This window comes from Pinus tabuliformis, chromosome 9 (genome assembly GCF_031772625.1).
Source record: "Pinus tabuliformis cultivar Carrire ecotype Pingquan chromosome 9, CPIR1, whole genome shotgun sequence".
In the NCBI taxonomy this organism is placed as follows: domain Eukaryota; kingdom Viridiplantae; phylum Streptophyta; class Pinopsida; order Pinales; family Pinaceae; genus Pinus; species Pinus tabuliformis.
This window is the reverse complement of record NC_142307.1, coordinates 1,332,712,039-1,332,784,127: the sequence shown is the minus strand read 5'-3', so window position 1 is coordinate 1,332,784,127 and position 72,089 is coordinate 1,332,712,039. Positions and strand designations below refer to the sequence as shown.

General features: G+C 38.2%; 1 protein-coding gene across 1 annotated transcript; it reads left to right on the top strand.

Annotated features, from left to right (window-relative positions):
* The first annotated feature begins 55,111 nt into the window (after positions 1-55,111).
* Positions 55,112-60,817, top strand: LOC149153435 (2-C-methyl-D-erythritol 2,4-cyclodiphosphate synthase, chloroplastic-like). The gene is made up of 4 exons (XM_089438701.1): positions 55,112-55,341; positions 55,507-55,742; positions 58,069-58,199; positions 60,291-60,817. The coding sequence occupies exons 1-4, from the start codon at positions 55,217-55,219 to the stop codon at positions 60,522-60,524; spliced, it is 726 nt and encodes a 241-aa protein (XP_089294827.1). The 5' UTR covers positions 55,112-55,216; the 3' UTR covers positions 60,525-60,817.
* Positions 60,818-72,089: the final 11,272 nt, after the last annotated feature.

Genomic DNA, 72,089 nt, shown 5'->3' with positions numbered 1-72,089 from the left:
CCCTCCCCCTTGGGAGAACACCATCCTTGGTGTTCAATGACACATATATAATGAAACACACTTGAAAAATAGATAGAGATTTATAGACTCATCTCCTTACAAAATTTACAATGTTCCATGAATTTTATTCCACCAACAAACAAAGATATGATAAACATCAAGTTAGAATTCAACCATCTCATAAAAGTATGATAGGCATTAATTCATAATTTAGCCATTTTTCATTGATCCTCTTTGTAGTCTTTGGATGCTTTAGGCATATCCAAACTAACTTGGATTGTTATTTTCCAGTGCTGCTATGTTGAGCCCTTCGCTCCCTTAGTGAATAGTTTCAACTCATTGTTTCTAGGCACACCCCAAATGTGCTTCTAACCCCCTAATTAGCTATGCTCATGACTAAGAAATCCAATTTATTTTAGGGACTTCCCTTCTTTGCTTCTCAGTTCCTCGGGCCATCAAGTTACTCCCTCTGTGTGCAATCACTCACCTTCCAAGTTCAGGATACTCTTCTCTTCTTCTTAGTCCCTTGGGAGATGCATCCCTTGGCAAGGCTTCCTCGCATTGGAAGGATTTCAAATTCATCGCATATCCGACCTCCAAAACTATAATACATGTCATAGCATGCTTCATGGTGATCAATGGGAACCATTGAGTATTGTTGTCCCATAATGGTGTTGTTCCTAAAATATTTGACTTTGGCATATTACTGCGATTCCACCTTGATGTCAACTTCGTTCATTCAAATGTGCAATCCCATATCCATTCCTACATCATGTGCACACAAATTTCATGAGATTCATCTTAAGGGAAATGTGATAATTTGATATCATATCTCATTACCAGTTTATTCATGAGGTGAACTTGGAATTCTACTTTAATTCCTATCAAAGCAAAGCCTTGTTAGCTCATGACCCAAACCATCATAGATCAGAATATTGAATCTAGAATCATAATTCAAAAGTTCGGATATCAATGAAACATTGATACTTATCTTAATTTGCTTTTTTCTATTTCATTTACACATACTAGATTTGCAACCCATCATGGCAAGCATCCAATAGCCTTTTCCTTTTCCCATACACACACTGGATTGGTTTCCATCCTGACAAGCACCTAGTTCCTTCTCTTCTCTTTGACCACGTAGACACATTAGATCGATTGCCAAGCCCAACAAGCAGCTACTTACTTTTCTTCTCTTTGACCACGTACACAATATAGATTAGTTGTCGAGACCAATAAGCACCTAGTGCCTTCTTGTCTCTTCTCTTCTCTTCTCTTCGATTTCAAATTTACTAAGTGGATCATCAACCCCAAGGTGAGAACTTAGTAACAAATGAATATACATAAGACCAATCACTACCTTGCAAATATGGGCACTACCAAACTAGGTAGTTACTACCAACCAAGTAGTCTTCTGTCGATAGGAATATCGATATATTCCACACCTTCGTAGGCCCAAGCAATACCATACTTGCCTATTCCATAAACATTTCAAAACATAAGGGCCCAGACAATCCCATACTTTCCTACCCCAAAACATTACACAACACATGCACGTACACACAGTGTACCACAACACATACACATACACATGATACAAACAACACATTCACATGTACAACACAACACATATACAACACACATAACAAAATATGATATGTACACAACAATGTTGACAATCCAAAGACCACATTGTCTCTGTCCACAGACACTAGGCAACACTGCCTCTAGTGTCTTTCCCCGCATGTTGCAAATCATACTGCTTTAATTTTGTTGTTATTTCCTCCAACATTCCTTGAATGTTATGTGTACTTTACGATTGCAGAGAAAAGTAACTTCCCTAGACCTAGTGTACTGGTATAGAACAACAGAAAGTGAAGAATATAGAGTTTTCCTTAGAGAAATTGAAGAATGGAAATAGAATTACTTGGTATTTGTCGCAAGCTTTACTTTTCTCCCGACTTGTAAGCTCCAGTCGTAGCTGAAATTGCTATTATTAGAACCTGCACATACAATCAAAACAAGACAAGGATCCACAACATCTACGTAGCATAATTAAATTACTCTATTCAATGAATTAGTAAGGTATTGAAATACATGAATGTAAATGTAACACAACACATATAGGAAAACGAGATATTCTTTGTATTGATAGAAATAGGAGAGAGTTTACAACCAAGAATAGTAGCTAACTTTTTAGAGATCTCCCCAAGTTGATTTATCCTTTCTTGTCACAAAGTACACCTCAATGTCATCCTAATGCATGAAGATGATGACTCTCTTAGATTCAAGGCAACAATATGAGGGCATGAATATCCAAAAGCCAACCCTAATGTTACAAATGACAATAAATTTATAGGAGAGGGATGGTAGTTTAGGATTTACCATAATGAGATTCAGATCCACTTATGATGGGAGTATGAGCTCAATGGATAAAGGGTGAAGTCTCAAATGTAGGATCAGATAGGACTCGAGCTTCTTATCCAAGGTAAATGGTTAAAACAACCCCTAGAAGCTTTTGGAAAAGGAAGCTTCAGAAATCGTTTTAATTTTCCCTAATTTCTAGAAGCAGTGCACCCCCAGTAAGGAGAAAGTTTCTCTTGACCAACACTGGTGCAAAAGGAAGCAACCAGCTCTAAATACGGGTCTTTAAAATGGCAGAGTCTGCTAGGGCTTAAAAGCTTGATTTTGAGTAGTTAATCCCATAAACTTGGACTTTTTAGAAATATCATGCTTAGGTATTTGTGTAGGGATGATGACAACATGTTCACAAATTTGGATTGATACATTTTGTAGGCATATTGACTAGATGCAACAAAATGGCCTATAACATATTTTCTCCTAAAGCAGAAATTCAAAAACGGTAGTTGATGACTAAAGTGCTTTACCTTATGACAAGTTTGGATCAAGAACAACTAGTTGAGATCATCATTTGTTACAATAAATTTTCATCATGATATATTTGCTGAGGGAGGCATACCCATGCTCAGCACATAACCTAACATTACATTTACAATGATCAAGAAGTCACGTCGGATGACAAAGCGTGGACCCATGCTTGGATGATTATTTGTATTGTCATAGCCATCATACTTTTGTAATCTTGTATTAATCCTAAAAGCGCAGCCTATATGGGTGGAACTAGATCTAGGGTCTTCTATCTCGTTCACTTGATCGTCCAACATATCAGTTTAGCCATGTGAATAAAGGAGCTCGAGTCGAACATGGTAGACACCATCTGATTACCGGCCAATGATGTAAGCCGTTAACAAACGTGAGAGAAACCACCGATGATGTTCATGGATCTCAAGGTACAACAATATAATATGTATGGTGTGTATGAATGAGTTGAAGTCGAACACCACACAAAATATTTCGGTCGAAGGCCAATGGTGAAAACCTGTCATCGAGAGCGAGGAAACTTTCCATTGATGTATGCAAGCTCCAAGGTACCGAAGGGAGTTTCTAAGTCAACTTCCTAGATAATGAATTGATGTTGATAAGAAGTGCCCCATCGCAAGGGGGCCTTTATGTATCTCCCATCAATAACATGAAACAGGTATCATGATTTGAGATAGAAGATGTTGATGTGGAACTGGTTCAGGAATGACAAACATGGAATGGAGGCTTAAGAGTATCATAGCAAATATCAACTAAATGACTTATCTTGAAAAAATAGACAAAACTGAATGGAGTGGGCAGCATTCACCCAAAACCAAAAGCGTAGACTTTGATATGGTGTGATGAACCAAAAAGACAAGCAGATTTCCCAACCCAACATCCACGAAGATGAAGTGGAAGAGTGTCATGCTCAAGAGTGACTCACTGCCATTAATAGGTAGAGTACCCTGTTTTCCCAATTTCTCCAACCATTTCTCGTGAGTACCTCTTTATTTTTTAACAAGCTTGAGGAGGATAAAATTTGCTTGATATGTAAGTTCATCCTTCGAATGAATCCCTCTGAGTATCTTTAACAAACCTTGAGAAGGAGTGGTTCGGTCCCATCATGTTCAACGATTCCATCACTGTTTGATGTTTTTATGATTCCAACGAAGGTGAAACTTGACTCCTTTTTCATGTTTAGAGAATTTTAAAAAGAGGCAAAGAAGAAAACTCCAAAGGTTCCTTTTCATAAATTTATCTCTTGAGTTCGAAAAGGCAGAAAACGATACTCAAGAGAACCTCTTAGCCATGTTCGACTAAGGTATTCCTTTTTCGTAAATAGTTTATCTCACTCTAGAAAAGGGTTAAAATTATACTGAGTATACGTATTTTCATGTAATTTAACGAGTTTGAAAAGATAAGTGCTCGAATTGTTTTTCCAATTTTGGGAAATTGAAAAGAGTTGAAAGAGGACTCCAAGGGATTCCTTTTTCGTAAGTTTATAGAGCTTGAAAAAGTGATAAAAGTATGCTCTTTGGTCAAAATGATCTGTTTCGATTCAGACGCCATCAAATCCGTCAACAACTATTAACCTGCTCAGAATATTACCAAAATATTAAAAATATCTTATTCATGACAAAATAAGGCCATATTTAGGTAAAAATAATAAAATAGTCATAAAAATGACCATAAATAGGTCAAAAGTAATTCATTTTTATCATTTTACATTTTACCTCTTAGTGAGTGAGCTCTGAGTGATTTTCCCCTGATCTTCTGTAGCTAATTGCAACCAATCTGATGGATCATTTCAAGTGTCATCACTTCGAGGTAGGAGATCTCACCTTGCTCTTTCTTTTTATGGTTCTGATTTTACATTTCATGCATATTTTTTTTCCAATTTTGGGTGACCTAGGGCTTTAATTTTTCGCCCTAGCTCCAACCACCCAACAATGTCGAAATGTGCATTGGGTAGGAAAAATTTACACTATCAAGGGTGTTGCAGCACACTGTCTCCCTTTGGTAGGGTGCACAAAAATTTGTTTTTCTTTTTTCACTCAAAATTCTCTCAATTTTTTGCATGAGATTCACTCTAATGATTCTTCTTGTCATGTTTTAGGTTTCCATCAGAAAAAAATGGCTCTGATATGGTGAGAAAGAGAACATGAGGAACAAGATATGAATGCAGCTAATGATCCAACCACTATCTATGCATTGAGAAACTGTGGGTTTCTAAAATTCTTTTGGCTTCCTAGGATGAGGCAACAGATGGAGTTATTAGAGTATCTTGTTCAAGCATGGGATGTTCAGGCATAGGATTTCAGGATTGGAGCACATATGCTTAGTATACTGGTGGAAGATATTTATTTTTTGACAAATTTATTGAGGAGAGGTGCCCCTATCTCATTATCTTATTCAAGAAGGGGTGGAGAGACGGTTAAAGATTATATCAATACACATTGCAGATCTCAATCCCAACCAACCAATATATGGGAAAATTGAGATAAAGGATTTTATTCATTTTCCTTTGAAGACAATCTTGTTTATTATTGCTAGATTGGACGACAACACTACCTTGCATTTGGCTAACAGGTCCCAAATATAGTATGCTTTAGAGTGCATGGAACTGATAGTGTTCAAATGGAGCGAGGGAGTAGTAGAAAACATGAAAGAATAACTCACCAAGGAAAAGGATAAAACATTGGGTATGGTTTAATTTTTATTTCATTTTCCTTGGAGAAAATTCCATTAATCCAACCACAACATATCTAAATCGAGCCTAAGATCTGAAAGTTCCACGGATGAGGAGATGGGTGGATCTCATGTCCAAACATGCAGGTTCGTCATCTATGAGCTTAACACCGATCTTCTTCCAATGGTTGCACATGAAACTCATTATGATTGAAGACTATCCATATGCATGGATGCATTTCCGGGAACACCCATAACTCATGCTTCTTGATGGCAAACGATAGGGTGCCATAGGTAAAACAAAAACATTTTGATCTTTTTTTTAAGTTTTAAGTTTTACAATTTTTTTTGTATTTTCTATGTATCCAAGACTAACTATCAATTTTACATGTGGGCGTTGGACCCGTTCAACTTGTGGGTTCATCCTATCTTTAGTGTGCAAGATATCCACAACAAGCACCAGTTGGAGTACAGGTTGTTGTAGGGGGACGAGAGGTATTGCAAGATCTCATTGTGGCTGAGACTCTTGAAGAGGTTGAGCGTCACATGGAGGGATTGACCCAGGACATAATCGAGACTAGGGTCGACCAGATCCCCATGAGACTGCAACATCATACTATTGGCGTGCCTGGCTGTATCAACCGACTATTGTGCAAGATGGCTCGCTCTAGTGCTTGCTATAATGAGCATCATCAAGAATAGTCTACTAGGAGGCTATATATAGCCATATTTTGGCTTCATGTATTGTATTTAGATTTCTAGAAATGTGTTGATATTGGATATAATCAAATTGTATTTCCAGAAGACAAACCCTTAAGAACATATGAAGCATAGTTGGACTTCTAATTGAATAAGCATTTGTCAATTGTATTACTACAAGTTGTGAGTCAAGTCTGATAATTATACAGTGGATACCATGAGAAATAACATTAGACAATAGCTTGATCGTTGTGTTATACTCAATGATATTATTTGTAGAGCGATCGATACAAATCCCTTGTAAACTCACTGAATCTCCACTTGGAGCATATATAGCCCATGTTGCGGAAGAAAGGTTTCGAGTACTACGACTAGCACCATCAGTATAATCAACATATGGTTGAAGGGATGTTGACATATGCAAACCAAATGTAAACAAGATTAACAGAAACCATAAGAAACTGCGAAAGGAACACATTGCAACCACACTCAATTCGCCTATATACAACAGGTACATAGTGAACTATGAAAATATAGCTTAAGAATAGTAATTTTTAATGTAAAACCCATTTCTAGGATGCACCAATGGAACTCCATTGAAATCAACAAGCTCGTAGGCCCCTTTAGCAAGAACACGTTTAACAATGTATGGGCCTAGCCATATTGGCTTGAACTTCCCCGATCCTAACTTTTCACACTCTTGATCATACAACAAGACAAGGTCACTTTTTGAGAAGACAGGAGGCTTGGCATTCTTGTCATACTACACCTTAAAGCGTTTCTTATGGGCTCTGTTATCCATTGTGGCATCACGTCGAGTTTCATCTAAGTGCATCAGATGTAAGAGATGCTCTTCTTCTGCATAAGTGGTAGGGAGAAGATCGACAATAAGTTTTAGAGATGGAATTTCACACTTAATAGGAAGGATTTCTTCCATACCATATACCAATTAGAATGGTGTGAAATCAGTAGCAGTCTGAACATAGGCTCAATATGCTAACAAGGCTACATAAAGAATAAGATGCCAATCCAATTTGTGTATCCCTATCATGCGCTGAAGCATTGTTTTCAAAACTTTGTTGATGGCATCAACTTGCCCATTCGCCTGAGGGTAGTAGGGAGTTGAAATCTCATGGGAGAGGCCTAACTTGGCAATCAGTTCAGACATCATGTGGTTATAGAAATTTTTCTAATGGTTTGTAACTATAGCCTGTGGTATACCAAACCTTGTAATGCCATGATTAAAAAGGAAGAGAGAAACTATTTCATCTGTGTTATTGTATGTAGGCATTGCCTCGACCCACTTGGTAAAATAGTCTATTGCCGCAATGATGTAGCCATGCCCCCTGAACGAGTGAGGGTTAGATGTCATAAAGTTAATGTCCCATTTCACGAAAGGTCTAATGGTGATAACAGGATGCAAAGGAGTGGGTGGATCACAGGTTTTACGATCATATATCTGACACGCATGACACTTTTGGACCACGAGGATGCAATTGTGAAACATATTAGGCCAAAAGTATCTGGCACACAAAATATTCTATGCAGTGACATAACCATAGATATGTCCACCACATGCCCCAACATGGCATTCATTTAGGTATTTCTCGACCTCCTCATGGGTAAGGCACCTTTGAAAAATTGTATTGATACCACGACGATAAAAGGTGTCGCTTATTGTACTATAATTTTTAGCTTGACATCAAATACGTTGTTGGTCAGAGTGAGAGGTATCAAACCAGAAAGTCTAGGTTTGGAGATATATGATGATGTCTCCATACCATGGGTTGGATGACATGATCAGGAACAATGACTCGTTTGGAATAGAATTGTTAGACATTGTTTCAGTGTTAGTAGTGGGAAGGTCGCAGATCATCTCAACAAAGACTAAGGATTTCTTCGACTTGGATTTGATAAACTCCAAATAGAACTCCTAGAGGATGGAAATACATTTGGTGTACTTTCCCCCCAACAATTTTCGTGACAAGATGTATGACATCGGGTTATATTCAGAAACAGCCATAGTCTTATGAAGCAGGATATAGTGATGAAACCTTTGGATAGCCTGGATAGCTGCCAAAGCTAACTTTTCAACGTGATTATATTTCATCTTGGTATCATTTAATTTCTAACTCAAATAATAAATAGGATTTTCGGTCCCTACATCGTCCTCTTGGACCAATACCATAGCGATGGTAGTAATTGCAACGACAAGGTACAAGAAGTAATCACATTGGTAATCCAAGGGATACAACAAGGATGCTTGAATAAGAACATATTTCAAGGAATCAAATGCATTTTGGGCTATGTCGTCCCAATGGAAGGGAACCCCTTTCTTTAACAAGTGAGTAAATTCTTTGGTCAATTCAACAATTGGGAACGAATCTCCATAGAAAGTTAGCCTTTCCTCGAAGTCGTTGAAGCTGAGGAAGAGAGGAAGGAGCAGTCTGATCTAGGATCGCCTGGACTTTTAATGGGTCAATATGAATTCCATGTTTTTATACAATGAAGCCAAGAAGTGGACCAAAACTTACACAAAAACACACTTGTGCGGATTGAGCCTAATGTTATAATGTCGATAACATAAAATATAGCCCTAAGATGCATCATATGATCACCATGATGTTTTGAGTGAGAAAGTAAGTTGTCCAAGTATGGTTGTACAACGTGTTTAATGTCATGGAAAGCATAATTCATTGCCCTCTAAAACATGGCCCCAACATTTTTTCAAGCCGAAATGGACAAATAAATGCACTTTTATGTTGGTCTAATGGGAGAATGTTGACTTGATTATAGTTGGAAAATCCATCCATAAATGAAAATATCTGACAACCAACAAAAACATCAACAATCTGGTCAATGATAGAGGTAGAATAATTTTCCTTAGGACAAGCACGATTAATGTCCTAGTAATTGACACACACACGAATTGTTCCATGTTTATTCATGGAAGGAACAATGTTGGATACCCAATCAGTTAGAGGTACTGGGTAGATGAAACCGACGTGTAGAATTTTTTCAACTTTGATGTTAATAGTGGAAACCTTCTTGGGATGAAACATATGGACGCATTGCCGAACTGACTTAACATCAGGATATGTCTTGATTTCATTTACAAAAATGTTTGGATCAATACCTGACATCTCTTCATAAGACCAGGCGAAAACAACTCTAAATTCCTGGAAAAGGGATTTATAAGTCTTGATCTCATCAAAAGAGAAAGATGCACCAATATGTACATTCTCAACAATTATGGGTTTGATCAAAATATCAAGCAGGATATTATCTTCAATATTTGACAAATTCTTCTCAGAATCGATATCATGGATGGATATGAAATTCATAGACATCTCAACAACATTGGGCCAATAAAGTTCATTAAGATTATCCTCAGAGGAATATGGCAAGGAGGAATGATCATGAAGGTCATCCCATGATGCATCATTCAACATCATGATCTCCATGATTCTCGCATCAGTAGAAAAATGTACAAGAAAAGGGATCATAGGACATGCCATAATCTAAAGAATGATCAACCCAATTGATCGAAGATGAGAGAGTAGAATGTGTTGCACATGTCGAATGTCTTCATAGTCGACCTCAGTGGGACTAAGAGATATGTGGTCACCAAAAGTGTTAATGTTAGATTCATCTGGCACTATCCAAGGATCATATGGGGTAGTACAAGAATATATCATGTTGACATAGGCAACCAGATTAGATTTGTCGAGAAGGGAATGAGGAAAAGGAGGAGGAAGAGAAAAGATTCCCATGAGGGAAGAATCCTTAAGCAATCCCACCCTGACATGCTGATATGGATGTGGGGTTTCTCCCACAAGAGGGATGCTTCCAGTAACTTGAGAATTGGTGGCAAAGAAAGTGAGTTGATTAATGGCTACTATACCTCCCTTATGAGGGAAAGTAATCATTCTAAAATATGTCGAAACAACAACAGCCATAGCATAAACCCATGTACGACCTAGTAGAAGGTTATAATCTAATGGTCCATCGATAAATTCGACTTCTACTGACACCTTCTTGCTACCTAATTCTACTTGTAAAAAATTCATAATTCCACAAGGCTTGGAACCTCTTTCATAAAAAACCTTTAGAGGAGTTGGTGACTGATTTAATTATGGAGAACTAATGGCTTTCCAACAAGAAAGTGACATGATATAGGTTAAATCTCCTTCATCCACAATGGAGCGATGGATGGTCTTACTTCAAACAACAACCTAAATCATGAAAGCTAATTGGGCCGGAAGTCGAGGCATATAATTCTCATGGTTAAAAACTACAAGGTTAGAATCTGAGGTATCAATACATCCAATTCTAGAAAGTAAAGCCTTCTTCTGGGTGGGACAATTTTGCAACACCTCGAGTGTTGACATAGTTGAAGGAGCCAAAGCGAGATCCTCAACTATGTTATAATTCTGAGCAACTCTCACATGAGGGTTGAATACAAATTTATGGATAACGCCTTTGGGAGGCTTATTTTTCAATTCGATAGGAAACACATTTGGAGTAGCATCTAATGGATAAATGGTAGAACTAGTCGGTTGATCAGTAGCCTGACCATATGATGGATTCACATTACCGTAGTCTTCATTTCTGGTGGCCACCATAAAATCATTTTTCATCTTGGTGGAGGAAGCATCATAATTGAGTTAGAGGAAGCGGGATCCAGAGCAACCATATTGGGCTCTTTATTTGGAAATGGATATGTCAACACAATGGGTGCAACAGATGACTTAAGGAATTGATTTACTTCTGCCCGATGTGGAATGTCATGAGTGAAATGTTCCTCATTATAAATTAAGCATGGATAACTAGGTTTGTGCTTTTATTTAGAAGACTGATTATTTTGTTTATCCTTCGGAGGATTATCTTTCTTCTTTTTACCTTTTCCTTTCTTCTTACTTCTTGGTTGCTAAGATTTGCCTTTGGAGGATTGAACGACATTGATAATAGAAGTAGAAGCCATAAGAGTATTGGAAGGAGGGTTTTGGGAAGCCACAACAAGAGTCGAACCATATGGTTTACTCACCCACTACTAGCTAGCAAAATCTATCACGCCATCGACAAAATGTGATTCTTTACTAGAAGGTTGAGGAACAGTATTGGAAGGTCGCAGAGCATTTGGTATTTTATCATAGAGTGTGCCAGATTGGGTATAAATAAGATCAAGATATTGGGCACGAGAAATTACTTTCTCTTTGGTCACAACTCTGCCTTTAGCGACGTCTTCTGTTATGGATGGTAACAGAGACTTAATAAACTATTTGGCTAAAAATTGCTCAGGATCAAAAGTTTTAACCAAACAATGATGACATTGCCACTCATGAGTGTGATCAGAAATGTAAGTGGAATCAGATTATTTGAAATTGGTTAAAAGTTCAGTTCATGTCTCATATCGAATGGGTAACTAAAAATGTGTTAAGAATGTGGTAATTCAATATACCATTTTTTTGTTGTACCAGTAAGTGTGCGTTGGAAGAGACGTAAAAAAATAGAGTCATCATTGAGAGATTTTGAAGAACACCACAAATTATAAGTCATAACGTGTGTAGATGGGTCTTCTCCAAGATTTCCGTTGAATTTATGGATATCACTAAGTAATTTTGTGGGAATAACTGACCACCAAGGAGAATGAGAAATGGGATCATTGGTAAGTGGGGTCAGATCTAGCAATTCAAGAGTTGCTACAAATGGTAACTACCTATCGAAGTCCAGTGGAGGATACCCTAGGTAAGATGGGATAGCTTGAGCAATAGGTATTTGTGCTTCGGGATAGGGAGGATTCTGATAACCGGGATGCACATAACCTTGCTGCCCAGCTCTAGGATAATCATGTAAAGGTTGAAATAACTGGGTATGGATTTGCTGACCTTGGTAAGGAATATACGGTTTCCCTATGGGATTTTGCATCATCCCAACATAAGGTTGGTTAGTTATATCTACGCCATACCATATACATTTTGACCCACTTGAATTTGAGGAATAGCCTGACAAAAATATGAAGGTTGTAAGATACCTTGAAGAGGCTAGGTAAATGGGGCTTGGGAGGTGCCAGATACTAGTAGAATAGGTTGAGTCAAAGATGAAACCTGTAAACTTTGGATTACATTAACTTCAACTTTAACAGGTTGGGGTATAAACTGATGAGTAGTAATCTGAGATGAATATGGAACAAGTCGAGAGATAAGAGATGGATCCAAAATCGAACCAGGATGCATGGGCAATGTAGGTTGCCAAAAATTGACAGCCATTCCTAAATGTGGAGGATTCAAATGAGGTTGAGAACTAAGTTGTGATATTTAATGGGGAGACAGAAATATTCTGACGATAGGTTTCACCCCTGCTGAAAGAGGAGGGGAATACGCTTCCCCCCCCCCCCCCAAGAGGAGGTTTCCCAATCGGAAGTTGATTGGGTTGTTGTAGGTGTCCATATCCACTAACATAAGGACTAGTATGTTGCTGAATTATAGGTGTAGATGGAAGATAAAGTGAAAACTATGTAGTGTTCATAAAAGAAGTGCGAGATAGGATGGCAGAAGAGGATGAGATGGGAGAAGTCCATGGATTGGATGTTGTGCCAGAAAAGGTACCAAACAATTATTGGTAACCAGGAGGGATGGAAGATCCACCATACAAATGTGTCTCTAGTGATGTTACAAACATGGATGACATTGCAACATGGTTTGTCTCGGTCATAGTAGTAGATACAGGCTGAGAAAGCATAACCGATTCAATCATGGTTAACTGTCCCAAAGAGGGTTGACAAGGGAAACTCAAGGGTGAGTTGAAAGAAAATAAACCAGGCAAAGGAGATTTTGATGGAGTATGAAGAGAAGGAAAAGTATGGGCCTGGTAAATATGAATCCCTCTCTAATGGATAATAGAGGAGGGTTGAGGTTCTTCCTGAGAAATCTCTTCAATTCTCACAAGACCAGGTGGAAGTGGTTCACCATCGGGTCCAATATATATAGGTTATGGTTGGGCCTGAGAAAAAGGAAGATAAAAGGAAGGTCTTGAAGTAATAGATGTAGGTAATTGAGGTTCCTCAGGTTGTGTTGTTCTTCCACATTGGTTTAATAAATTTTAAAAATTAACAAAACATAAATAAAAAAGGGTAATCTAGGCAGAAGGATTTACCAAGTAACTATGAAATACAATATACCACCTTGGAGAACCAAGGATTTATGTACGAGCATGAAATCTCCTCAAATGTTTTGTTCAATGTATCACAGTATACAAGGTGGTCGACTCGGTTACCTAAGGTGAGGATAACAACCTAGTGTCAACTTCCAAAACATACTCGATGGTACGTGGAAGTGCAGTCTGTGTTAGTGTTTTCTAATTGTAATCGTATGATGAGATAATTCCCATATAATTTTCATGCGTGGAGCGCCATCCAATATACTCGAGGGTATGTGGAAAACAATCTGATACACTTATGTATGTGGAACAAGATTTCACCCTTAGAATGCAACGCTGGAAAAAAAATGACAACTCCTGTTTATAGATGCCAAAACATGTCTCTAGCCTAGAACTCTATATGATTGCGTTAATGTTTCAAATGCTCCTTAAGATTCATTCAGTAAATTATAAAGTTTATCTTGAATTATGTTTCAATTTTCAAGGCTCACCGTGAATTTCACCTGAATATCTTAGAGATGCAATATAGCACGAAAAAATGAAATTTTATTTTCAATGAAAATCTATATACGGGAGGGAAGAGAACAAAGAGTAATGCAACATACAAAATGCAAAAAACACATTTATCAAATCAATTCCTCTAATGCAACAATTTCAATTTCCAATTTAGCACACAAAACCCAAAATGCAATGTAAAATGCAAAATGATGAGATTTTCTACTTAATTTTCAAATGAACTAAAAACTAAGATGCTTGCTATATCAATGATAAAAGAAACTATACAGAATGATGTCTATAATATCAATTCTTTCAAGCAATCAATGATAGAGAAACAATTTTCTAATGACTTAATTGACAAGAAAAAAGCAAAATACAAACAAATTCTTATTGAAGGCTTCTAAAACCAAAATAAAATAAAGTGAAGGGTTTTCAGAGATCAAGACACACTCAGGAACAAAAGGAAAACCACCTGGAGCAAAGCACATTAGAGAGCAAGACACAAGAGGTAATTTTTTTCATCTTACAGGGATTAGCGTAGGTGCAGAAAGGGCACCAGTGCCAAAGAAGGCTAGGATGCACTGAAGCACTCTGTCTCCAGACCAAGGGGAGTGCTAATGTAGATATGACCAAATTATGACACAAAAAATCAAATCAATATTAGAGAAGGGTTTTCCTAGGGTTAATCAAGATTTGAGTGAGGCAACAAAGGCCAATTCAAGAGGTGAAACAAGTGCTAAGGTCAAGGAAACCAATAAGGGAAAGAAACAGTCCTCAGTGGAGTCGCTAATTTGTTATGTGAAATTTACGATTGCAGACAAAAGTGTTTTCCCTAGACCTAGTGGTCTGGTCTAGAACAACAGAAAGCAAAGAATATAGAGTTTTCCTTAAAGAAATTGAAGAATGGAAAGAGGCTTACTTGGAATTCATCGCAAGATTTACTTTCCTCCTGGCTTGTAAGCTCCAATCGCTATGATTAGAACCTACACATACAACCAAAACAAGACAAGGATACACAACAACTACGTAGCATAATACTCTATTCAATGAATTAGCAAGGCATTGAAATACATGAATGTAAATGTAACACAACACATATAGGAAACCATGATATTCTTTTTATTTATAGAAATGGGAGAGAGTTTACAACCAAGAATAGTAGTTGATCTTGTGGATATCTCCCCAAGTTTACGTGGCCTTCCTTGTTACAAGCACACCTCAATGTCACCCTAATGCATGAAGATGATGACCCTCTTAGATTCAAGGCAACAACCTGAGGGAATGGTTAGTCTCCAAAATCCAACCCTGATGTTGTAGATGGCAATAAATTTATAGCAGAGGGATGGTAGTTTAGGATTTACCATAATGAGATTGAGATCCACTTATGATGGGAGGATGAGCTCAATGGATAAGAGGTGAAGTCTCCCAGGTAGGATCAGATAGGACTCACGCTTCTTATCCAAGGTAAATGGTTAAGAAAACCCCTGAAATCTTATAGAAGAGGAAGCTTTAGAAATATTTTTAATTTTCTTGAATTTCTAGAACCAATGCAGCCCCAACAAGAAGCAAGTTTCTACTGACCAATGTTGGTGCAGAAGGAAGCAACCAACGCTGAACATACGTCTCTAAAGGGGCAGAGTGCGTGGGGTCTTGAAAGCTTGATTTTGAGCAGTTAGTCCTAGAAACTCAGACTTTTTGGAAAGGTCATGCTTAAGGCTTTGTGTAGGGATGATGACAACATGTTCACACATATAGATTGATCTAGTTTGAAGGCCTATTGACCAGATGTGACAAAGTGGCCTATAACAGTTATCATAATATAACATGGGGATAATTTATAAATCATGTTCAAATGATGTTAAAATTATAGATCAGTTAGGTCTACTTTTCCCTCTTGATTCCTCATTAACCAAGAACCTTTTTATGCCATTCAAATATACATTAAATAAGTTTAAATATTCCCTCTTTCACAAGAAAATCCCTTGATAAAACCATGTTATACAAAATGGAATTTTCATATTTGCATAAAAAGATTGGCATGATCATAGTCATATATATATATATATATATATATATATATATATATATATATTGATATTGAGTTAACGTCAGATAATTTATAAATCATGTTCAAATGATGTTAAAATTATAGATCATTTAGGTCTACTTTTCCCTCTTGATTCCTCATTAACCAAGAACATTTTTATGCCATTCACATATACATTAAATAAGTTTAAATAGTCCCTCTTCCACAAGAAGATCCCTTGATAAAACCATGTTATACAAAATGGAATTTTCATATTTGCATAAAAAGATTGGCATGATCATGGTCATCTCACAGATTCATATATATTGAGTTAAGGTCAGGTAACTTCTCTTGTTCCATTCCCAGAGCTACCATGCAGTGGTCCATCATTCCACATGGACTAGCCAACCACTTTGCCCTCATGTCGTTGTCGTGTCCAGAAGTAATTCTCCAATATATTTCAACATTGGCCTTTTTCCATCCCATCTTCCCAACTTGAAGTTCCTCATTGCTTGGAACTCGCTCAATTGATCACTATCCATCTCCATTACATATGACCCTCTTCAACTGTCTTTCACATAAGCTTCGTGACGTCCCCACCACCTTCAATCGATTTGACTCAAGGTACTAAGCCTGTCATACCATCAATAGGAAATGTAAGAGGCAAAATAAGAGGTAACACCACGAAAGAATAAAATCCATGATTGCAATCATAGAGGAAACTGTTGAGAAATCTAGGCGAAACTAGACAATGATTTATCTTAACTTGATAACTGCTTGTGATATGTTTTTACTTTACTTGATTAACTTATTCCTTCACTTGATTATTATTAGTGTTCTTTATCATCAAATAACTACCAAATAATAAAATCAATGAGACAATAGGACACAAGATGTAAGCGATCAACCAAGGCCAAAACCTCTCCAACTGAGAGGAAAACCCACAAGAATTATTATCTTCTTATAGAACTTCAATTGACGAATTCTAAGACCTATGACCCTTGACCAAGACCCTCCAAGACCAAGTCAAACCATGCTTCCAACAACTTCTGCAATTTCGACTTACCCATCAGATTCTTCTATAACTTTGACCTACCCAACAAATTCTTTTGCAACTTCGACCTGCCCAACAAATTCTTCTACAACTTCGACCTGCCCAACAAATTCTTCTGCCACTTCGACCTGCCCAACAAATGTAGAAACCCTGACACAAGAGAGAGAAAGAGAGAGGCCCAAAAACTCCAATCTAGTTCTTCTTATTTTTCATCCTTTTCCAACTTCTATCTTGGGAAGATCGAACTTGCTTGAGTGAGGCTCCACATGAGGTCAAGTTCCTTCTTATTTATAGGCTCGTTTGGGGTACAAATTTCTATCTTTAGGCTGACTTGTCTCTTCATGTAGGGAAACTTGATATTTGCACCATTACAAGGTCTTGGAGGGTCTTTTGACTCTATTTTAACTCAAATAGATTTTCTTTACAATATGTAACATGCCCAAATGGCTCTTCAATACATGGAAATGCTTCAATTGACTTTATGAAAAACCTAGAAGCACTCAGTGGGTGCTTGACCTAAAAATAAATTTCCCTTGAGCATGAAACTGATGCCTCAAGAATAACGATAATAAATTTATTTTTCTCTTTTCATTAAATACATAAAATCATGATTACATGTGCCATTATGAAGACTGAACCTAGTTAAATGTTTCAACAAAAACCACACACAAAATGGTAAGGTGATGTACTAATCTAAAATCACAATGATGTTAGTCATGGAAACCATAGATTAAAAACCACCACTTGTAGGCATTAACATAAAACAATCAAAAGTTTAATTTTATCCCCATGGTTCCAACATTCAAGGCACTTCCAACCATCATATAATGTGCATATGTATACATGCACATATGGACAATCTGTTGGGTGTGGAGCCTGATTATCTTCTATATTCAAAGGTATCGCCACATAGGACCCCAGTTCGAAATGGGGGCGGCAACGCCGCCCGTAAAATGTTCGCTGCAGGGGGGGTCCAGGGGGGGCGGCTGCGACCTTTGGGAGCCCCCCCCTGGTGGGGGGTTTCGGGGGCAGCGCCCCCGAAGCTAAAAACAAATGTAAAATTGCCTTGTAAAAGTATAGTAATTTCTAGTCAATCTGGGCAGTTCATTAGGCGGATGATCTGACGGTAGAACTTATGTTTAGTTTAGGGTTTTTTGCCCTAGAAGGCAACCCCTCTATTTGTATGAGGGTATTGTATTTGAGGCTATGTGATGTGTGTGTATTCTGTGAGCAAGAAACAGAGAGGTGAGACTGTGAGAGAAAACAGAGGATATTACAGCAGATTTGCTGTAGGTTGTGTCTCTTCATTTTGCTGGATAATAGAAAGGAAGGACTGGCTGTTCGGGGTGGACGTAGCCCAAACTGGGTGAACCACGTATATCTGTGTCTCTCTTGTTTTGTGCGTTTTCTGTGTTTATACTTCTGCAATATTTTATGTGTTCCATTGCTCTGTAATATATAATTTTCTAACACAATCATATATCAAAATCAGTTCAAGACTTCTTCACAAGGATCACAACAACCTTGAAGTCTAAAATTCCCCAAAAATTTATAGGGTATCTTTCCAGCACATATATGTGTGTGTCAAGGAGCTTGAGGGTGTGCCCCCTCCTCCTTCTTGGTGTCCTTCATTGTTGATTCGTGTTACTGTGGATCATAGGGGCTAATTTCTTTCTTCTTCTTCTTGTGGGGGCAATCCTTTTTAAGATGTTCTTCACCACAACACCAATAGGAGAGTATCTTCTTCTCTTGTCTAGCCTCACAAGGCCTTTTCCTACTAGTGCCATTTTTCCTTTTTTAGGATTTAGCATGGTATGTCATCTCTCACAACTTGTTTTGCAACACAGCATTCCACTCAACCATTTATTGTTGTTTCCTAGTGAGTTTTCTAAGTTCTATAGATCTTGAACTCATATTCCAAGTCTTTTAGCTCTACCTCTAAATTCCTAAAGGTTATCTTCCTTTGGAGGGGTGTCCCTCTTTCTCATTCTTGATGGGCTTGGTCCACATCCTATGGCACCATGCCGCGATACATGGTTCCTTTTACTGCTACAATGTCTTGCTATGTGTTGCCACACACACTCAATTGTTAGTGCATTAATAGCTATAAACAAATATACCAGTTGCCTTACCCGATTTTGTAAAGCATGTTGCCCTGCAATTACACACATGTCTCAATTTACATTTTAGTCACATGTCTCAAGACCCAGGACATAAATGTTTCAACATAATTTATTTCAAGGGTCAAAATTTCTACATGCACATGCACATATCAATTCATTTATAATCACGCTTGCCAAAGATTCTAGTCTCTTTGTTAAGTCCAACTATAATTAGAAACCAAATACTATGCCAAAATCAACATCATTAGTTTCATTCAGTCTCTGTACTGAGACCAAAACAATAGTTTAAATTGAGCCTTTATACCAAGACTAGCAATTGGGATGTCTACAATCTTAAGGAATTAATCAGAACCCTTTAACAAGTCAACATTACTTCATGCTTAATCATGTATCTATTGGATTAAATTTCAATACCCAATATTATCGACATTGATTACTATTAGCCTCTTTACCGAGACCCTTATTATTACCACATTATTACCAACTCAAATCAATCATTTGGATGGGGAATGGGTGTCAACATTCATGTGCTTAATTCAATCTCTTTACTCAGATTATCACTACTAATCAAAAGGTAAACTTTCCCACAAGACACCTAAGTGGCATGCACATTCAACTTCTTCACGCAAGGCCAACAACAAGAAGACACCTCATGAGATTGATGGTCACATGTAGAAAAATCATCACCATCTTCAACCATGTCTTCATTATCTAAGTTGTGTAAATTAGTAAGGGAATCCTCATCATGTGAAATGTTCCCTGAAGTCTGATAGGTTAAGACAAACTCTGTTGTAACAGTCTCATCATTGGTGCCACATTCTGCTGCTGCTTTGTGCTATGGGTATACCCCATACGGGTAATTTGAATATTTATTGAAGAAGATGAGGAACACAAGAGACTTACTGGAAATTCAAGATAAAATCTAATATTGCAGAGTCAAGATTTAGTTATCAACCATCAACATATGGAATCTTGTCATCTTATACTTATTACTCTTCATGTTTATGAATGTGTCATACAAATGCAAACATTTTTCCTAGTTGCACATAATACTGTAGATGATCCGAATCACAATTTTTCCTAGTTATTGCATGTGTAAAATTTCTCAAGTACAGTGTAACCCAACACTTATTTGCAGAGGAAAGCAACCCCCCTACCTTTTTCACGTTGACACAATCAATACCAATGAACAACCACTAATCTCATCTCATTCCAATAGGGCTATGAGTCCTTTGATCTTAAGGTCTACATAAGGCCCTTAGTGTTATGAAACCAGCTCAAGAAAAGATAGAAAAGATAGATCAACGCCTTAGAATTTAGCCTCTTCGAGGGGGCAACCTCATTTACATTACATAAATGAAGAATTCTTTGATGATACAAATGACAAAACCTCCTTTCTATATATAGGAGTCTAAGGAGTCACAATATAATCCAGCCGACCTAACAATAATAATATAAAGCCACAAAAATAACAATAGAGGGATTCTATGGGGCACAGAAATAACAACATGGGGGTAATAGGGGCACAACAATATAAATCAAGGGTATAACTACAATAGTAATGGGGTAATCACTAGTATTATAGGGACCCAACATGCCCCTCTCCTTCAAAAAAGTGTTGTCCTCAACGCTTGAGTAGTTTTGGATACTTCTGCATAAAATTCTCATCCTCCCATGTGGAATCTTCTCCGGATAAGTTCTTCCACTTGATAAGATACTCTGAAATTGATCGATTTCGTAGCTGTCGAGTTCTTGTTTCTGTGACTGCTTCTGGTTCCAATATAATTTTTCCTTCCTCATCAAGTTCTGGCAATATTGTTTGAACTGGGAGCTTGTCGCCTATAACCTTCTTTAAACATGAAACATGGAAAACTGGGTGCAATCGAGAAGCTGCAAGAAGCTCCAATTTGTATGCCATAGTACCAATCTTTTGCAACACCTTGTACGGACCATAATACTTTGGTGATAATTTATTATCCTTCTTAGCTTGCTTTAGGGACATTTGCTTATATGGTTGTAGCCGTAGGAATACCCAATCACCTACATCAAAACTTCTTTCACTGCGATGTTGATCTGCCTGTTGTTTCATTCTATTTTGTGCCAACACGAGGTTATCCTTTAAGAGTTGGAGGACTTGTTGTTGATGTTCGATGTGATGTTCCACTGCCTGAACCTTAGAATTTTCTCTTAAATATGATGTGATGGATGGTGGTTGATACCCATAAAGTGCCATAAATGGGGTCATTTTTGTTGCTGTATGGAAGGAAGTGTTATACCACCATTCAGCCAGAGGCAACCATTTGACCCATTGTGTCTGTTTATCAGATACAAAGCAACGAAGATATCCTTCCAAACATTTGTTTACTATCTCAGTTTGCCCATCAGATTGAGGATGATAAGATGAGCTATGAGCTAACTGAGTACCAAGACAAGAAAATAATTATGTCCAAAAATTTCCAGTGAAAATGGGATCTCTGTCACTTACAATAATCTTTGGGTTTCCATGTAGCTTTTGAATTGTTTCCATAAATGCAGTAGAAACTGTACTGGCTTTAAATGGATGTGATAATGCACAAAAGTGTGCATACTTGGTAAGTCTGTCAACTACCACCATGATGACACTCTTTCCCTCAGACTTGGGTAAACCTGTGATAAAATCCATTGAAACCTCCTCCCAACGTTGGCTTGGAATGGATAAAGGTTGTAATAGACCCGGTGTCTTAATTGTTTCAACTTTATTTTGTTGGCAAACCAAACATTCCGCCACAAACTTTTGAATATCTGATTTAAGGCCATCCCAAAAAAATTCCTTCTTAACCCTGTGGTAAGTTTTTAAAAATCTGAGTGCCCTCCTAAGGGAGAAGTGTGCAATTCCATAAGAATCTTTTGTTTTAGCTGGGAATTCTTACAGAGGTATAAGCGATCTTTGTACCATAACGAATCATTTTGCCAGCTAAATGTATCAGACGTACTGGAATCTTGTTGTAGCTTTCGAATAAGTGCCCACACTTCTTCGTCATTCTTCCATTCCTCCCTTGCTTCGTTTATCCAATCTGGTTGGATAATAGAAATGGCGCACAACAATGCTTCCACATCCTCATCCTTTCTTGAGAGTGCATCTGCCACCACATTTTGCTTCCCTTTTTTGTAGATGATTTCAAAGTCATAACCCAACATCTTTGTGACCCACTTTTGTTGCTCTTCAGAGGATAATCTTTGTTCTAAAAAGTATTTAAGGCTATCATGATCCGTTTTTACCTTGAAGTGTCTTCCCATTAGGTAGGGTCGCCATTTCTTAAGTGCATGGAGTATTGCCAACATTTCCTTCTCATAAATAGCTTTGCTTAAAAACTTTCCCTTGATTGGACGACTTTCAAAAGCAATGGGTCTTTCATCTTGCATTAGAACAACACCAATTCCATTTCCTGAAGCATCACATTCCACAATAAAGGTTTTTGTGAAGTCCGGTGTAGCTAAGACCGGTGCTTGGCACATTGCCTCTTTAAGATGTTCAAAGGCCTTTGTTGCTTCCGGAGTCCATGAAAATGCATCTTTCTTCAATAATGTTGTTAGAGGTGCTGCTATTCTCCCATAATTCTTAACAAACTTGCGATAATACCCTGTCAACCCAAGAAATCCTCGCAGATGCTTTATGGATGTGGGGATTTTCCATTCCTTAATGGCTTTAATTTTGCTAGGGTCTACCTTAACTCCTTCATGAGATACAATATGACCCAAATATTCCACCTCCTGGACTCCAAAGAAACATTTGGATCTTTTTGCATATAATTGTTTCTCCTCCAATAGTTGTAGCACCCTGTCAACATGTTCAACATGATCCTTCCAAGACTTGTTGTAGATTAGTATATCATCAAAAAATACTAACACAAATTTTCTAAGGAATGGTTTGAAAATTGAATTCATCAAACCTTGAAATGTTGAAGGTGCATTGGTAAGGCCAAAAGGCATGACCAAAAATTCATAATGACCCTCATGAGTTCTAAATGCCGTTTTCGGAATGTCTTCAATCTTCATTCTGATTTGATGATATCCCGAACGAAGATCCAACTTGGTGAAGTAAATTGATCCATGCAATTCATCCAGTAATTCATCAATGACAGGAATGGGGAACTTATCTTTAATAGTGAGCTTGTTGAGCTCCCTATAATCCGGACACATGCGCCATGATCCATCCTTCTTGTGCACCAATACTACTGGAGCAGAGAAAGAACTTTGACTGGTTGAATTATACCAGCCTCTAGCATTTCTGCAACCATACGTTCAATTTCACTTTTTTGGACATAGGGATATCTGTACGGCCTGATGTTTGGAGGAACACTTCCTGGAATCAGATGAATAGCATGATCATGATCACGCATAGGTGGGAGACCTTTGGGAGTCTCAAATACCTTGGAATGATTGTCCAGGACTTTTTGGAGATCTGGAGAAATAGATGATTCCAATGTGGAAACATCTAGCGAACATAATTGTGCAATTACACCTCTTTGCTCCTTTTTTAGAAGCTTTGTCATACCATTAGAGCTGATTATCTTTCCTGGTTTCCCTGCAATACCCCTTAATTCAACTTCCTTTCCTTCCGTAGAAAATTTGATGAAAAGTTCTTGAAAATTAAAAGCTATTGTACCCAAGGATTGTAGCCATTGGACTCCTAGTACAACATCAGCACCTCCCATTGGAATGGAAAGCATTGGGCTAGTCAATACATATTCTCCCATGGATAGCTTGATATTATGGCACTTTCCAGAGCAATTTATTGTTCCTCCATTTGCAATCATCACTTGACACTCTGGTGCTGGATATAGGAAGCAATTCAATTCTTTTGCTACCCTACAATGAATAAAATTGTGGGTGCTTCCTGAATCAATCAACACTATTACCTTTTTCTTCTTGATTTGTCCTTCTATCTTGATGGTTTGAGGAGTGGTAATTCCCGCCAATGCATTACAAGATATGGTCGGATTTATTTGTTCTTCATCTAGGCTTTGTTCCTGGAGTATATCTTCTTCTTTTGACCTTTCTTGCTCCTTTTCTTCTTCCTCTTCACAATCTATGTAGAATAATTTCTTCTCAGCACACTTATGACCTTTAGTGTATTTGCTATCACAACTGTAACAAAGCCCTTTTGCTCTTTTTTCTTCCAATTGTTGTGGTGTCAACCTTATAGGTTGTGGAAGACTAGGGGCAACAACACTTCCGTCTTTATAGTTGTGAGTGGTATGCTTCCTGGTTGCCATAATTTTGCTTTCCATTTTTCTTGCTAACCTGAATGCCTTCTCTAATGAATCAGGTTCCCAAAGGCGAACATCATGTTGGATATTATCCTTTAAAGACCCTATGAACACATCAATCCTATGCTCCTCTGGAATATCTTTTACCCTTATGTTCAATTTTTGGAACTCCTCAATGTGCTCCATTATTGAACCCTTTTGTTTGAGACTTATCAATTGGCTAAAAAAAGTGTTGCTTTTTGTATCTTCATAATGTGCTATCAATTCTTCCGTAAAAATTGCCCAAGTGATAAATTTTTACGAGAGCAAAGCCATTGATACCATACAAACTGATTTGGTTCCAAATATACAGTTTCCATACGTACCTTTTGTGTGTTTTGCACATTATTGAGATCGAAGAAATGCTCCATCTGTAATATCCATGTGGCGGGATCCTTGCCATCAAACTTCCTCATATCGATTTTTGGAATATGGTGGGTCTTTGATCCAACATTAGCGTCTATGGAATCATGATTAACATTTCTTTTGTTCACATCATGAGTTTCCTTTACAACCTTTTCACCATTAGTAAGTATTTCTTGTAGAAACTTTGTCAAATCTATCTTCAAATCTGCCATGTCTGTCTTCAAATCTGTCCTCAAATCTGTCTTCAAATCATCCATCTTAGCTTCCATGCCATTTATCTTAGTTTCCACACCATTTGTCTTAGATTCCATGCCATTTATCTTAGATTCCACGCCACTTATCTTAGCTTCTGTTAGCTTTTGTGAGCGTGACATTTGTTGCACTTGTTCTTGTAATTTTGATATATCATGTAGCATTTCTTCCTCTTCTTCATGAGTCATGCTAGAGCTTTCAGGTTCCTTACTAGGTGTTTGCATTTTCTTTCCTCGGGGCATCAGTTACCGATAATAATGCTTTACTATGCCCTTTGAATTTTGTTAAACCAAGCTTACACAAAAATTTAAAAAAAAACTACACACCTTTTTTCACTTTATAGAAGCTTGATATTGAATCTGATGTATCTCTGTAATTTCAGATCATCCAGTTTTGAAGTTGCGACCTGTAGTAGACTTTTGCATCCTCTTTCCAATGCCACAAGTCTGACCCAAATTGGATTCTCCAAGGAAGAGTTATGTGAAATCTCCCACAGTGACTTGCTTTTAGACTAGTTCAGTAGAGCGAACTTGTACGACGTGCCACGAGTCACTGTTTCAACCTTTGAATCTTAACCACATATACAAGAAACTACAATCCGTCCTCTTTCTGTACCTTCTTACGAAATTTCAATCCGATCCCCAGAGAGAAAGTTATGACGATTTTCCCCAGGTCACCTGTTTTGAATGTAATTCAGGAGTCTGCAAAAAGACCAACTTCCTCAGATCATATCTCCGCAAATATCGCGCGAATAGCTCTGAAATTCGGACCCAAGGTTTAGCGCGATTTCTTCTCAAATGGTTTTTTTTGCGACTTTTGAAACGTCACAGAAAAAAAGTTATAGCGAAAATGCCACGATGACCTGTTTGGAGCAGCGAAACCCTAGAATCCAAAGCTCTGATACCAAATGTTATGAAACCAGCTCAAGAAAAGATAGAAAAGATAGATCAACGCCTTAGAATTCAGCCTCTTCGAGGGGGCAACCTCCTTTACATTACATAAATGAACAATTCTTTGATGATACAAATGACAAAACCTCCTTTCTATATATAGGAGTCTAAGGAGTCACAATATAATCCAGCCGACCTAACAATAATAATATAAAGCCACAAAAATAAAAATAGAGGGATTCTATGGGGCACAAAAATAACAACATGGGGGTAATAGGGGCACAACAATATAAATAAGGGGTATAACTACAATATTAATGGGGTAATCACTAGTATTATAGGGACCCAACATTTAGTCTCGAGCTAAGCTAGTTCAATTACTAAATATGGATGCCCCTTTTTGTAGCGAGATATGACCTTCATAGGCCTTGACCAATGTTTTTTTTTCACATGTCACATCCCATTAAGGAGGGCATTAACCCAAGGAAACACACATTCATAGGGTAGGACATAACATCAACATATAGGAAACAATCAACCTCTACTAAGGTTCTTAGCCTCCTACAACATACAAACCATGGGATTTCCACATCTCAACCAACATATAATACATATGCCCATCGTCCACTAGACTAGACAATATATATAAATTATACATTACACAAGGATTCTTCTCCAAATCCCTCAAACTGCCCAAAAATAATTGTTCCAAGCATAAAAGATCACATCTCCCAACCAACGATGACAATATGATACAAGTACTCATTGCTCTATAGGAAGTTATGCAAAATTAAAGAAAAGACAACTTCCAAGGCCACAACCACCAATTTTCCAGCCTTCAGGATGCTAAATAGTATGTGCATGCATTACAAAGGAATTTATCACAATAACACACCGAACATCATTGCAGTTTGTATGAAACATAGATAAAATGTTATACGTAAGATACCATCATGCTCATGTTCAGTCATTACACTCGTAATTGAGCTTCTCCCTAGATCCTAGGATTCATGCATATTCACTATGCATGTAATATATCAATTATAGAACTGGTTTTAACACCTAAACATGTATTTAGCTATTCTTATAAAAATCAATATGAACTCCTTTGTGGGAACCCCTGCCACCACGTTCCCATGATAGAGCCCATCCAATCTGAGTGTTGAACTTGAATGTTCTGATACCATTGTGTAACAACCCCCCCCCCCCCCCCCACTCAATCATTACCATATCACCTATTAAGAGGAAGTGGTTACTATGCTGACCTAAGATCTAAGGTATTGTCATGGAAACTGGGTCTAAAAATTTCGATCTTTCAACATACTCAAGACCTTAGTTTGACATCACTGTTGCATTTGTCTTGTCGATACAACTTGGGTGATATAAAAATATACCTCAATATGACCTTTTGATCATGAGATGTCACCATTGAAGTTCTGTCCAATCAGAGAGAGACACCTCGTTGGCTTGGTCACATGGCTATACCCACCTGACTGACCTCCCAACACCACTTAGTGTTTATGTATTGGCTTCCAACCCGTTGTGTGGATTAGGATCCTCTTTGACTACATATATATATCTATATATACACACACACACACACGATCAAAGGTCGTTAGATAATGGAAACTTTCTTTGCCTCCCAAGTCTGTTACCTCAACCCATTCCATTTACACACTCACGAATTAATCCGAGGAGATATTCTAAGATGATGTGCCTTGTGGGACCTCTTTTCTGCCAATAAATGAACTATCATGAACATGTGATTTCCTACATGGCCTGACTCGTGTCATTTTGCCATTTTTAGTTGAGCAACCCACCTTATGCTCCTGGGAAATGGCTTCCGGGCTTGTGTGTAGTGTGGCTCCACACTCCTTTGCATGGTTTTTTCTCGCAATGGTCCATTTCCCTTGCTCCTACCAAGACACCTCGTATTGAGTCATCCCGCACTAGTTTAAAACACCTGTCACTGAATTACTAGGGAATGAACTCTGAGCTTATGTGTACCAACAGGTCCATGCCTCCACACTATAGACTCCTCCCATTGGCTCATAGTCCCCACTCTGATCTATACACAAGTCCCGCACCTTGCTCCTCACATCCTCTTGCACTAAACCACAATAACACTCACTTGGGCCCGCACCTTAGCCTTCATCAATCTCGTAGGCCTTCTGCGGTGATAATGAGTTATTCTGTTGGATAGTGTATGGGTTCTAGCTCATTTGACCTTCTCCATGCTATCGGCCTTGCTACATTGGGCCGATCCTAGTTAGCCCTGGTTATCCCTCTACACATTCCTTCGTGAGCTTCCAGGATGTAACCTCCAGGACACATCATCTTGGGCTTCCTCTCGGCTAGTGAACACCCCAAATCCTACTCTTGCCTACAAACCACGATTATGCACATGGTCATGGGAATTGGAACAAGGCAGATTGTTGACAATAAAGAGCTTATTGTCGATAAGGATCTATTTAAAGAATACTCTCGCCTATTGATTTTCATGGTGATGGAATGAGTTTTCCTGCTAATAGGATAAGGGAGACCCTTCTGTGCACACATATGAGTATGCTTGGTAAAATTTGCAGTGGTTCTACCCAATGATTGGGTTATAAAAAACCACGTAAATCCATTTACAAAGAGTTCAACCATGGCCTGGCCACTGTGGTTATATAGTGGCTTGGACCTACGCCATGACTTGATAACTGCCAATAAGGGTTTCTGAGCATGCCCTAATGCTATCCCTTCTGAGCTCAAAAATATATTTCCTCCTTAGGGTTCATAATAGTCGAAATACAAGGCATTGGACAGGGAGTTTCCCATTCAAGACAAGGACCTACCCATCCAATCCAGCCTCTTAGGATTCTGCAATCCTTCAAAGCCTTAGTATCTTGCGAGGAATAGTTTAGTGTTATCCCAAAGGGACAGAGGCCTCTCTTGAAAAGCAAACACAAAAAAAACAAGCACAACAAGCATATAAGATTAACCAGAAGGTATATGGCACCAAAAGGGTCATAAGGAGATCAACACTCCTCAAGGAGACAATAAATCTACCTTCTAAGTCTGATTACAGGAGTAAACCATAAATATAGGTACATGACTGATAATATTTCAAGACTACAAGCATTTCCTTATTATGGAGGGGAATTCCTTGCATGGGCTATACAGGCAGTTGCCAGATGCCCCTTACTACAGGCTTGGTGACTCCATAAGAGCATCCAGTGCTCGTACCATGCACCAAAAATGCTAACTACACCCCCACGGTGGTTATATATATATATATAACCATATATATATATATATATATATATATATATATATATATATATATATATATATATATATATATATATATATATATATATATATATATATCATAGTATTCAAAATTGGTTGGTTCGAATTGAAAAGCAGTCAAACTGACCAGTTCATTAGAAAACTCCACTGAACCGATAGAAAAACTTGGTTAGACCACCCTCATCGTTGGTTTTTTTGTCAAACTAGGCATAAACCAACCTGTTTATGACAAAACCAACCAATTTTCCCATAAACCGACCTGTTTATGACAAAACTGACTAGTTTTCCCATAAACCGGTTGATTCCATCATAAACCAGTGATTCATTGTTAGGCTAGCCACATACCTACCAGAAAGTGGTTTTGAGAGTTTTGAAGTGGTTTTGAGGGAAACTTGGGCCTATTTCCCTCCAAAAATAACCCCTCCAAGAAAAGCATGTCTCCCATCTCATTTTCCTCACACATCTCAATCCTAGCAATGTTGACAATTCATGGTAATGTTAAATTCTTAAAGTAAAAGTGACATTTCCTTTATCTTTAATTTTTATCCTTTTACATAAATTTGTAACATTACAATGAAATGGCTCAACATGTTTGAGAGTGGTTTCGACCTCATTGGATGTCATATGGAGAAACTAGAATTTTAGATTTCACTCAAAATTCAGCAGACTTAATGGTTTTCAAGATTTCATGGTTTGGGGTTTTGCAATGTTTCCATTTGATTCTATCACGCATGAGGGTATTAGATCTGCATTTGATCAAAAGCATGGATCCCTTTAAGGACCTTGATGTTGGTGGCACTGTGGCATCGATTGTTGAAATTTTTTGATGTTGGTGGTGTTGATTATTGAACTCCTCTACCATGACCTTAACAAAATGTACTTTTCACTCAAAGGAAAATAACTAGTTAGGCATGCTAAGTTTTTTCTAACAAATTATAAGGTTGAGGAGACAAACCCTTCACCAAACCAAAATCATTGGCTAGTCATGTTAAACTCTTTCAATCTCTATCATATTATGAGGTTGAGCAATCCAAGTTTGAGGAATTTGGGCTAGATGATGTTTATGTATCTCTTGTTGATGATCCCATTTCTATTAGTGTTGAATCAATGATGAATTTCATGAGTGATCATGTTGATCAATGATTTGTAGTTTTGATGTCTATTTTTGTTGCTACTACTACCACTACTACTAAGTTGCAGAGGAGTTTTAGGTGTCCTCAAACTCTAGGCTAGATTATTTATGTAACTCATGTTGACGATCCGATGTCTACTAGAGGTGATGCATTTGGTCATGATGAGGAGTGATCATGTTGATCACTGATATGTAGACTTATAGCAAACCAATGGACCCATAGCTTGTAGCATTGTTTTTGGACTCTAAAGGCCATTTATAGACTCATTGATTATGTATTTTGTTGTTGATATGTATTGCACTGAGTGCCATTTTGATATATTCACCTTTACTTGGTATAAAGATGAGCAAAATTTGCATATTTTGTCTCTATTGGTTTGGAATCATGGTTTTAAATCTTAAATGTAGTTTTTTTCATTAAAAAGTAATTATTTAATGTATTTTTTTAAAGACTGGTTCATTGAGATTTGATCAGTGCTAGTTTGACTGGTTCCTGTATGGAGGACAATGTTACAGCCATTCATGAAGGGGTTCCAGGCAATTATCGACAAAACAATCTACATGTGAATACCCATTAGCAGAGTACCAAACAAGCTCAGCACCATGGCTCTAACCAACCATTTAAGTAGGGATTTACCACATATTTACAAAACAGAGATGACATACATAATTTAACATCCAACCTTGAGGGATTTAGTAGTAACACATATAGAGCAGAGATGCATCTTCGTGTGAAGTACATAAATATAAAATCAAATTATTTAAGCTCATAAACAATGCCATCTACAACACTGAATGCAAGGTTCACTCTAGCTTAAACTATAATTAGCATGGGTTTATAGACCCAGAACCAGGATATACAATATTGAAGACATGGAGGAGATCACCATGCAAAATTATAGGCTGATAAATATAAAATGGGACGAAATATTCAATATCACCACATTGCAACATAAGCAACACTAGTGCAAGTTGGAAATCCTTATGGTCATCATATTATAATAAGAAAAATGCTCATGTTAAACATTGTCGTAACAAAGTCAATATTATTTACACACTACATTGAAAAAATGCAATAAGAAATTCCCAATTTGATTTTGCCTCGGTTAAATTGAGAAAAATTCAAATTTCCACATCAGAAAACAATTTGGATGCAGTTAAATTGTGTCAAATGGCTTGTGTCATCCAGTTTACTCATTAAATTCGAGTTGGAGCAGTTAGATTTGAGTTAAGCATGTGTGATTGCTAATTTGTAGCAATCAAGGTCAGTTATCTCAAGTTATTTTCAGTTAAACTAGTTCCAACTGTTGGAGGAACTAGTGGAAGGTCATTTATGCAGTGGTACTTCAGTCTAACTCAATGATCATCCAACTAACTCATCAATCAACCAAATATAGCTAGTGTATGCAGAGAATTCGAGTTCCCCAGTTGCGGTGGAGATTCCAAGGCAATGTAACATCAATTATAGACTAGAATTGAGTGTACAAGTGTTGCATGCAGTCAGATGATCAAGCTTGGGAATTACGCAATCCATTTTGAAGAAATTCCTAAATAATAGGGGCCTAATTTCTCAAGGAATTATGCAAGGAAATAGGGGCTCAAGCAGAGGCAAAAATTCACTAAGTCTGGGTCAAAGCTTCTCATTGAGAAGAGCGATAGGTTATTCACTTGCAGGTTGTGCTCAGTTGAAAAAATCAATTGTAATACATCTTTATTCATCATATTATGAAAGCATGCATTGAGGTTTTTAGGATATTGCTTTCGCTAGAAAAAATATTGTGTGCTTGTGTGTTATTTCTTATTGCATGTCTGTAATTTTTGTTCTAAATTGTGAATTAACTTCTGCAGAGCAGTAGAGTAGGTTTGTGACTTGTGATTTTGATCAAAACTTCATGAGTAGTTGCAAATATAAATTATATAGTATCATAGCATGATTCACATTAGAGCGATAATTTCAAAGTTGTTTCTCAAGAGGTTCGAATTTATAGTTCAATGTAGTAGGATTTCTTCAGAGCTGAGAATATGACCTTCAACGAGTTGAGGCCAGGGTATGCCTTGGAAGGCAACTCTAATTTTGTCGCATGGAAGGATCACATGGAGGTTGTATTCGATGACAATGAATTTCTAGAATGCATCAAGAGAGATGTTGAAAAACCAACGAAATATTATGCCTAGAACCATGATCAGTGGAAGAAAGATGTAGCCAAGGTGAGGAGAATATTATTGGAGCGAGTACGGGACCACATTGTCACCAATATCCATGGGAAATAAAATCATTATGCAATGTGGCAGGCAATGACAAATCTGTTCTAGAATAGTAGTGACCACAGGAAGTTGACACTCGAGGATAAACTTCGAAATATCAAGATGTAAAAGAATGGCACTATCCCACAGTGTTTGAGCAGGTTCACACAAGTTCATGATGAGCTTGTAAGAGTTGGTGTTATTATTTCAGAGGATGAATGGGTAAGCCTAGCCCTTATAGGCCTTCCCAAGAACTGGCATAACTATCAAGATTCGGTGAACGAGAGGGAGAAACTACCGAATTGGGAATGCTTATGGTCTAATTTGGTATAGGAGAAAATAAGGAAAAATAACAAAGATGGAATTTCATCCAAGGGCGAGGATGAAGAAAAATTTGCGTTGGTTGGAAAGGGAAAGAAAGGAAAGTGGAAGAAATCTCAAACCAAACCAAAATCCAACCAAGGGGGAAAGAATAAAGATTTATCCAAAATTAAGTGCTTCCATTGTCATGAATTTGGGCACTATGCCACGAAGTCTCCACACAAAAAGGCAAGCAAGAAGACCTCAGGAGGAGCAATAGGTGAAGCCTTGGCATCACATTTTGAGCTGGACTTTACCCTTATTGCATGCATGGCCAACACATTGATGGGGAGCACGTGGTACTTGGAATTAGGTGCATCATTCCACATGACAAGGTGTAGAGACTTTTTTAGTGACCTGGAGGAGAAATATTTGCAGATACACATCGAGCTGGGGGATGACGAAAGGTACAAAATGAGTGGGATTGGTACAATCACCTTTCATAGGGAGTCAAGCTCCCCTCTCTCGCTTAAGGATGTCATGTTCGTTCCGGGCCTAAAGAAAAATTTCATCTCTTTTGTAGTTTTGGAAGACCGTGGTTATGATGTGATCTTTAGCAAAGGAAAAGAATTCTTGAGACACATAACCACAGAATAGGTGAAGTAGATCGGGGTTCATGTGAAGAACCTGTATAAGCTAGATGTGGAAGATTGTGTTGCATTAAGAATTAAGGTTGAGAAAGTGCAAGGTCGTGATGTTGGTGAAATTTGGCAAAAAAGACTTGGCCATTTGCATCATGGCGCCTTGAAGATTATGCAAGAAATAAACATTGACCTCCTTAAAGGAGCACTTGAGAAACAAGATGCATGCAAAGGAAATACTTTGGGGAAGTACACAAAATCCACATTCCATGATCGGGATAGAAAAGCACATGCAGTCTTGGAAAGGATCCACTCTGATGTTTGTGGACCTTTCTCGACAACCTCCACTGCCAGACATAAATACTTTGTCATTTTTATTGATGACTTCTCACAGAAGTGCTAGATCTTCTTCATGTGAAAGAAAGATGAGACATTCTCCAAGTTCGTATAATTCAAGGCATTGGTTGAGAAAGAAACTAACAAGAAGGTGAATGCTCTCAGAAGCGATAATGGAGGTGAGTATGTGTCGAATGAATTTAAAAATTAATGTGCAAAAGAAAGCATTCGATGAGAGCTAACAACACTCCACAACCCATAGTAGAATGGGGTGGCTAAAATAAAGAACCGTAGCATTGTGGGAGAAGCGAGGGCGATATTGCATGACCAAGGCCTACCTCTGCATTTGTGGGATGAGGCATGCAACACAATAGTCTATTTGCATAGCTAAAGTCTTCATCAGATTCTTGGAATGATTACACCGCAAGAGGCTTTCCCGGGGAGGAAGTCAATTGTGTCGCACTTCAGGATTTTTGAAGCCTATGTTTACTGCCATATCTCCAAAGAATCAAGGAAGAATCTTGAACTAATAGCAGAGTTGGGGGTATTTTTGGGTTACACATAAACTACTCACAACCACTGTGTGTACTTGTCATCCCTCAGAATGAAAATTGTGAGAAGGGATGTAAAGTTTAAGGAGGAGAAAGCCATGTGATGCTCTCTAGAGAGGGAGCTTCAAATCCCACTAGAAGAGGAACTTTTAGCTCCAAAGGAGGAGCCTCAGGAGGTTGTGGAGCAACCAAAAATTGAATAATAGAGAGTGGAGACATCCACTCAAGCAAAACCATCCAAAGAAGGTAGGAAAAGAACCATGGAAGCTGATAGACTTGTGCAAGATGCAAGCGAGAATGTGGGAGCTCCTTCAAATTTGTGCAGGTAGAGAAGGTCACCTGAACGGTACACTGGCTACATGGATCTAATGACTGAGCTTGTAGAGATTGAGCCATCCTATTTTGAGGAAGAATTTGAGCAACCTGTAAGGGTTTATGCAATGGTGGAGGAATACAAATCCGTTGTAAAGAACAATGTTTGGGAAGTGGTCCCAATACCAACAGATAAAGAAATTATGGGTTCGAGATGGATCTTCAAGGTGAAGTGATCCGAATTGGATCCTAAAACACTCTCTAAGTTTTTAAGAACTCTGTAAATTCATGCCAAAGTTTCAAAGTCTTATAAAGATCGAGCTTATCAGAAATATCCTCGAAATGGTTGCAATTTGCAATCAGCGCGGAGCAACGAGGACCCTCGGTCAAGCGCGCAGACCGTCGGCCCATGGTAACACGCACTGTCGCGAATTAGCAAAACGGGAGGCCTTTTCGAGAAACAGGGGTGGTTTATGATATGCGATTAGCAACAAGTCGCTAATCACATATCGTCGGGCAAACCCCTCAAAGAAGGAAAAGCCCCGAGCAACCGGACCAAAAAGTTATAAAATGTAATGGATATCGCGCCGATTCCATCAGAGGCGGGGTCCCACATAAACCAACAGAATATTGGAAGGACTTCGAGCAGTAAGCAGTTTCAACCGAGTCCTGCCCGATGCCACACAATGGGTGCCACGCGTCTGGCGGAAGAGAGAGAAAACCGCTCACATCAGACGGGTAAACGTCATGCTACTTATCCGCCCAATATGGACGATAACCGTAGGATCTGGAGGCTCCAGATCGACGGCAGAGACGCAATCCGATGGATGACCGGATTCGACGGGGTAAACAGGCAGAGTTGCATAAGATTTGAAGTTCGACATGGATGATGCGTTAGCAGAAGATCATGTTCGTGGGCATTCTTGGAGTTAACGGTAAAAACAGTCATTCGAAAACGTCCAAGAGAACTGACACTCAGTTTGTTATGAAACAGGTGGCCACCTCCCTGTGAGGCGTTATATAGTGATGATGACGCAGAACAGAGGAATTCAAATGGACAGAGGCAGGGGAACCAGAAAGCCGGGAAGCGGAAACGAATAGTCAGAAAGAAAATTGGCTTTAAAGCCACGAGCTGACAAAGAAAGAAGGAAGCAGTTAGCAAGTAAGTTAGAAGCGGAAAGCTGAGAGTAGAGAACAGAGAGAAGAAATCAAGCTAACCTGCAGAAGAAAAAGGCAGCATCGAGATAGAGACAGAGAGAGCAGAGAGTTTGTGTACTCCAGAGAAGGCTTGAGAGGTTCAAGCGAACTCCTCTGTAAATACCTATCATGTATTGAGTCTCAGATTGGACTCATACCATTGTGACCCATAGGAGGTCGAGAATTAGTAAAGAGAGTCTGTGTACTCCAGAGACTTGGGGAATCCAAGTACAATCTTGCTGATATCTATCTGTTGAGTGAGACTCAAATTGAGCTCACTGTTGTAAAAACTCTGCTTTGAAAACATAATAGAGAGGCCACCACTGAAGGCTGGACTGGGAGACGTAGCTCAGGAGTATTGGGTGAACTCCTTATTAAACTTTTTGTGTTTATATGTTTTGCCTATTGTGTTTTCTCTAACTGTTTCAATGTCTGTGTATTTCACAATCTTATCGATCCGTTGCATAAAATAACATAGGCACATCCATGCACATGAGTCTGTAATACCTTATTGTTTGTCTTCAATTAATTTCAGATCATGAAGCAAGCAAAATGTGGAAGCATAGAGAAGTATAAGGCCAAATTTGTGGCCAAGGGGAACTCTCAAGTTGAGGGAATTAATTATGAGGAGACCTTTTCTTTTGTGGCAAGGTACTCATCGATTAAATCAATTATTGCAATGGTTGTGAAGATGGGGTGGAAGATCCACCAAATGGATGTAAAAACAACATTTACCAATGGAGTTATTGAGGAGGAGGTGTACATCGAGCAACCATAAGGTTTTGATACATTTGATGGAGAGTCTCATGTGTGCAGACTTAGGTGAGTGTTGTATGGTCTCAAATAAGCACCCTGTGCTTGGCACACCAGGATCGACATTTATCTCACTGGTTTGGGCTTCACCAAAAGTGAAGCGAATAAAAACCTCTATCACATCTTGGTAGAATGTAAATTTCTTATTATTGTCTTATATGCTGATGATTTGATTTTAACTGGTTATGAGTAGCTGATCAGATCTTGCAAGGGAGTTTGAAATGAAGGACATGGGTCTCATGCACTACTTCCTTGGGTTGGAAGTATGACAAAATGATGGGGAACTATTTGTGTCTCAAGGAAAGTATGCAAATGCGATACTATAGAGATTCTGCATGGAAAGTTATAAACCCATGGAGACACCTCTAGTGACGAACTGGGGGAAGGAGGATGCCACTTCATGTGAGGAAGTGGATGCTACCATTTATCGATATCTAGTGGGTTCACTGATGTATCTTATGAACACACGACTAGATATGTGCTATGCAGTCAACCAACTGAGCCAAGCTATGGTTAGGCCAACCAAATTATTTTTGAAGGCAACAAAGCATGTTTTACAGTACCTCAGAGGCACTACCCAGTTTGGACTATGGTACATATGGAAAAAGGGAGTGAAGATGTGTGGCTTCACAGATGAAGATTGTGCAAGGAGTCCATTAGAACAAAAGAGTACATCAGGTGGAATTTTCAATGTTGGGTCCACGACTGTTTCCTGGTATAGTAGGAAGAAAATATTTGTGGCGCTCAACTCGGTAGAAGCAGAATAAATAGTTGCAAGTCAAGCAACATGTGAGGTGATCTAGATGATAAAGATACTCATTGGACTGTTTGGTCAGATGATGGATCCAACTGTGATAAATTGTGATAATAAGAGTTGCATTAAGCTATCTGAGAATCTTGTATTTCATGATCAATCCAAGCATATAGATATCTGATATCACCAATTATGGGACTGAGTGTAGAGGCGAGTAATGTTGGTACAATACATTTCGACAGAGAAATTATTAAGATTCTAACATTTTGACAAAGTTCTTGTCAAGAGGGAAGTTCGAGTTCCACATGTGCAAGATAGAGGCGGTTTATAATCCCTTTCTTGCTGAGAGGGAGTGTTGAAAAAATGCAGCAAGAAATTCTCAATTTTATTTTGCCTTGATTAAATTGAGAAAAATTCGAATTTCCACATCAATAGACAACTTGGATGCAGTTAACTTGTCCAATATGGCTTTTTTCACCTGTTTCACTTAGTAAATTTGAGTTGGAGGAGTTAGAGTTAAGTTAAGCATGTGTGATTTCTAATTTTTTGCAATCAAGGTCAGTTATCTCAAATTGTTTTCAGTTAAACTAGTTCTAACTGTTGGAGGAATTAGTGGAAGGTCAGTTATGCAATGGGACTTCAGTATAACTCAGTGATCCTCTAGTTAATTGGTCAATCAACCTAAAATAGCTAGTGCATGCAAATAATTCTAGTTCCCCAACTGTGGTGGAGGTTCCAAGGCAGTGTAACATTAGTTGTAGACTAGTCTCGAGTGTACATGTTAGGTCCCTATAATACTAGTGTATTTCCCTTATTGTTATTATTAGTGTAGCCCCCTATTGTTATTGTTGTGCCCATGTATCCCCCATGTTGTTATTGTTGGGCCCCATATAATCCCACTATTGTTATTTATGTGCCCCATAGAATCCCACTATTGTTATTGTTGTGCCCTTACATTATTATTGTTATGTAGGCTCTGATTATATTGTGACCCCTTAGAATCCTATATATACAAAGGAGGCCTTATCATTTGTATCATCCAAGAATTGCTCATTTATGTAATTTAAAGGAGGTTTCCCCCTCAAAGAGGATAATCTTTAATTCATTTATCTATCTTTTGTTTTGTTTTGTGGGTTGGTTGCATAACATTTGGTATCAGAGCTTTGGATTCTAGGGTTTCACTTCTTCAAATATGACATCTTGGAGTTTTCACTATATTTTTTTTGTGTGAGGCTTCAGAAGTTGAAATTGCAACCGTGTAGAGCTGAAATATTGGTGAATGTTGTGTACAAATTTCAGATCTTGGTTCGCTATATTTTCAGATATATGATTCGAGGAAGTTAGGGTTTTTGCAGGCTCCAGAATTCCATCGCAAACAGGTGGCCAAGGGAAAATAGTCATAACTTTATCTCCGAGAATCAAATTTTAATTTCATAAAAAGTGGCTGAAAGTGCACAGATTGTAGTTTTTTGTATATACTTTTCAGGGCCTAAGGTCGAAAAAGTAACATGTGGCACTCTGTACAAGTTCTCTCTACTAAACCAGACTATAATCAGGTCATCATGGAATATTGGGCATAAAGATTTCTTGAAGAATCCAATCTCGACCTTACTTGTGGGGTTGGAAAGAAGACTCATAGGTATACCATAAGACAAAATTTTGGACCTTAGAGATCCTAAAATACAGAGATACAACAACTTCAATATCCAGCTCCTAAAAAGCAAGAAAATGTGTATATTTTTTTAAATTTTGCAAAAATTTTGTTTGAAAAATAATTTTGAAGTAAATTAAAGGGCATATTGAAGCATAGGTATCAATATTTGGTTCTAAAATTCCTCCAGAAAAAAAAAATTCTACACCCATTAAGCTCTCGGAAATCTCTACTATGACTCATGAAGATGAAGAATTGCAACATGATATATCAAAATTACGAGACCAAGTGTAAAAAATTTCGCTCTCACAAAGAAAAACCAAAGATGAACTAAAAGTGGACATATATGGCTTAAAATGGGACATGAATGGTTTAAAAGCAGACATGGAAAGTTTAAAGGAAGTTTTGACAAAGTTACTACAAGAAATGCTTCCTAATGGCGAAAAGGTATTCCGTGAAACTCATGAGGAGAAAAAAAGGAATATGAATGATGGTTTTAGAGATTTCAATGTTGGGTTTAAGACCCACCACATTTCAAAGATCGATATGAGGAAGTTTTATGGCAAAGATTTGGTAACATGGATACTTAAGTATTGGGGGTATTTGCAGTGCATTATATTAGATATCATTTTTTGGGATTCAACTACGTTAAGTAAGTCATTCATCTATGACCATTTCCATGAGAGGTAGTTGTAACTGACTAATTTCTCATGATCTTTGAATAGTGAGCATCACCCGATGCAATGAGTGCTAAGTGGACTATTCAAAAATCATGAGAAATGAGTCAGTTACGACTACCTCTCATGGAAATGGTCATAGATGAATGACTTACTTAACGCAGTTGAATCCCAAAAAATGATATCTAACATGGATACTATAGATGGAGCAATATTTAGACTTCATGATGTGCAACACACACAAAAGGTACACATTGCATCTTTTTATCTAGAACCCAATCAATTTGTATCATATTGATGGCTTTGTTATCGTAAACCATAAACCACTTGTCACTTGGTCAATTTTTACAGAGGAAATAATATCACATTATGAGGATACAAAGAGAAACACCTACTTTAGCCAATTGATAAATCTTAAACAAAAGGGTTTAATGGCAGAGCACATTGAGGACTTCCAAAAATTGAAAATTAGGGTAACTGATATTCACGAGAAGCACAGGATTGATGTATTCATAGGGACTTTGAAGGATAACATCCAACATGAGGTTTTCTTTTGGGAACCTGATTCATTGGAGAAGGCATTCAAGGTGGCAAGAAAAGTTGAAAGAAAAATTATGGCAACAAGGAAGTCTACTACTCACAGTTATAAAGATGGAAGTGTCACTACTCCTAGCCTTCCACAACCTACAAGGTTGATGCCACAATAATTGGAGGAGAAAAGAGAAAAATGGATTTGTTACAGTTGTGATAGAAAATACACTAAAGGTCATAAGTGCGTTGAGAATAAATTATTCTACATAGATTGTGAAGAGGAGGAAGAAAAGGATCAAGAAACATCAAAAGAGGAGGATATACAACAGAAACCAACCCCGGAGAAAGAAGAAATGAATCAGAAAATATCTTGTAATGCATTGGCTGGAATTATCACCCTTCAAACTCTTAATATAGAAGGACATATCAAGAGGAAAAATGCAATAATGTTGATTGATTTGGGTAGTACCCATAAATTTATTCATTTTAAGATAGCCAAGGACTTGAATTGCTTCCTATATCCAACACCAGAGTGTCAAGTGATGATTGCAAATCAATGAACTATAAATTGCTCTAGAAAGTGCCATAATGTCGAGCTAACCATAGGGGTATATGTATAATAGTCCAATGTTTTTCTTTCCAATGAGTGGTGTTGATGTTGTATTAGGATTCCAATGGTTACAATCTTTGGGGATGATAACTTTTAATTTTCAAGAACTTTACTTGAATTTTTTTTGGGAAGGAAAGAAGTTGAATTGTGGGGTAACGTATGGAAATCAGGAAAAATAATCAACTCTAATGGCATGACAAATATTCCGAAGAAATAAAAACGGGGCGTAATTGCAATTATGCTCGCTAGAGGTTCAAACATCGAAATCATATATTTCTCCAGGTCTCTAAAAAGTATTGGACAATCATTCCAGGGTATTTGAGACTCCCAATGGCCTCCCACCCATTCGTGATCATGATCATGCTATTCATTTGATTCTAGGAAGTGTTCATCTAAACATCAGACCTTATAAATATCCCTATTCCTAAAAGAGTGAAATTGAACGTATAGTTGCAGAAATGCTAGAGGTTGGTATAATTCAACCTAGTCAAAGTTCTTTCTCTGCTTTACTAGTATTGGTGCACAAGAATGATGGATCATGGCATATGTTTCCAGATTATAGGGAGCTCAACAAGCTCACTATTAAAGATAAATTTCTCATTCCTGTCATTGATGAATTGTTGGATGAATTACACGGAGCAATTTACTTCACCAAGCCGAATCTTAGTTCGGGATATTTGAGACACCCAATGGCCTCCCACCCATTCGTGATCATGATCATGCTATTCATTTGATTCTAGGAAGTGTTCATCCAAACATCAGACCTTATAAATATCCCTATTCCTAAAAGAGTGAAATTGAACGTATAGTTGCAAAAATGCTAGAGGTTGGTATAATTCAACCTAGTCAAAGTTCTTTCTCTGCTTTACTAGTATTGGTGCACAAGAATGATGGATCATGGCATATGTTTCCAGATTATAGGGAGCTCAACAAGCTCACTATTAAAGATAAATTTCTCATTCCTGTCATTGATGAATTGTTGGATGAATTACACGGAGCAATTTACTTCACCAAGCTGAATCTTAGTTTGGGATATCATCAAACTAGAATGAAGACTGAAGACATTTTGAAAACAACATTCAAAACTCATGAGGGTCATTATGAATTTTGGTCATGCCTTTTGGCCTTACTAATGTACCTTCCACATTTCAAGGTTTGATGAATTCCATTTTCAAAGCCTTCCTTAGAAAATTTGTGTTAGTATTTTTTGATGATATACTAATCTACAACAATTTTTGGAAGAATCATGTTCAACATGTTGACAAGGTGCTCAAACTATTGGAGGAGAAACAATTATATACAAAAAATCTCCAAATGTTTCTTTGGAGTACACGAGGTGGTATATTTGGGTCATATTGTATCTCATGAGGGTGTTAAGGTAGACCCTAACAAAATTAAAGCCACTAAGGAATGAAAACTCCCCACAACCATAAAGCATCTTCGAAGATTTATCAGGTTGACAAGGTATTATTGCAAGTTTGTTAAGAATTATGGGATAATAGTAGCACCTCTAACAACATTACTGAAGAAATATGCATGTTTTTGGAATCCATAAGAAACTAAGGCCTTTGAACATCTTAGAGAGGCAATGTGCCAAGCACCGATCTGAGCTACGTTAGACTTCACAAAAATATTAATTATGGAATGTGATGCCTCAGGAAATGGAATTGGTGATGTTTTAATGCAAGAAGGAAGACCCATTGCTTTTGAAATTCATCCAATCAAAGGAAAGTATTTACACAAACCTATTTATGAGAAGGAAATGTTGGCAATACTACATGCACTAAAGAAATGGAGACCTTACTTAATAAGAAGACACTTTAAGGTGAAAAAAAAATCATGGTAGTCTTAAATACTTTTTGGAACAAATATTATCTTCAGAAGAGCAACAAAAATGGGTCACAAAGATGTTGGGTTATGACTTTGAAATCCTCTACAAAAAAGGGTAGCAAAATGTTATTGCAGATGCAGTCTCAAGAAAGAATGAGGATGTGGAAGCCTTGCTTTATGCCATTTCTAGTATCCAACTTGATTGGATAACAGAAGCAAGGGATGAATGGAAGAATGACAAAGAGGTGTGGACACTCATTCAAAAGTTTCAATAAGATCCCAGTGCATCTAATACATTTAGCTAGAAAAATGATTCATTATGGTACAAAGATCGCTTATATCTTTGTAATAATTGCCAACTCAAGCAAAATATTCTTTTGGAATTGCGCAACTCCTCCTTAGGAGGGAAATCGAGATTTGTAAAAACTTACCACAGGGTCAAGAAGGAATTTTTTTGGGATGGTCTTAAATCTAATATTCAGAAGTTTGTGGCAGAATGTTTGGTTTGCCAACAAAATAATGTTGAGACAATTAAGACCCTGGTCTGTTACAACCTTTAGCCATTCCAAGTCAGCGTTAGGAAGAGGTTTCAATGGATTTTATCACAGGTTTACCCAAATCTGAAGGAAAGAGTGTCATCATGGTGGTAGTTGATATACTTACCAAGTATGCACACTTTTGTGCATTATCTCATCCTTTATAGCCAATAAATTTGCTACTGCATTTATGGAAAAAAATCAAAAGCTACATGGAAAACCAAATATTATTGTAAGTGACAGAGATCACATTTTCACTAGAAATTTTTGGACAGAATTATTTTTTTTGTCTTGGTACTCAATTAGCTCATAGATCATCTTATCATCCTCAATATGACGGGCAAACTAAGATAGTGAACAAATGTTTGGAAGGATATCTTCGTTGCTTTGTATCTGATAAACAAACACAATGGGTTAAGTGATTACCTCTAGTTGAATGGTGGTATAACACTTCCTTCCATATTGCAACAAAAATGACCCCATTTCTGGCACTTTATGGATATCATCCACCATCCATCACATCATCTTTAAGAAAAATTTCTAAGGTTCAAGCAGTGGAAGATTACATCGAGCATCAACAACAAGTTCTCCAACTCTGAAAGGATAATCTCACTTTGGCACAAAATCAAATGAAACAATAAGCATATCAACATTGCTGTGAATTTTTTTTGATGTAGGCGACTCAGTACTTTTACAGCGACAACCATACAAACGTCCCTCAAGCAAGCTAAGAAGGATAATAAATTATCACCCAAGTACTATGGTTCTTACAAGGTGTTGCAAAAGATTGGTACTATGGCATACAAATTAGAGTTGCCTGCACCTTCCCGAGTACACCTAGTTTTCCACATTTCATGCTTTAAGAAGGTTATCGGTGATAAGCTCTTAGTTCAAGCAATGTTGCCAGAACTTAACGAAGAAAGATAAATCATATTGGAGCCTAAAGCAGTCATGGAAACAAGAACCTGACATCTACATAATCAATTAATTTCAGATTATCTCATTAAGTGGAAGAACTTACCTGCTGAAGATTCCACATGGGAGGATGAGAATTTCATACAGAAGCATCCAGAACTACTCAAGCATTAAGGACAACACTTTTTTGAAGGAGAGGGGCATGTTAGGTTCCTATAATACTAGTGTATGCCCCTTATTGTTATTGTTTTTTTTAGACATAAACGGTTAAATTTATTAAAAAGCGCCAACGCTAAGGCATAGAGCGAATACAGAGCTTTTCTGGTAACTAGCAGAGGGCCTGATTTTCCTGCTATTACAAAATACTGTTAACCGGAGATAGAAAATATCCCACTGCTGGAAACTAATGATCAGCAGAAGGCATCGGAAAACATCAGCGCTGTATCTACAGACCTGTAGCAGTACGCTGGGAGCTGAAAGGGGCCAGAGGCAATAGATCCCTCCAGAGCAGCTAACGGATTCATCATTAGATTTCCCAGAACACCACGATATGCGCTCTTCTTTTTAATCCTTTGGTTGCACTTACAGCAGAGAATAAACTCAGGGCGATAAGTCAGCAGCAAAAGGTCCAGGGAACACACTTCTTAGGGGATATTGCAGAAGAAATCGACCTGGTTAACTGACAGCGAACTTTTGCTTCGTAGAACGCCTTGGTTGGCTTCCATATCTGCTTGGGAGTTTAATTTCCTGGGGATGTGATAGAAAGAGATCTTGTGGAATTTGGGCAATATAAGTCTAATTTTCCTGAGGATGGTTGATAAGTGGAGCTGAGAAGGGTTCTTTTTGGATTGCAGTGCCTGGATAATAATCCTGGAGTCCCCGAAGACTGAAATGGAAAGGAAGTTGCCTTTGATCGCTTGAGAGAGCCCCTGCCACAAAGCCAGAGCCTCCGCTCTGTTGTTGGATTCCTTGCCTAAACCCCAAGCAAACCTTAACACCTCAGAGCCATCCGGACTCAATAGAACTCCGCCGCCTCCTGCGAAACCAGGGTTGCCTTTGGAGGCCCCATCAAAAAACAGGCAATGTTCATTCAGAGCCGACCTCCATTTAATGAACTCTTGCTCCTCCAGCCTGATTTCCCAATTGGAGAGGACGCTGGTAGCGATGGTAGCACAATCTTTATGGTTTGGGACCAAACCATTCAACCAGAGTTCCTCTTCTCTGTTCAGAGCTTTCCCAGTTTTTTTGGCAGAGTTGGCATCCAGAGTTTCTCCTAAAAGAGCTTTAACTTTGGTGATGACTTTGATCGGATTGCAGCTTTCGTTTCTGAATAGTCTGTTATTCCTTTCCAGCCACAGCTTCCAGCATACGAACTTGGGGATCCACAGCCAGCAATTTTTGAGGTGGATATTTTTGGAAAGACCAAACAGAGATAATTTTCTCCAGGATTGGAAAAGGTTTTGGATGTTCCTGGGGAGCTCGAAATTATCAGAATTTAGCATAAGGACCCCCTTCCAGACTTCTGATGCAAAAGGGCAGGTTAAGAACAAGTGATCAGCTGTTTCTTCCTCTGACTTGCAAAGATTGCACCAAGATGGTCCTTCCATTCCGCGCCTGCGGAGATTATCTCGAGTGAGAATACTATTGTGGGCTAATGTCCAGCAGAAGAAATCAATTTTGGGAAGAGAGGGGGAATCCCAAATAAATTGCCATTGAGCCGGATTTGGGGGAACATTCGGGATGGCCATAATACTTTTGTATCCTTCGGAAGCAGAATACGAACCTGTGACAGATCCCCACCCGCGTTTGTCTTTTACTGAAGCTTTTACTGGAGCTTTCCCTTGTAGATTATCCAAAAGAACAGAGGCTTCACCCTCCAGCCACTGAGGGACCTCCCCCAGATGCCAGCTTTCCCAGAGACCATCCTCCGACCAGGAGGAGATATCCCAGAGAGTGTTCAGATTGCGATCTTGGAGCCAGTCTCTGATATTGGTGATTTCTTCCACCTGATTCATCGGTTGGTCACCTAGAATAGGATCATCCCAAATTCTTATTTTTTGCCCATTACCTGGAATCCAATACAGCTTATGACTAAAATGTTCCAAAGCTTTGATGCAGAGTTTAAGAACAGGGGAACCTTTGGAGGAACGAGGAGGATGGTCCAGGCATCTGAGGCGCTTCCCATGGAAATATTTTCTCCACAGGACCTTCTTGCTCCAACTAAGTTTTCCAGAGACAATGTCCCAGAGCAGCTTGGTTCCCAAAGCCAGATTTTGAGCAGCCAGATCGCGGATTTGTAATCCTCCTTCCATAAATGGCTTTTTAATAGTATCCCATTTAACAAGGTGCAGCCTTCTTTCGTTGTTTTTTCCCCCTTCCCACAGGAAGCGCCTGAGAAGAACTTCCATTTTGTTGATGAAGGTTTTAGGGGCCAGGAGGATGGAGTGCTGATATAACGGAAGACTTGAGAGGACCGCTTTCATCAAAATGATCTTCCCCACATTATTCAGCCATGAAGCTCCCCAGGCATGAATTCTGTTTTTAATCTTGTCCAGCAAGGGCATCCAATGGGAAACTTTGGGAATGGTCCTGAAGATTGGGATCCCCAGGTATTTGAAGGAGTCCCAGGCCCAGGACCCTTCCATATGGAGAATCCTTGCAATATCTGATAATTCCTTGACCGAGCAGTTCCAGCTATAGACTGTGCTTTTTGTAAAGTTGATCTTGCTGCCCGAGACTTCTCTGTAGCTGTCCAGCTCCTTCTTGAAGGATTTAGCAGAGTTTATGCTTGCCCCACCCAACAATAGCGTATCATCAGCAAATTGGGCATGATTTATGTCTTTGACCTGGTGAACCATGCGGAGTCCAGGAAGGATTTGAGTCTGAAGGTTATGGTCCAGTTGAAAGCTAAGAACTGAGGCTTGAATCGCGTAAAGAAGCGGGGACAATGGGCAACCTTGTCTGAGGCCCCTAGAGGCTTGGAAGAAATCTGAAGGACGCCCATTTACTAAAGGCGCAATCCAAGGAGAGGCAATGCAGGCTTTTATCCAGTTAATGATGGCTGAAGAAAAGCCCATTTTCTTCATAACCATAAACAGGAATTCATGCTTTACCCTGTCAAACGCATTTGCCAAGTCAAGCTTAATCACCATACCTTTCTCCTTTCGATGATAGCTTGAATGAACAGCTTCTTGCACCAGCACTATATTGTCAAGAATCTTTCTCCCTTTGATGAATCCACCTTGATTTTCAGGAATAATGGCAGGTAAGATTTTCTTGAGGCGATTGGCTATAATTTTGGTTATTAGCTTGTAACTGGAGTTACACAACGAGATTGGCCTGAATCTGCTGAAATTAGCTGCTCCTTTCTCTTTTGGAATCAAGGCCAGAAACGCTGAATTGATGCCGCCTCCGATCTTTGCACAAGTTTGAGATTTCTTAACCATTCTCAGAAGGTCAGTTTTGATTATGGCCCAACAGGAAAGATAGAATCTAACAGGGAACCCATCCGGACCCGGAGCTTTGTCCGGTTCCATACTGTCCAATGCATTTCTAAGCTCATTCATGCTGATCGGAGCCGTCAGCATAGCGTTGATAGGATCTTGGACACATTGAGGGATCAAATTCATCGGGTAGACCTGGGGATCCAATGGTGGTTCATCAGGGGCGGAGTAAAGATCTTTGAAGTGAGTGTGAGCTGCCCGCTTGATTTCTTCGAAGTCCTTAACCACTACATTTTGGTGATGAATTTCTTTAACAGATTTGAATTGCTTGCGGGCTTCAGCTTGCTTGTGGAAGAAGCTGGTATTTTTGTCCCCAGCTTGTAACCAGAGAGCTCTGGATTTCTGCCTCCAGAGTTCTTCTTCTTCCCTGCTTGCTTTGTGAAATTCTTTTTGCAGGTCAATTTCTCTCTGAAGAAGGTCTTGGGTGACAACAGAATTTTCCAAAGATAATTGATGGGCAGCAAGATTGTCCAGGGCCGTCTTCCTTTTGGAGGAGGGAGATTTCAGCGTTCTTGCCCACTCCTTGAGTCTTCTTTTGAGCCCCCTCAGCTTTTCTTCCCACACATAGAAGGGGGAACCTTGAACCGGTCTGTTCCAGGCTTCTGAAACCATCTCTTGGAACCCCTCATGCTGAAGCCATAATGAACTGAACCTGAAGGGAATGGGGCCAAGATTTTCATCCGTGGAGAGCTCAAGAATAATGGGATTGTGATCCGAGGTGCTGTTTGGCAGAATTTTGGACGAAGCCATAAGACCACAAGTCAGGAAAGAGGATTGAACCAGAAATCGGTCTAACCGAGCTGCGATATGATTTGGGCCCACCCTTTTGTTGGACCAGGTGAACTTCCCAGATGAGGGCTTGATATCCTCCAGCTCCCATCCCAACATGAGATCTTCAACCCATTCTCTTGCTGGGTCCCTGACCGGGGATCCTCCCCTTTTCTCATTTGCAGCAAGAGTGACATTCATATCACCAGCTATAATAATGTTTTCAGGGTTGTTCAGCGAGAGATAGGACAAAATCGAGTCCCAGCAGAATTTTTTCTCAGAAGGAAGAACAGGAGCATAAATATTGAACAAACTTACTTGATGGCCGGAGTCTTTATGGAGGAGCTTCGTGAGAATCCAATGGGAGGAGCTATCTTTTTGAATCAGGTCATAGATAGAGCTGTCCCAGAAGGTAGCGATTCCACCGGAGGCGCCTCTTGCACTGACAGCACATCCAATACCTTTACGCCAGAAGGATTTGCTAGCATTGAGGAGGAGATTTTCCTCCAACTTTGTCTCCTGGATTAGGAGGATTTCAGGCGAGTACATTCTGACTATATCTTTGAGGGCATCTTCTTTTAGCTTGCTGCCTAATCCTCTGCAATTCCAGGAGACGTACTTCATTATTTATTGGCTTGGGGGAATGTGGCTCCTTTTGGAGCCGAGCCCTGCTTGCGCCCAGACCTTGTATTCATCATTCCCTTGAGAGTTTTTTGGGATCCTTGGAGAACATCCCGATAGGTTTTCTCCTCTCTCAGTTTCTTCTTGGATTTTCGACCCCTGGCTGACTTGATAGGGGTGACTTGTGAGCTGTCTGATTCATAGGTTCTTCCTTCTGAGTCTTCATCCGATTCGGAGGCCAGGCTTATGTGTTCTTCATTATCTTTATTTCCTTCATTGCCTCCTGAGGTTGGGGGGGTGATTATTTCAGTACCCGTTTCTTTTGCTTCCTTCATTGAGTTTTCAGGTGCTTCTTGAGTCTCGATGGTTTCTGCGTTCCCTCCGGAGGAGGTTCCAACTTTTGGATCTTCATTGGTCTTCAGATTGGACTGCGGCTTCTCCCCTGAACCAGAATTTTTCTTCTCTGATGGTCTTGGGATAGCCTTGCCTCTTTTGATTTCTTTCCATCCTTCCTCGTCCTCCTTAGTCCCGGCCTGGGATTTGGGGCAATTCCGTTGGAAGTGTCCGTGTTCATGACACGTTCTGCATTTGAACGGTAGTTGTTCGTAGTCTAGCTTTTGATAGTGATGCCATTCTCCCACTGTGATTTTAATCGCTTCGGGGAGACCAGCCTCTAAGTCAACTTCCACGCAGATTCTTGCACAAGTGTATTGGCCTTTATTGTCTGCTTTGTCAATGAATCTGCCCAGACCGTTCCCAATCCTTTGCAATGACTGATAGCTCCAGCAGTGGATCGGAAGGTTGGGGAGCCTAACCCAGACTGGAACTTCCTTCGGAACATCTACTGAGGGATCGAAGTCCAGGGTCCATTTATTGAGATACAGACCCTGATTTCCCATGAAATACGGTCCATTCCTGAAAACCAGATCTCGGTCTTCTTTGGTGGTGAACTCGAAAATGAAGAAACCTCTACCTACCGCATAACAGATCACACTGTTCTTCAGCTGAGGCCTCCAGTTGCGTTGAATCCAATCGTCCGTGGTTTTTGTAGAGGGCCAACGCCCCATAAATTGCCCGACCAGTCCTCTATCAGCAAGGGCAAGAGCAATTTTGATCGGCTGATCTTCTTGCAGGGCTATCTCAGGCACTTCCTCAAGTTTTTTAATGAATTTTGGGATATCTGGGGCAGGACGTTTCTTTCCTTTCTGCGTTAATAATCGCCGGAAGGCTTCTTCAGAGGAAAGCGGAGGGGTGGGAGAGGATTCCCCACCCCCAGGATCACCCATGACTGCAGCAAAGGAGCGCAACAAGGGAACTCAGCTCATTCCCCCAGCGCCCCTGCAAATCCGAGAATCCAAGCCTAGAGCCAGAACACAGCGCAGTTAATCGCCCAGCCGGAGGCGCAGCGCAGCAAAGCAAAACGGGACACGGGAAGGGAGCCCGCTCAGACGCCCAGAGGGCCGAGGCCGCCGACACAGTCTCAGAAACCCTAGCAGAGCGATCTAAACGATTCGTAAATTCTTCGTCATGTGTCGACTCCGATATTAATGTTATGGAATGGAATAGTGTCGCCCCTTATTGTTATTGTTAGTGTAGGCCCCTATTGTTATTATTGTGCCCACATACCCCCATGTTGTTATGTTGTGCCCCATAAAATCCCATTATTGTTATTGTTGTGCCCTTACATTATTATTGTTATGTAGGCTCTGATTATATTGTGACCCCTTAGACTCCTATATATAGAAAGGAGGTCTTATCATTTGTATCATCTAAGAATTGTTCATTTATGTAATTTAAAAGAGGCTTCCCCCTCGAAGAGGATAATTTTTAAGTTGTTGATCTATCTTTTCTTCTATTTTGTGAGTTGGTTGCATAACAATATAGGTGTTGCATGCTATCAAATGATCAACCTTGGGAATTGCACAATCCATTTTGGAGAAATTCATAAATAATAGGGGCCTAATTTCTCAAGGAATTACGCAAAGAGCTAGGGGCTCAAGCATAGGCAAAAATTGACTAAGTCTGGGTCAAAGCTTCTCAGTGAGAAGATAGATAGGTTATTCACTTGTAGGTTGTGCTCAGTTGAGCAAAGCAATTGTAATACATCTCTATTCATCATATTAATGAAAACAAGCATTGGGGATTTTACAAATTGCTTTCCCTAGGAAAAACATTGTGTGCATGTGTTTTATTTCTTATTGCATATCTGTAATTTTTGTTCTCAATTGTGAATTAACTTCTGCAAAGTAGTAGAGTAGGTTTGTGTCTTGTGATTTTGATCGAAACTTAATGAGCAATTGAAAATATACATCATAATTTCTACACGTTATTCCAGTGCCTTCAGGCATTAACACAAGACATTAGTCACTCCTGTAAATAATAATAATGTAGACATGCCTCCTTCAGTAATAACACCATCTCAACCAGGAATGCAAACATATTTTATTGTGAATAGAAAAAATAAGAGCACTTATCTTAGACAGTGCATAAATGTTCCAACTGAGAGTGGGACTTTAACTCTCCACCCAACATAGACAAGCTATAATCACTATTATTGGTAGCTGTCACCCCCGAGCTAGATTCCAAAGCTTGAGGTGGAGTGCTTTTGGAGGGATGCCTTCAACAAATGCACAAATAAACCAAAATACCACTAGGTCACCTTGCCTTCATCCTTAAGGCAAACCAATGATCTCTTTGTAGTGCTTATACCCATCAATTTTTTAGGAGGGTTCTTCAGTTGGATTTAACTCTCTCTAGTGCTCAACAGTGCTGCTCGAGATGCTCCTTCCTCGCCTCTTCTACCGCAGCTCTAAATGCCACTTTCTTTGCCACTTCTAAAACTTCTTCATTCCAGGAGATTCACCCCTATGAGTATGCCTATGTGTTTTTTTGATTCCCCTCCAAAATGCATGTATCCATGGTCAAATAATCTCTCCCTTTTTCTCATCCATTTGCCTTCTTTTCCATGATGTTGCAACAATCCCTCCTCATAGATAGCTCAACCCATGCCGCCTTAATGTTTTATGTTCTGTTCTTGCTTGCTATGGGGTCAAAGGAAACCCGCCTTTGTCCCTTTTCTACCAATTAATTTATGGCCTAGTCAGCCCACTCACCAACCATGACTAATATTTAAAACATCAATCTACTCAAGCAATCTCATGCCTCAAGCAATGGAATCCATGTCCCTCTCTTAGCCTTTTAAATAATTACAATTATTTTCAAGAGATAAAATATTAACCAAGGATGTTACAAGAATAAACAATTGGGTCGTTTCAACAAGGTATGTCAGCTAGATTATATGTGTGGTTATATGGTACACTTTGTAGGGCTCCAAATTATTTAATCAGATATCTACACTAAAAAAAATATGAAAGATGCTTTAAAGTTTAACTAGAATTCATAACATAAGAATTCATTAATTTGCTGTTGAGTACCTACCTGGTTTGTTGTAATTGAAGATGCTTCAGAATTGCTCCCGCTCTCGCTCTCACTACCAAAAAACCAAAACCTCCCAGCCAAACTGGGTACAACCTAGGTACAACCTAGGTACTCAGCCCCATTATGCTTCTCAATTGATGCAATCCAGTCCCCTGTGCCCAAAAACCTAAGAACAATTGAGGCTCTTCTCAGTCTGTGACTTTCTCCATAATTTTCTCCTCCCTGCACTCACTTCCCTCTCCCAAGGTTCCCCTCCTCCTTTTATTTCTCTCCCACCGCCTTCCTCCCATCTCTATGTCCTTATTTATGTTACGTGGAACTTTTTATGAAATCAAATCTCATTTGATTTTTAAAGATTTTATTGAGTACATAGGATTTAGTTTTATTTAAGATTTATATTATTTAATAAATTAATTTAATTTATAATTTTAATTAAATTATATTATTATTTTATTAATTTTAATATAATTTGTAAATCTAAAATTAACATACTCTTTTAATTAAATTTTTGTCATATATATGTATATAAAGTGGTATACGTATCAAATATCTAACTTGATATACCCATTATATCTTGGTGAGACAGGGATTTATTTCAATAATCAGTTCATTACCTTAATTTAGACATTTCCCTGTATTAACCAGTATATATATAGTGTGATACATGCAGGCCCATGCATACGTAGCTATCATATGGATGTCCCGTATGTATGCTAATATTTGTATTTTGTTTGTAATTGTAAGTGGGTCATTACACACTTGATCTTGGTTATTGAAAATGATGGAATGTTGACATGGGTGTTGCAACTCCCTTGTGGGTGGGGAGATTTGAGCTCATTTCTTAACTTAATTCTACCATTGATTGCACAAATCCTGGGGAGAACAACCAAGTTGGAATCCCTCTCTTCAAAGCATGATATGAAAATTAGCAAGTCACAATATTGAGTGGAAGGATATATAACATTTGGGTTTATGTTTTTAATTTAGAGGTGGATATCATGTTAACGCTCATCCTCCTCTTGTGTTTATTTATTTTCATGTATATGGATAGGTTGTTAGGGATGTTGAATAGTGAAATTGGAACCAAATTTCTTACTAATTCAAGTCCAGGCAAAGGAAAAGGGTTGGTAGGGAAATGCCATTTAGTTGGTTCATTTTGTTTGTGATTTTTATCAGGGAGGAGCATGGTTTTCACAAGCTTTGTAAGGAAGTGCATCGCATTGAAGGGGAAGGCCAACAATGTAGGGACAAGATTGGTTACTTTATTCTCTTTGCTGATTATTGAGTTGCTGATTGGAGGAGGCAACTGAGAATTATGAAACATATGGAAAAACAAGATTTGCAAGGAACCATGAAACTAATATGGACCAAAGGAGACTATTGCAAAGAGCAGAGGAAAAAATTGATTACCTAAGGCACGAGATTAAGGAGCTTTGGTATAAACTAGGAAAGAGTTAACAATGCTCTTTCCCCTTTAATAACTCAATTAATGATGTGTCTTGATTTGAACATATTTCTATCTCCAAATGACTCAATGGTGGCTGCATGGAGGAACACTCTTCTTAGTAATAATAGTGGATAATGGAGGTCAAGTTTTGTTTAATACGAGAGTGTTTTGATGAATAGATACATGGATATGCAATGTAATAAGTCATTATAAGCTGCATGCTTAGATTTTAGGACTAAGAAGAAAACGGTTCGGTTCGATTAACTTATAAGACATTATATATATATATATATATATATATACACACACACACACACACACGCCATAAGATTATCTACAATATAAACCTATTTTCTCTTTGCCAAACATTACAAGATAACCAAACAAAATGTATGGAACTAATAAAAAAATCACATATGTGTATACAAAATTATTCTTATTTTTAATTTGATTGATCTTGATACTATATATATAGCTATATATAGATATTTTTATGAGGAAATAAATTGCTTCAGGGCTCACCTTTAGGGTTAGAGTGATGTAGCTAGTAGTAGGCCCTTACTATTTTTTTTTTAATTGTTTATAATTTTATTGAGCGAAGAGGCTCATTTTACAACCCAGTGTAAGGTGATGTATAAGTATATCTGTCTATCTTAAAATAAAAATAAAATAAAATGGCCACCAAAAACTACTCCAAATAATATTATTGGCATAAATTTCCCATCCTTCCTTTTCCTTGTATTTAGATGGATGTTCATTATTACAAGTTAACATTAATTGATTAAAATAATATTATTGGCATAGATTTGCTATCCTTCCTTTTGTTTAGATGGATGTTCATTATTACAAGTTAGCATTAATTAATTTGTTAATTGGTTGGTGTTTTACAATTTTATTGTAACTTAATTACAATTATTTTATTTTTTCACGTATTTATTAATTACGAATATTATGTGGAGATCCTATTTTTGTTTTTTATTGAGATATCGTTTAGTGGTTGACATCGTTTACCCCCATGTGAACAATCTAATTCAAAGTTCAATAAACGAATATCTTTCTACTCCCAAACTTAAATGATCAATGAACAAAGAACAGTAGATTCCATTGTTGTTTGGCATTTTGCGGTCACTTTGGCTTAAAAAACCACACGATTGACAGAGGAGAAATGCAGGCATTGAATAAATGAAATAATGGCGGCCTTCACAACATTCACCCCCCTCACCCTCCCAAAATCAACATGCCATCAGCCCTGCCAGACTGCATTCTGTGCGCCCGTTTGGAAGCCAATCAACTTCAAAGCCCCGGGAGCTCACAAGTAGTTTGTTATAACATACAGTTTTCTTTCTGTCATGTTATATTTACTATTTTCGTGTATTTCATTGCCTTTCAGAGTTAATGGGAATTCCAAGCTGGAATTGGTGTTGTTTGATTGCAATTCTACAGTGGGTTTGATTTAAATTTTTTTTTTCTCTGTTAACAGCATATCAATCCGGGGTCCGATTTTAGCCTCTGTATTGAAACATGAAGTTATATCTGAGGTGTCTGCAAGCACTGTGATTGCGACTGAAACGCGTGGTGGGAGTGCTAAGCCAGCTGCTGTTTTGCCATTTAGAATTGGGCATGGTTTTGATTTGCACCGTCTGGAGCCCAACTTACCCCTTATTATTGGAGGAGTAAACATACCCCATGATCGAGGCTGTGACGCTCACTCTGATGGTAATCTCAATTACTTTGTTTTCCATTTATTTGTAAGACCATTTGGGATTAAGGTGGTCTATGGACCATTTTTAATAATAGGTTAGCTAATTGATCGTTGTTTAGGACCTCTGCTATTAGCTTCACTGGTTCTTTGAGTTGTCAGTTTGCTAGTAGGTATTGAAAAGAGTTGCTGCTGTCAATTTAGATTTCTGCTATTGGTGAAAGAGCCACCAGGGTCTTGTGAGGATTGTGATATTCTCCCCTCCAAGGTTAAAATATCCATAGACATGCTTCATTTCCAGTGGGGTTGTGTCGTTCTCGTAAGTGGGTTGTTTCAAGCATTTGGGACCAGGTGCAAGTTATGGGCAATTTTGTGAAAATAAATGGTCCATCCAAAAGGGTTCTTCTTCCAGATGTTACAATCTGGTTACATGTAATTTTAATTATCTTGAATTGGAGAGAAAGGCATATTATGAAGATTAAAGAAAACTTATTAAAAGGAAGTATCTGCATCCAAAGAAAACTGTAAATACTGGTGGCTTTTTTATTTTTTCTTTTAAACCTATTTTTAAGGACCAATAACTCAACTGATAGCGTTTTTCATCTTTTTTTCAAACCTATTCTTAAGGGCTAATACCTCAACTAAAATTAAGGGTAGAGGTAGGAAATATTAGAAGAGACTTATTAAAAGAAAGTATCTGCATCTCCCAACCAAAAACGACCTGTAGGTACTGGTAGTGTCTTTAGTCTTTCTTTCAAACCTATTCTTAAGGGTCAATAGCTTGGTAAATAAGAGTGCTTGGTTCGAATGCTAAGTGTCTTAAGTCCTTGCTAACCACTTTAAGTTTGGTCTTTCTGTCCTTTCAATAAAGCCTTTCTTGGCAATGTCCGGATGGGATTCTGTTGTGCGTAGTGCTGGGGTGCCTTATTAGGTCCCCCATTTTTTGGTTTTCTTGTATTTGAATTGGTTATAGTGTGTACGGTTGGTCTTTGGCCTCGTTTCTCTTAAAGATTTTGCATTCCATTATTCCAGGGCGATTTTTAGTGGTTTATTTTTCAACCCATCATTCATTTCAGGGCCTCTGTTCTGTGCACATGCGAAGTAACAACATAGGATTTGAATCTGCAATCCTTTGTTTATTTTTTATTGTTTTGTTTTGAGTTTATGGTGAAACTTCCCCTGTCATAAAGCAGACCCACATATCTGTAACTGCAAGTTAAATATCTCTATCTGTTGTGGGAGCACGACTTATGCTGAGATTGAATGATACCCAGCTGTTTGTATTGTAAAGGATGAAGTGACTGGAGGTTTTTTTTATAATTGCAGGGCAATTCATCCCCAAAGAAATGCAACCTTTTAACGCCCTCTGTATTTTTCATTAGAAATGATTTCCACCCATTAACCCTCATTGCTTGTCCCCTAAGTCGGAAAATTGTGTGAAAACCTTACCCTGCACAAAGTATTATTATTATTATTATTATCCAATTTTAAGGTCACGGCCAAGGCAAACACCAAATTGGTGTATGAGACCCCCTTGTTTGTGGGACAAGGGATCCACCTCCACGCAGCGATATGACTGCTAAGTCTACGAAGGTATACATAGTCTACCCCCTCTGGTTCTGAACCTGTGATCTCTTAGGAGAAAACACATGCTCTTAACCATTAGGCCCACTCAAGCTGTAGCCCTGGGGATAATGTTCCTTCACTTTATTGCAGCAACTGCACCACCTATCCATTCTACCATGCTGAAGTTCTTGTATATTCAAAATGCATAATATTTTTGGACATCCAGACTCCTCCAGAGTACATCATGCCAGACCCGAGTCTTACGAGCTGAAAAAAAAAACTGAAAGTCAGACTTTTGTTTTCGAGGTCCTATAGAACTAGGATATCTGTTACAAGTTTTCTCACTTTGTTAGGGTTTTCCATGGAGGCAGTTGTTAATTGTAAACTTGCATTAGGACCATATATAAGGTGTAGACTGTATTTATAAGCAAATTAATCTGGGTTTTTGAGAATACATCCCGTCCCTTGTGCCCCTTATCTCAGGTAGATGAATGGAGCACGAGTAACACTATCCACAAATCCTATTCCGTTTATTCTTTCCCATGATTGTGGTGTAGTTTGACTTAATCAGAGGGATGCAAGTTGCTTGATTCACTTTTTCACTGTGGTCATATAAAGTAGTTGCGATGCCAGTAACCTCCATACCAAAATCATTTGGCCGTCTAAATAGACAGAGATCTATCCCTAGCGAAGCAGTTCTGGCCCCTTGATATATAAGAAAGCAGTTACCATGGAGGAAATCAATTGACCTTGACAATTTTGCTATTTCATTTGCAGGTGATGTCCTGCTTCATTGCGTTGTTGATGCAATTCTTGGAGCATTGAGCCTTCCAGATATTGGACAGCTTTTCCCCGATAGTGATCCAAAGTGGAAAGGAGCAGCTTCTTCAGTGTTTGTGAAAGAAGCGGTATGAATCATTCTTTCAGCTTTAAATTTTTGTTCTAAAGTTGAGTTTAGAAAGAAGAATGGTAGATGGAGATACCCAGATATTTTGGTTTCCCATGTTCAGCATGAGCATTTCTTTCATTCTTTTGGATTTGGGTTTTATGTTGAGTATACATAAGATGTCACGTATACTGAGGTCTGAAACTTATGCCCACAATGTGGTAAATGCCACCTGTTAATTTTATCCCAAAATGAAACCCAATTTTGATAGGCTCTGGTGATTATGCAAACTTCATAGAATTTCTTTTGGTGAAGAACCCCTGAGTGAGCTGCCTTCAGCTTAGAATGCCATGATTAAGTAGTAAGGGGACTTCCACCTAGTCTGGACTGCATGGACATGAAGTATGTCTGCTAGAGATAGAACACAGGTCAGCTGCATGATAAATTCTTGAATGTATCACTGCACTACAGCCCCAATGGGACAACTTGTACAGAACCACTATTGGGAACATTTTCAATGACTTCTCTAATTACGCAACCTTTGAAATCTGTTTAGAAACACGCAAGGAAATGTTTGTAGGCAAGATGACTTTACTAAGTCAGTTGTCAATTTGGGTAATAGCTAAAACCTAGCCTTGCTAAGTATAGTAAAATTTCAATCTTCCATGTAAATGCATTGAACTTCATTAAATATTCCTTTTGAGTTGAAAATTTACCATTTCTGTTATCAACTAGGAATGGTTTTATTTTCGTTGTATTAAATAAACATGCTTCCTTGAACAGTGGATTTGTGTGTTTACAGCATAATTACATGATACATCTAGTCCCTGTTTAGAGTCATATTTGTTAAATGTGCTCATCAGCATGAGATTATCTCCTGAAATATACATTAAGATGAAGAACTATAAAAAATAAATAAACTATTGTTTTCACATTATGCATGTCTATTTTCTACTTCTAGTGTATTCTTGATTCACATAAATAGTAAAGGGAAAGCTAGATGACTCAGGTAGTTAGGCAGACCTTTGGTGCCTTGCCACTGGATAACTCTCTGTGTTTGTGGAGCCTGTTGCAAGTGATGAAATACCACAAGAATGAAATCCTTGATGAATGGCTGGAGTGCTTTTAGTTCTAGACTGCTGTTAGAAGAGCGGGTGCACAGAGAACATACTGTAATTTGGGATCATCTAAAGACGTTTCTTTGACAGTTGCCATGTTCTGTTTTTGTTTTTCTTTACTACGAAAGGATAATAAGTTATAACTATGTTTGTAGAGAGAGCATTTGAGAGCCCTCAACTTTTTAACAATGTATATGGATCCAGATTATTTTCTTTCACACATGTTTTATTTTCTTGTAACTTTTGGAGAGGTTCTAGGACTAGACTGCCATTTTTCATTCATGTATAGTTTTTCTAATCATGAGATGTAACTTATTTGATGCATAGAGTGTCGCAATAATTTCTTTAGTCAAACCTTTAGTTCTCCTAGACAATGTCTACAATCCGCAGACAGCTAAGATATCTTTTATATCTACTACTGACCAAGATAAAATTTGTAAAATCGATATAGGCCCCATACATATAACTCTGCATTTTAGAAAGGCTTTTTTGGACAAAAATGTCATTTTGTGGCAATATTTTTTTATTTGAGAATTAATCACCAGTGTGCTCAAAGCACCCTTCTCGATTAACAGAGCACCTGTACCTAATCAATGGATAATAGGAGACCCATACCTACTCAATGGATGATAGAGGACTGATATAAAGTTAAATCTGCATATGCATAATGTTTCTTGCACTGTTTCTATTTTACTGTCTTGCATTTCTGGTATTTGAGAATTAACAGTTGTTTGGTTAGACATAGACATGAAGAAGATGATGGCAACCTACCTGGTGTTTGTAGTAAGTGGATACTGCTTTGGCATTCCTTGTTCCATGGACTAATTGAAGTATTTTCATCTTCATCCCCTTTTGTAAATGAAGGGGATGTAACTATTTTAGTTGCTTTTATAAAACATTCTGCATCTCATTGTTAATTATACTTGAGGGCACTTGCCAAGCAGCTTCACAAATATATGTTGTCTGTCTGTAACTCGTTCTTATCCTCTGTACAGGTTAGACTTATGCATGAGGCAGGTTATGAGCTTGGCAACTTGGATGCGACATTGATTTTGCAAAGGCCGAAACTAAGTCCCCATAAGGAAGCTATAATAACAAACCTTTGTGCATTGCTCGGGGCTCATTCTTCTATATTAAATATCAAAGCTAAGACTCATGAGAAAGTTGACAGTCTTGGCGAGAATCGCAGTATTGCTGCCCACACAGTGGTTCTTCTAATGAAGAAGTAGTTGGATTTCCATCTACATAGTGAAATGTTGAACATTGAGTGTAACATTGTGTTTCTTCGGGAAGAAGCAACATAATGTTTCTGCATTGCAAGATGCATAAATGGCGATAGGGTTTATTTTTTAAATTTCTAAATTGCAAAATCTCTCACCGCTTTCCCTTTTCTTGTCTTTATTGGATTGTCACAATACCGGTCCTTGTTCCTCACTTCTTTGGGTAGGTGACATTCTCTGTTGTGATGCTGATTGAGGTTTAATTCTTAATAAAATGTATTTGTCAGAGAATAAGATGATTAGTTAGTTGAGGTATTTTAATACTGGTATAATACTATGGTTTGTGGAACAATGAAGGAATTGATCACTGTTCTAGCCCTATACTTTTACTAAATTTGAGAAGAGTAACGCTAAGGTATTCACTTAGTGGAAGAGCCTTTGCTCATGATATTTGTAGCAACCTAGTGTTGTTCTAGTGTGACATTGGGCAATGCAGTTAGTTTTTCCTAAGTATATTCATTATCCAAAGGTGTCCTAAATCTTTAAAAATGGTAGGTTCAACCAGCGTAGGATAAGGGGCACTCAAAACACTGCCCTTTCCGGCGAAAGTTTCAGCTTGGTTCTGGTGATCTTCATCTTCTTCTTCTTATTTTTTTTAAAATTATTATCGTAGTTCTGTGCATGGTGGAACAATGCTACTCAGGGTTTTGCCCATTTCTGAATCGACTTTAAAGCTCAAAAAATCAATCACAGCGCTGGATTATTCATAACTCAGGGTTCTTGTTTTGCCAGATTCTATGATAGATGACAAGAAATGAGGCATTTTGAGTCCCAGTTATCAAACACTTGTTCAACCTTGTCATGTTTCTTAACCATATACATTTTCTGACTTAAAATTAAGAGGATCCAAGTTATCATATTGCCTCATTGATAAAAAATACCGTTTAAGGCAGAACAAAAAAATTGAAGACAAGGATGGCCTAAAAAGCTATCCAGGTTAGCTTTTTTTAACTTTAAAACCAATGTTTTTATTTTAAGAGCAATGATTTGTATTGATCAAAAACTAGTTTTTTTCCTTGGAAAAAAATCGCAATTTCTTCATTAGCATGATGAATCCATTACATTCTGCTGATGCATAATATACATTCTGCTGATGCATAATATACATTCTGATATAATTTCTCTCAGCTGTTACATGAGTATCATGTTCCTTATGCAACGTTTTTTTTTTTTTTTGATATGTCACTTCTTGCATTTGGATTTGTCTGAACTGTCTAACATCCTTAAGCTGTGCACATAAATAGTCTTGTATAATACCAGTGGATCTGATTTTGTTCATATATATCTGTCCCATAAACATAACAAAAAAGACATTATATCAGTCCTGTTATTGTGATGCCGGGATCCCTTCAATGAAGGGCCTATGGTAATATTGATAAAAAACTAGTTGCGGCTTTACTTATACAGATTCGGTATAATCCCATTTCAACTATTATTAGTAGGAAGAGAATCATAACTGAGTTATTCCATACATTTGGAATTCCAAAAATAATAGTGTTTTCCTGCTCCAAAACTTGCAGATGTTAGAGAGAGACGAAGAAAACATACCCTGATTATAAAACTGAAAATAAAATAATTTGAAGCCGACCATTGAACCTCCCTGGTTGGCTGCTTTTGTCTCTCCCTGAGATTCTTCCATCGTCCCATGATTCACAGAGCCTTTCTGAAATATCTCCCGTGTGGGCAAATTGGCATCACTATGAATTTGAACAAACACGTCCCAAATAGTAGGGAGGTTCGTGTTCAATTAAGAGAATTTTCACCCCTAAAATATTTAGTGCACTTTTGGGGTTTTACTTCCAATCTCTTAAACCCGATATGTGCTTTGCTTCTCCACGTAGAAGCAATCCTTGGTCTTGTTGGTTTCCCTAAAACAAGCCTCAAGTTGGGACGTCCATGCTTTTACCTGCTCTAAGGCCACAACCACACTAGCTTTCACACCTACAATTTCCTTGGAGCAATTTCTAACAATGATGAACTCTGCTCACATCTCTAATGATGGCCCAGCAACAACCATAATGATCCACCACAAGGATGAGAACTCACACGATACCAAACCCTGGAACCCCCAAGCTGTGTAAAATTTTCCAGCCCCTAGGCGACTGCTGTCCATATGATCTCAATTAAACAGATAAATTGTTGAATTTATTTAATGTAGAAATTAATTTCCGACCTTAGCATTAATCACACAACAACTGAAAATAAACAGGGAAAGCATAAACAATTTCACACATACATAGGTAATTTCTCTTCCAAAATCAGCTTCTCATTCTTTATTCAAAGCTTACAAGGAAACCTCCATATCCTATCAAGCTAATAGTGGCTTGATAATAGTGGCATGGTACATCAAAATCACCTCAGAAATAGATCTACACAAAAATTGAAAAAAGTAGCCTGCAAAGAAGACTGTATGATCGACCGTATGGATTTGATGTACGGATGACTGCTATGTGGCCTCCTCCTTCCTTCTACTATGGCTCTTCTCTTGCTGGTCAGTTTTTGCTTAATTGGTTATTATCTCTATTTGACAAAAAATGTGTTTGAACTATCTTGACCTGTCTTTGTACTTTTAGTTGAAACCTTAATCTCTTGGCGAGATGTACAGTTGAGATTAATTCTAGTGATCGTTAATGCATGAAATACACTTTATTAGACTTTATTATCACAATAAGTGATTGTGGGATCCAACCTTTGATAAAAAAAAATCTTGCAAACAACTTGTAAAGCTAGGTGGCTTTACAACTAGTAGTATTGGATGCCATGTATTTTGTGCTTATTGAGCTAAGTGTCACAAAAGTTTACTTCCTGTTGAATTAGGATATCATTAGTGAACACAAGCTAAAACAACATTTTGAGGTGCTCTTTTTGTCTTCTGCACTATCTACTCAATTTAAGTTTGTATATCCTTATAACTTCACTTCACCATCTCCAAGATATTTTAGACCATACTCCACTATGCCCTTCAAGTATTTATGCACATGTTTTGCTACTACCCAATGCTTCTGCCTCGACCCCACTGTGAATTGACTTAAGGTGTTCAATGTAAAACATATATGTTTTCTAGTGTTGACCAAACACAACAAGAAACTTATCAGTGGCTTGTACAACATGGGATTCACCAACTCTATCTAAAGTTGTCTCCTTATTCAAATTATTGATCATGAGTGTGGCCATAGGTTTGTTGTCCTCCATTAGGAACCTCTTCATGATCTCAACTACATACTTACCTTACCCAAGGAAAATCTCCCTTGGCTTTTGTGAAACTTTCAAACCTAAGAATGCATCATGCCAATGTTTTCATCTCAAACTCAACAACTATACTTGCTTTTCACCCCGCAACGAGTTTCTATGCACATGTAAGAAACATGTCATGTACATACACCACAAAAATAAACAAATCAAACTAACAAATATATAACATAAGTTATGATCTACTTCATGTTTAGTGAAGTCCATACTTTGCAATTAACTATCTATGCTAGAAAACCATGCTCTCGATGCTTGCTTCAATGCATACAAGGATTTGTGAAGCCTACAATTATGAGACTCCCTCCCATTTACCTCAAAGCCCTAAGGCTACTCTATGTACTCTTCTTCCTCAGTGGTCCCATTAAGAACAATAATTTTGACATCCATATGATGTATCCTCCATCCCATAAATGAAACCAAGAACATAATTGTGCTATTGGACATGTACTTGGTGACTAGAGCAAATGTCTTCTCATAGTCAATTCCTTGTTTTTGTGAGAGCTCTCTTGCCATGAACCTTGCTTTGAACTTTTCAATGCTCCATCTGTTGAAGGCTTAATCTTGTAGAACCACTTGGAATTGATTATTGACTTCCCCTCTGTTCTTGGCTATATGTCTTAAACATCATTCTTCATGATGGAGATGTACTTCTTCACCATGGTATGCTATCGGGCATGTTGGTTTGTTGTCTTCTGAATGGTGGAAGACTTGTAATTGATGATGCAAATAATCAACAACATGTAGTTTGGGAATTGCTTTGGAGGTATGCTCTCTCTAAATGTGCTCCTAGGAGTCTCAACATACACTTGAGCATTCCCTAATGCCTGAGTGAAACATTAAGGTTTCTTAATAGCAATGGAAATAGTTGATGACTACTCTTCACCTAAAGGCTACTTTCTTGTGTTGGAAGTCACTGGTGACCTTGGTTCAACCTTTAGAGCTTCCTGCTCCTCATTCTCTGTCATTGGATTAGGTTAGTGGGACCTATTATATGCAAAGTCCAAAATTTACATCCCTAATCACTATTATCTTCCCCTACTTTAAAGTATATCCCCTATATGCCTTTGCAATCTCATTAGAACCTGCAAATAAACCCCTCTTGCTGGAGCAACTGACTTGGTCCTCTTCTCCACTAGTAGATGCATTTAAATTGGGTATCCAAAGATGCATAAATGAATCACCTCTGGCTTTACACCATTGAATGCCTCCTCTGGTGTCTTGTCCTCCAAGATTCTACGAGGACGCCTATTTTGGATGTAGACTATTATGTTGCATGTCTCTCCCCAAAGAAATGTTGGCAAGTCTTTGTCACAAATCGTGGTGTTGGTAGCCCCTATGATGAATTTATTATTTTGCTCTACAATCCCATTTTGATATGGTTTGTGTTGTGTCAAAAATTTATAGTAGGTCTTGTTGAAGGTAGCTCACAAGACAAGCACTAGAGCAAGGTACAACAATATGAGGTGTGGCCCGCTGTCACCACAACTGCCACCTCCTACTCTTTAGTGAAATTTCACCACAAGGGAGGTTTCCTTATGCTAGGTCACCTAAAGGGTTTATCAAGTACAAGGGATAACAATGACAAAAATAGGTAAAGGGCTCTTATTAATAAAATGGCTTAGCTAGCATAATGAGGCAATTCACAACCTCCAAAATCCTGATTAGGGCACATCGTGACCTAGGGTTTGAGAATAAGCATGTTAATAGGCTTATCTAGGATCACAAGGCGAAGAAAATGATTATAATATATATATATGATCAATTTATGGTGTAAGAAGTCTTCAATAAGCCTCAAGATGAAGCTTAGGGCAAACTAGGGCTTTTCTAGGGCACAATTTACCTAGGGCATAGGACGTTAGCCCTAAAATGGAGAAATTAGCCACGTGAAAAGGTTGATTTTGAGGCAAATACCTCACAACCAAGCGTTGAATCTCTCCACAAGGTAACACTCTTTATCCTAGTTGAAATTCATGCCCTAGCCCTAACTAGCGGCTTTCCATAAGAGGTCAAAATTAGGTTTATGAGGAGGAATGAGATATAACATGAGTTTTCAAGGTCATCAACAATGTGATCAAGGCTAGTTCCTTGACCTTGGGTGATGGAGTCTGTAGGATGATTAACTTAGGAGAAAATAACTAAACCTTAGAAAGGAGTAAGGGAATTATAAAACCCTATGTTTCAAACCTAACTATCACTTTTGTGAAGGAGCAAAGTCAACAAAGAGAGTTAGTTGAAAGATTCACCCATGGGATTGTCGTACAAATTTTATAAGTGGGTAATGCATGCAATACTATTACCAAGATTCCATAGAATAATTTTCAACAAAAAATTGCACAAAGAAACCCTAGATAATCAACCATTCCATACAATAGCCAAAAAATGCAAGGATTTATCAAATACAAGGTACACTTACAAGATAGAATGCATAAACAAATCTTTTAGTGCTCCAAAATAACATCTCCAAAGCGAAAGATTAGCTCCATAAGCAAAAATCCTCAATATATCACATCTCCACAAGATACAAGATCATGATTCATCTAGGCCTAATCATCTAAGAGGGCCCATTTAGATCACACGTGATGATTAGAATGAAATGAGACTATCGTCTATTCATATGAGGTTTAGGTTTGTTGAGAAATCTAGGGGCAGTAAGCGTAGGCGATTTCTCTTTCTTTGGTAACTGCTTGTGATGTGTTTTTACTTAATTTAATTAGCTTCTTCTTTATCTTGATTATATTTGGTGTTCTTTTCATCAAACAACTACCAAACCATAAAGAATAATAAAACAAGAGGACACAAGATGTAGGCGATCAACCAGGGCCAAAACCTCTCCACTTGAGAGGAAAACCCACAAGAATTCTTCTCTTCTTATAGAACTTCAATTGATGAATTCCAAGACCTATGACCCTTGACCAAGACCCTCCAAGACCAAGTCAAATCCTTCCTTCTTGACGAGCTTCCATTCCAACAATTCCTCAACAAATTTTGCAATTTCGACCTCCAACAAACTCTGCAGCAACTTCCCCCCCAGCTGAATCTTCTGCAACTTCGACCTGCCCAACAAATTCTTCTGCAAAAACCCCAGTTCACATGTGTGGCTAGAAGGTGGATGAATTTGTTTCCTCTTTCCTTTGCTTGACTTGATTTTTTTCTTCCTTGATCCTTTAACTTGCAAAGGAAACCCTTCTTGACCCAAAACTCGACCCTTGACGATCACTGCGATTTGGTACTTGCTGTTGCATAAAGATGCCCTAATCCACTCCGCACTTGTGAGAAAGATAGCCCAAAAACAATCCCAAAAACTTGACTTTTTTTTTCCCTTCGTGCCTTCCACTTCCTCACACTCTTTTCTCTTTCTTGATCGAACTTGAGTGCCCAAAGTAAGGCCGAAGTATTTCTTATATATAGGCCTTCTGCTAGGTCGAATTGCACTTTTTAGGTCAACTTGTCTACTTTAGTATGCCAACTTGATCTTTGCAACATGACAAGGTCTTGGAGGTTTTTTTGACTTGATTTTGACTCAAATAAATTCCTTTTACAATATGTAAAATGCCCAAGAGGGGTCTTTCATACATGACAATGTCTCTCTTGACTTGTAGACACAATGACAAGCCCTAGAAGCTCTCAATGGGAGTTTGAACTATGAAATAAATTTCCTTGAGCGTGAAAGTCCCCATGCCTCAAGAATAACATTAATAAATTTATTTTTCTCATTACATCAAATACATAAAATCATGATGACATCTGTCATTATGAAGACTAAGCCTAGTTACATATTTCCACACTCCCTCTTAACTAAGGAGGTATTCATAATTCATATAAGGTACTTGGACATTTTCAATCTGAAGAATTCTCATAAGAAAAGTCATATTGGTAAGCCATATGTTTAGCATCATACCAAACAACATTGTCAAATAGAAATGCCTTGACTAACAACTCTATCTCTCCACAAGATCAGAGCACAATGCTGATGAGACCAATGACTGACAAACACCATCATAATTGTATCTCAAGGAACATACCCCACTCGAGTGTTCACAGGGTATGTCCTTCTAGGACTATTCTTATTTTGGATTCCTAGTCCTCAAAGAATATCGGTCCTCTACGACTACTCTTATCTTAGATGCCCTACCTCATCTTCAAAGAGTATTAGATGCTAGATGCTTACCCAATACTCCATTCTTTCTTCACAATATGAAGACAAGAATGATGTGTCTATCTCTCCCTCTCAACTAGGGAAGATATGCCCATTCTTATAGAAGGAATGTATCCATTGCTATTTCCCAAACTCCCTCTTAACTTAGGGACTTGCTTCCAACAACTTTCTTCTCTTTGGTGGAGATCATGGGACTATTGGCTGATTGGGGACTCCTTTCGATGTTATGAATTTCATCTTATTCAATATTGAGCCTTCATCCTTTCTGTGTAGGGCATCAACCATCCATCACTTTCCTTCACGAACCATGTCAGTGATGTCATCATTTTCTACATCGGAAAGTGATCTTCTAGTCCACATCTGGCTTTTCTTCATACAAGTACCTCTTTCGAGTCATGTTTCCTTTTGGATCTTTCATCCAACCAAATGAGTGCTAGTTGTACGTGACATCTACAAATCTCTTTCGGTAGCCCTATATAGCCCATTCAGATGTTCAAAAATAAAAAATGAACATCAAATCAAAGTTACCTTTTGTGTGGACTTTCATCATGACATCTTGCTTGCTTGCAACATCAACATCCTACATATTCATAAACAAATCTCCAAGACTTCATATGTCAAGGGTCTCCTTTTTAACAGACCTTATCATGTTCTTCTTCTCTATGGAGATGTCATGATCAATTATTTTATTCATTGGATGTTGACTTCCTTTTTATTATGTGACCATAGTTGCAGCATCTTTCACGATCTCTTCTCAATTCTTTCTTCACATATTTCTTCCCCAGAAACTTTCATCCATGGTTCCTTCATTTTTATCAACTACTTCATATTCCATATGAGGACATATTATGTTGATTTCATCTTGTCAATATGTGAATCATGCCTTCATTCATCTTTCCAAAGGAAGAGATCCCTTTTCTTTGATCATGCTCATGAGGTAGAGCATTTACCCATACTGTCTACAACTGTATGATGACACGACTTACTCTATTAAACATATACATACCTCTTTTCTCCTTATGGTCATCTAGACTTCCTTTGACAACCTCCTTTTTCTTGATTTGAAGTACTTCAACCATCTTGACCTGCTGCACTTGCCTGCCACCATACCATCATCCTTCTAAACAATGTATCCCACACAAGGTGGAATACTCAACGAGACACTTGCTTCTTCCAAGTAGATGTGAACCTTCTCATGAATATTCCAACGAAGGACCTTGATTATCCTCATCCTGCAAATTATCCTTCCTAATGATGATGTATGATGATCTCTTTTTACCATGTTAGATGACTTTCTTTCAACCATATAAACTATCTATTAATGTGGTTACCAAGAGTTCCTTCCTTTTGTATGATCACCTCTACATATATGTAGACTTCTACTTCAACTATCTTTCAAGATTCTATAAGGATGTCATGAGCTCTTGCTTCAATCATATGCTTCTAATATGATGCCATCTCTTAATATGATGCATCCTATCATTATTATAATGCTTTCTACCATGCTGAAAACTAAAAAGAACACAATGAAGGAGATGATCTTAGTCGTAGTAGAGATCTTTCACTTCCTCCTTTGATTTCTTCTTTTCTCTTTTTCCACTTCTTCGGTGACATTGGCTTCTTCCCTTCCTCTTTTGTTGTTGTCCTTCTCGAGTTTAGGACAATTTCTCTTGTAGTGCCCATATGACAACCATAGCATTGGATTTTTGACATATCAATCTTCTTCTTTTTATGAGTACCAAACTTTCCAAACTTTCCTCTTCTCTTCGCCATGGTAGCAAATGCTTGAACTTGTTCGCTTGGTCCCACATCACTTTTTGCATTTAACCTGGTTTCTTCAATCTTACACAATGACCAAATTTCACTGAATGGGGTGGCTTCCTTCTTTCCATAGATGCTTGATACAAAGTTTCCCCATTCATTATGTAGCACATTGAACAACTCTCATAGTTGGTCTGGTATTTCTAATGCCCTCATAAAGTATGAGGCTATTCATTCTCTTGAAATACTGATGGAGAATAGCTCTACACATTTGTCATAGATGTCTTTTGAATTTTCCAATTTTCTACATATGGAATGAGATAATACTTGATTGATTCTATAAGGATTCTTTGAGCCCTTATTTCCCCCGTCATGTATTTTGTTTGAGCTTGAGCTTCTTCTTTTGGCGATTCAACAATTAAAACCTTAACATGATCAATAAATTTGTCCTCTTTTTCCATGCAAGATAGTTTATTAACCAAACCAATTTGTTGCTTTCCTTGCAAAATGAAGTCATTTTGATAGCAAATTCAGACATGAATATAGAGATACTTACTTGTCAAGTGAAAATGCTTCTTGACGGTGATATCTTCAACTTGATGCCTTTCTTGATAATGTGGATGATGGAAAAGGTGATCCTTCAAAGAGAGGGATATCGCCATGATTCTTTGATGACGATGATAATGCCTCTTCTTGCTTTCTTGGATGTAGAGACTTCAAGAGATGTGTAGTCCTTCTTTGAGTGGAGGTAGGGTCCTTGAGACCTTCTTTGAGTGAGATTCTTAAGAATGCTTCAAGTGTAGAACCTTTCTTCGAATGAGCTATGGTTTTGAGGTCTTCTTGATGATCTTTAGATTGTTTTGGTCCTTAAGTATCCATTCTTGATGGTTCAATGTCCTATTGATGCCCCTTTTAGTGGTCCTTCTTCAAGCTGCCTTTCTTTGATGTAGTCACCTTAGCTATGATACCATGTTGATAAATCGAGGGGTAACAAGTGTAGGTGATTTCTCTTTCTTTGATAACTGCTTGTGATGTGTTTTTATTTGACTTAATTAACTTCTTCTTTATCTTTATTATATTTTGTGTTCTTTTTATCAAACAACTACCAAACCATAAAGAACAATAAAACAAGAGGACACAAGATGTAGGCAATCAACCAAGGCCAAAACCTCTCCACTTGAGAGGAAAGCCCACAAGAATTCTTCTCTTCTTATAGAACTTCAATTGACGAATTCCAAGACCTATGACCCTTGACCAAGACCCTCTAAGACCAAGTCAAATCCTTCCTTCTTAATGAGCTTTCCTTCCAGCAATTCCTCAACAACTTCTGCAATTTCGACCTATGGCAAATTATTCAGCAATTTCGACCCCCAATAGAATCTTTTGCAACTTCGACCCCCTAGCAGAATCTCCTGCAACTTTGACCTATGCAGCAAATTCTTCTGAAAAAACCCTTCACACGTGTGGCTAGAAGGTGGATGAATTTGTTTCTTCATTCCTTCACTTGACTTGATTTTTTTCTTCCTTGATACTTCAGCTTGCAAAGGAGATCCCTCTTGACCCAAAACTCGACCCTTGATGGTGACTGCAATTCAATACTTGTTGTTGTAGAAAGATGCCCTAATCCAATTTGCACGTGTGAGAAAGATAGCCCAAAAACAATGCCAAATACTTTTCTCCTTTTTTTTTCCTTCTTGCCTTCCTCTTCCTCTCACTCTTTTCTCTTTCTTGATCAAAATTGAGTGCCCAAAGTGAGTTCTAAGTCTCTCGTATATATAGGACTTCTATTAGGTCGAATTGTACCTTTTAGGTCGACTTGTCCACTTGAGTAGGCTGACTTCATCTTTGCAACATGACAAGGTCGTAGAGGGTCTTTTGACTCAAATAAATTCCTTTTACTATATCTAACATGCCCAAGAAAGGTCTTTCACACATTACAATGACTCTCTTGACTTGTAGACTCAATATTAAGCCCTAGAAGCTCTCAATGGGAGCTTGAACTATGAAATACATTTCCTTGAGCATGGAACCCATGCCTCAAGAATATCAATAATAAATTTATTTTTCTCATTACATCAAATACATAAAATATTGATTACATATGTCATTATGAAGATCGAACCTAATTACATAGTTCAACAAGGGCTCTTAATTTAGCCTACAAACAAGTTTGATCATTAAGTCAACTTGGGTTCCAAGCCAACCCATTAGCTAACAACAAAATAAGCCTAATTATCCCACACGTGTGAGTCATAACCTCTTTCATTGTTGACATATTTCCTAATAAATGGTCCAAATGCCATGCCAAAGGGTGACGAGGTGTCCAAAATGTGTGTAGATGCCTAGAT

Coding starts and splice junctions, on each gene's coding strand:
- LOC149153435 (XM_089438701.1), top strand. CDS start 55,217: ATGGCGGCCTTCACAACATTCACCCCCCTCACCCTCCCAAAATCAACA. Junction 55,743..58,068: donor CTGTGACGCTCACTCTGATG/GTAATCTCAATT, acceptor TTTCATTTGCAG/GTGATGTCCTGCTTCATTGC. Junction 58,200..60,290: donor CAGTGTTTGTGAAAGAAGCG/GTATGAATCATT, acceptor TCCTCTGTACAG/GTTAGACTTATGCATGAGGC.